The following is a 72,089-nucleotide window of genomic DNA, read 5'->3' as shown; positions in this document are numbered from 1 at the left end:
AAGAGTCCTTCGACCATATCAGCAAATAACACAGATAGAAGCTTCCCATGACGTTGTTTGAAGTCCAAGGGATCTAATACAAAAGATGATAGATTCCTTAGCTCTTTCAAATCAGGATATCTAAAATTGTACTTCTTAGTGTTCCTTCGTCCATAATCCATGGTCTGAAAATATTTGCAAATAAAACCTCAATTCCTTGAAGTTATTTTTGGTGTGATGAATGTTATGATGTGCATGAATGCATGAATCCAACAATCACAAGTAGGGGATCACACACAAGGCAAGCAAACAAAGGTCAAGGGATGAATCAAGTCATTGTCAAGATCAATCATCCATTTTGGTGGATTATGGTTTTCACATTATCAACACCCAAGTTCCATTGATATTAACAAGACTTGATTGGATCAACCAAGAATCAAAGGTTTGTTGTGAGTCACGAGCATGGAGTCAGGTTAAGAACCATCCCAAAGGAGTGTACTAAGGATAAAAACCTGTAGATCATGTTTTAAAAAGTTCCCAGAGTCTTAATTTCATCTATCGGATATTACAGGTTAGGATGACTGACTCATCAACCCATAATATTCTCAAGAGAAACTTGTCTGAGTGTAGTATCGTGTAACAATTGTTATCAAGTCTACACTTGAACAGTCTCCGCACTACGTCCTAAATAGGCCAAGATGGGTTAAATGTTCTACAGTTCTCATCTTCTCGAACCCCAAATCAAAGAAAGTAATGCCTAACCACAAATAACTTATGTGACATCAATAGCTCAAAAAGGGTCTCCACTGAGTAGATGGGTCTCAAGCCAACTTGTTAAGGACTACTCCAACAAGTCGAACATGACTATACCATCCTCCTATCTTAATTGCACTCAATTTTGGGTTAGAACTTATCTCACCACTCAGAGATCACCAAGCATAACAAGCAGATTATATCACACATACAAATATACATACATCAAATATACAATTATTATATACACCCAAAAAAGTAGGCTAAACCCACTGAGGACTACTCCCCAGCAGAGTCGCCACTTAATTTTTGTAGCGGTAAATTCATGACCATTAAGCTATGGATAAACTTAACGTTAATAAAACCAGAGTCGCCACTGCGTTTTTATTGTTTCCAAGGGAAAAGTACGAACATAACCTAAAGATAAGAAGTTTTCAAAAAAAACTAATAAAATGCCAGAGATTACAGGTAAGGGGGTTGGTTACACAGAGGGAAGGTGTTAGCATCCAAAGTATCATAGGTACTCCTAGGGAGCCCTTTTTTTTGTGTGTACATGTGTTTTGGTATAAAATGATGTTTGCAATAAATAGAGTGTGGGGATGAGAAAAGAATTCATTAATTATATTTTTGTGTTTGACAAGACCTTCGGACTTGTGCCTACGTACCAACATAAAATGAGGGATCAAAACCTCGTAGTTCGTGGTAACAATTTCAAAGTGAGTGGATTGCTTTTTAACAAAAATTTAAGTTTCAAAGAGGCACAAAAGGCCTAAAAAAGTTTGAATGAGTGTTAGTTATTTTCGTCTTTTGAAATTTTAAGTCAAGTATGGTTAAGTTCATTTACAAATTTGATTAACAAAAAGAGTTTGAAAATGCAATGGCATAAGGCCAAAGTTTCTAATTTGCAATAAAGTCAAAGTTTAGAAATCACAAGCAAAAAAGTTTTTGAAAAGGGGGAGAGATTTGAAATTTAAGAAGTGGGAGGAGATGAAGAGACTAAGCCTAAGCAAAAATTTAAAAGGTAAGAGTTGAAAAGATCTGACCAATGGGATGCAATCCAATAGACAAGAATGTCATATAGAAACCCAATTTTCCCTTGAACTTTTAGAATTAAGCAATATCACTACACAAACAGCAAGAAGAGCAAGGCATAAAATAAAGATAGCCACATCCAAGCTTAGCAACTTTATGATCTTCTTCATAATCTTCCCCGTGTATCAGATGAAATAATCCTTTGAATGGCTCAGAATAAGTCATTAGTCACAGGTTCAGAATAACAATTGCACCAAGACTATGTTGCAGATGAACTCAAAAGGGATCTCAATACTTGCTTCAGATGAAATTTCAATTAACAATGATTGGCTTCAGAAAAGTTGGCATTGGCCAAGTCCTTTTTGCATAGGGAATGTTGCATAATTCTAAGTCCAATGTCTCAGATCAAATCCAATATTCCACACAAATCCTTTTTTAGGGTTTTTGTTGTCATTATGTACATTAAGGTCAAAAGACCACAAACACAAACAAGTATATACAATCACAATATATGGCTTAAGTGGGCAAAGTGAAAATGGCATTAAAATAAACAACTTAAATGGTATGAATAATGGCAAATGATAAAGACTTGAATTTAAAGTGCATAAAGTAAATGACTTGAAATTAAAAGTTAGTCAAATGTTAGTTGATTAAAAGTTAGTATTGCTTTTGCTTTTCAATTATTTAAGTCATTCTTTGGAGAACACTCAACCCTCTATTCACAAGCATGGATCCTTGAACCAAGACATCTTCCAAAGGAAGGAAAAAAGGCCAAGTTCCCACACAATACCATGAAAGGGGGAAGACTTACAATCTCACTTACTAGATTGTTATGCTTTTGGGTCAAAATTTAGCGCTATGTTAAGCAATCATAATTGGACTTATGTAGAAGTCACAACTATTTGAGGTTGGGTAATAGAAATTTTAGTGTTAATGCATGTTAGAGATATGGTATTATGAACCATACTCCTAAAACATACCACACTTAAAATAAAATGGCAAAAGGGTGGACCTAATCTCATCCATACTTATATTGGTTTATGAACCAATTAGCATTAGGATATATAGATATCATAGGTTAATGGAAAGGATGGGATAGAAAGGGATTGAAGATGAAGAAGGAGGGGAAATGAAATAAACTCAAATTGGTCATGGGAGGACTTTTATCAAATTAAAATCATTCATTCATTTTGGGAGATGAAATGTACATTTCATCAATCCCCTATATCCAATGATTTTAATCCAACAAAGTCAAGTCAACCTTGACCAAGGTCCAACAACAATAGTCAAACTCAACAAGTCAACAAAAATAGCTCAACACAATTTATTTATAATTAAATAATTAAAAATCAATTAAAAATATATATTAAATTAAAATATAGTTGATCAAAAACCTAAAACCTCTTCAAAACACAAAATAAATGGCCAAGAGATTTATCATAGGTCAAACAAGTTCAAAGGACCTTGGAGAAAAAAATTCATAATTTTTGGAAACATAAAAGTATTTTTAAACAATTAAAAATATGGACAAAAACAATTAAATCATGAAAAATATTAATATTGATCCAAAAAATAATTTTAATTCAGAAAATGAAAGAGAAAAATATTTGAGAATTTTTTGGTGAAAGTCCCATGTTGTTTGGATCAATATTAAAATTAACATGAATTAATAAAAATAAGTCAATTAAAATGAAAATCATAAATTACAAAAAAAACGTGGACCACTTGATCTCCCTCATTAATTGAGGTGGCAGATCAAGTGGCTCCAAGCGCGCGTTCTAGAAGGTCATTAGTCAACAGCGCAGTAGGGATGGTAATCAAAATCAACGCGTGAGATTAAAACAAATTAAACAGATCATGTGGTTAGAAGCATGCCAACGCACCGCCGGAGTCAGAGCTCAGGTCTTCTTCTCCGGTGTACCTCACCGGACTGGTCCACCTTCAACCATCACCAAAATAAAAAAGGAGGACATGCATTTAAAGTAAAAATGCTCAGGAGCTCGAATCTGACCTCAATTTCACCTAACTCCAAATATAGAGAAAGATATAGGGAGTTGAATTTTGAGGATCATGAACTGAGTTGCTTCGATTTAACCTCAAAGCAACTTAATCTTGTTCGCTACATTGGTAGGACTTCAGACAACCAAAAATCAACAAGAATAATGGAGAATTGAGTGAGAATCGAAGAGACGAAAAATTCAGAAATTCACCTTCACTACAGCTTTAGATTGGCACGATCTTGCTCTCAATTGTGCTTGGCCTTGCTTCAGATGCTTGATGGATTGGAAATGGATCAAGGAAAGTGATGGACTCTTGGAGTTTCAATCTCAAAATAGTTGAGAGATTCAAACTCGATTTTTAATGAAAATTACCAAGCTTATCCTTTGAATGTAAGGGTTTAGGGTTGCTGATTCAAAGCTTGCGCGCCAAGGTCCATAATTCTGAGCATGAAGGGTCTCATTTATAGGCAATACAATTGGTTTCACACCCTCCTTTCAAAATTCCAAAAATAGCAATTTACCTTTGCATGGATGCATGGGCGTGTGATAGGCCCATGTAATGATGCATTTAGGTCCAAAAATGAGTGTAAGAAATGCTGAAGTCATGTGGAAAGGCCACACACTCGTGTATGGAAAGTGGAACTTCAAATCTTCCAAATGGTCCTTCAACTTTAAGCTATGTGCAAGTGATTCATTCTTTGTCCAAATGGGATGAATTTGGACTTTTTGGAAAGGTTAGATTAAGAGGAATAACTTTCATATTGAATACTTTTTCATTTGAAGATTGGATCAAGAAGAATTTTGAGGTGGAAGTTTGGAAAGTCAAACATATCAAAAAAATTCTAAGTACCAAGCCATATGTTCACTTCTTCCACCTTGGATAACTTCTTCTATGAGCTTCAAATGATAAAAGTTCCTTCATAAAAGTTATAGCTCTTCCAATTACCTTTAATTTGGGAATAAGTTTGACCTCATTTGGATTTATCATGAAGGATTTATGCATTTTAGAAGTTGAGGAAAATCACTTTGTCAATGTTATTGGCCCAAAATGACCTATAATGTTTCCCTTTATCACATGCATTTAAAAGTTGAATTTTCACTTCCTACAAACATAAACATTGAAGTAGACATCGTGAATTTGATCATGCAACTTGAATGGATTTCATCTCATAAAAAATGAGCAAGTTATGGTCTTGGGAAGTTGACCTCCAAATTAGGGTTTAGACAAAATGACCTATAATCTTTCATCATAAAAAATGACTTTCCAAGCAAAACTAGCTCTAGAACTAAACATGAAATTTGTTTGAAATGTCATTTAGAGTAACTTTTCTCTTGGAATCATTTTCATATGACAAAAATTGTAGGAGATAAGGTCTAGGGAACCCCTGTTTTGATCAATTGACTTTCTCTGGTCAACCACCATGAACCAACTTGCTAGCTTGACATTATCTTGACTTTTGGGACTCATGGAGGATCATATATGCATAAGATGATGAAATGTGAAGTATCCCTTGAAATATTTGATCAATTGGTGAAGAAACTTATTGAAGAAGTCACATAAGATACCCAAATGAATTAGGGTTTCCAAGGCAAACCAACTCCAAACTCTTGATGATTTCTTGATCAAAATAACATGTGAAGATAATGGGGATTCATATATGATACTTAGAGTCATAGTAAACCAATTCTTGATTGAGCTCCTTGCAATGAGGGTCTTAAACCCTAGATGTGAGCTTGATAGAGCATAGATGAGCATGTGCACTACCTACAAAAGAGTTAAACTATACAATGACATATTTTTGGTATTTTGGTTAGTAAAAATAAAGAAAAATGAAATATGATACAATCAAATGGTGCTTGGTGATCTCTCCCAATGTAAACCCAATGAATGAGGTGTAAGGAGGATGCCAAGGTGTGATCCCAATGCTAGTGCATATGATGAGAATAGCATGAGGGATCTTAGGGTCAAATTTGGGGCCTCACAGGCGGTGCTTTGATTCTTACAACTATGGATGCTAAAGAGTTCACTCGTCTTGTAAATGCCGATGCAGTCAAGAAATACTTTGCCTAAAAAGAAAAGAACAACTTGCTAAGTTGAAAATCTGAAAGGGCGACTTAGGCAAAAAATGAGTGTCTCGGTGGATCGAAAACCCACAATGGCGATCCAGGAAAAAGTTAGAGACATAAAAAATAGAAAATTTATCCCGATAGATTGAGTACCCTCACCTTAGGGTAATCTAGGCAAACGTTAGAGGTTATGGCAAGTAACTGCATTTGGTTGGTCCTAGTCATTGGAGCATATTTGAGCAAGTCATTTGGTTCTGATTCATCATTCTCAACCAAAGCCAAGATCACAACGAATATTGAAGTTGGTAGGAAGAGTAGTGATCATTGTATTCAATGTAGCCCTTTTCCATGTAAATTACCATTTTCAACTTTTGTAAAGATCTATGGGGTCTTGTCATTTACAAACTACCATCCTATTAAATAAAGTTGAGCTTTTATCCAATTATTTCTACTATTATTTATTTCAGCTAAATAAAATTGAATTTTTATGATGATAATTTTGAAATAAATTAATAAATAAAAATCATTTTTCTTAAATAATAAAAGCAATTACTTTAAAAACAATTGATTTCAGTAAGGAATATCAACAGCAGTCTGAGAACAGGTAAATCTTGACAATGTGAAGCCTCGGTGGTTTTCCCCAAGTAGTTGGTTTGTTGATAATTCCTAACGAATCATCATTTGTCCCCAGTAGAGTTGAACAGGTGGTCAGTCCCTTTTGCACACCATTTTTCCCAACTGAGTTGTAGGCTCGCATCCTCAGCAATTCGCCTGGATGCTCCGTGCAGAGTTTTGTCTCTTGTTCTCCCTGACGGAGTTCATCCTCAAATACAATAGTGTTGATTTTGAGCAGTATTTGATTTGGCCCCCTGCGAGGTTGTCTTCCATTTAATATGATGTTGACCTAAATTCCCCACAGAGTTGACAATTTAGATCCTCAGCAGATATTTTCTCCTTCCTCATCCAGGATTGAGTTATTCAAAGCCAGATGATTGGTATTCATCCCCAACATCTTTTCTTTAGTTAGTGTTTCCATCTTGTTGAGATTAGCTGAGTGTTGCAGTGGTGATTCAAATATGTGATATTTGTATCCTCTGTGATAGTTTTGTCAGCATAATCATCAAACATATGCATATTCATGCATAAGACACAACATCAGATATTTCATTATGCATCTTTATTGCATTTGATTCCTTATTTTTGATCCCCTGCTACGGTGATATTATTTCCCTATACGGGTTTGGTGCGTCTGTCCTCTCTCAATAGTAGAGTGTCATCCCATTAAGTAGAAAGAATTTAACCTTTCTCATTTCCCCACTGAGTTATTTCCTCATGGATGATTATTATTTCAGTTTCCTCCCCAGTTAATTATCTGGATGGAACCACTCCCCTTGAGTTATATCCTTATTGGATTGAGTCTTTGTTTGACCGTTTTCTTTCTAGTTACTACCTAGATCAATATGTTTTTGGTCCCTTGAGAGTCTATTACCCAGTAACTGGCAATATTTCTTCTCAAATTTTGAGTACTTTAATCTTGCCCAATACCCGGTAAATGTAATTTACTTCCTTTGTTATCCCCAGCGAATTCGTTTTGACTATTCCCCAGAGAGTCTATCCTTGATATGTTCATCATAAACGATGACGAATATTCTCCCTTTTTGGTTTTCTACCCAGTAAAAATGTAGTTGTAATCCCTATTTCATTCCCTAGAGAGTTAATCCTTGATATGTTCATCCTAACCGATGACTGATTTTTCTCCCTTTTGGTATTCTGTCTAGTAACCGATAAATATAAATCCTATTTCTCCCCTCAGAGTTAATCCTTGATATGTTCATCTTAATCGATGACAAATTTTTCTCCCCTTTGCGGTCTTCAGCCCAGTAACCGGCAGTTGTAAATCTTGCTTCCCCCCGCTGAGTCTATCCTTGATATGTTCATCCTAACTGGTGACAAATATTCTCTTTTTAGTATTCTATCCAGTAATTGATAGATATAATTCCTATTTTTCCCCGACAGTCTATCCTTGATATGTTCATCTTAACCGATGAAGGATATTGTTCCTCTGAGTCTATCCTTTATATGTTCACTTTAACCGGTGACGGATATTCTCTCTTTGGTCTTCTGCCGAGTAACCGGTAGTTGTAAATCCTATTTGATATTTTCCCCAACAGGTTGTTCTTACCCAGTGACTGGTAATGAATACCCCTCCTTCTTCTTATCAAGTCATCCTTGATATGTTTATCCTAACCGGTAACGGATGTCCTTCTATTATAGTACATTATCTTCCTACCCAGTAACCGGTAATAGATAATATATTTCTGGTACTCCTATGATGAAGATCATTCTTCCCTAGTTGAGTTTGATTCAAGTATTCCAGCTTTGTCCTGATTTACCTGTTTCCCCTGCAGTTTTCCCTTATCCCAACCGAGTATTTTTCCATGGAAATTCCCCTCGTGTCTCCAGTCGTTTTCAAGTTGTAGCCTGACCTATGCACAACTGTTCATCCCCAGAATCTCTGTCTCCCCAGTGAGTTTTCTTTATGGAATGCAATATGCTCATGTGGACTTTCAGCCTCTCCGGATTCTTTTCCTTTATGACAATATTTTCCCCACAGATATTAGTTTTAACATTCATATCATATGCATCATGAGGTCTCTTAGGGACCAAAATTTGTTTCTATATATTATTATTTAAGTCCATTCTACTGAGTTGATATGAAGATTTAAACCTTCACATCATCAGTTAGAATGTCCTTAAATAGGGGCAGTTTTAAGACCCCAATTTGACCCTAAGATCCCTCATGCTATCTCATCATATGCATTGGCATTGGGATCACACCTTGTCATCCTCCTTACCCCTCATTCATTGGGTTTGGATTGGGAGAGGTCACCAAGCACATTTGATTGTATCATACTTTGTTTTTCATTATTTACTAACCAAAATACCAAAAATTTGTCCATGTATAGTTTGTTGCTTTTGTAGGTAGTGTGTGAGTTCACCCATGCTCCATCAAGCTCATATATAGGGTTTAAGACCACCAATGCAAGGATATTAATAAAGATATGGCTCACGTTGGTTCTAGACATCATATATGGACCCCCACGGTCTTCACATGTCATTTTGATCAAGAAATCATCAAGAGTTTGAAGCTTGTTTGTCTTGGAAACCCTAATTCATATGGGTATCTTGTATGACTTCCTCAACAAGTTTATTCAACATTTGACCAAGTACTTCAAGGGATACTTCATATTACATCATCTTACACATATATTATTCTCCATGAATCCCAAAAAAATAAGAGAATGTTAAGCTAGCAAGTTGGTTCATGGTGGTTGACCAGAGAAAGTTAATTGGTCAAAATTGGGGTTCCCTAGACCCTATATCCTACAATTTTTGTCATATTAAAATTATTACAAGAGTAAAGTTACTTATAATTACATTCCAAACAACTTTCATGTTGAAGTCAAGAGCTAGTTTTGCTTGAAAAGTCATTTTTTATGGTGAAAGATTATAGGTCATTTTGTCTGAACCCTAGTTAGGAGGTCAACTTCCAAAGACCATAAATTGCTCAATTTTTATGATATGAAAGCCTTTTAAGTTTCATGATCAAATTCAAGATGTCCTTTTCAACTTTGATGTTTGGAATAAGTTCAATTTCAACTTACAAATGCATGTTCCAAGAGGAAACATTATAGGTCATTTTAGGCCACTACCATTGAACAAGTGATCTTCCTCAACTTCTAAAATGCATAACTCCTTCATGAAAAATCCAAATGAGTTCAAATTTGTGACCAAATTGAATAGGTTTTAAATTTATACAACTTTTATGAAGGAACTTTTTCCATTGGAAGCCCATAGCAAAAGTTATTCAAGGTGGAAGAAGTGAACATTTGGCTTGGTACTTAGAAAATTTTCAAACATGTTTGATTTTCCAAACTTCCACCTCGAAATTCATCATGATCCAAGCTTCAAATGGAAAAGTGTTCAACATGAAAGTTCAAGATCACCTTATTTGGCAAAAGAATGAAGGACTTGTGCATGGGTTCTTTTCAAGGGACCAATTGGATGATTTTCACCTTCACATTTCAAACTCAAATGCATGGCCACATGACATGATTTCAGTATGATTCGCAAGCAATTTTGGATATGAATACATCACTTGATGGGCCTATCACACACCCATGCAAGCATGCAATGAAAATTGCTAATTTTGGCAAAATTTGAAAGTGTGTGGAAATGAATTGGAATGCCTATAAATACAACCCCTCATGCCCAAGCTTTGAACCTATAATCCAAACCCTCACTATTAAAGGATAATCTTGAAGGTTTTCATTTGAAAATCGAGCTTTAAATCTCATTCTGTTTTGAGATTGAAACTCCAAGAGTCCAAGTCATTTTCCGATCTTAATCACTTCCTACAAGCTTCTGAAACAAAGGCAAGCACAATTAGGATCAAGATCAAGCAGGGTTGAAGCTCCCTCGAAGGTAATTTTTCAGAATTTTCATCTCTTCAATTCTCCCTCAATTCTTCACTATTATTTGTGATTTTTGGTTGGCTGAAGTCCTACCAATGTAGGCAAGAAGATTGAGTTGCTTTGAGGTCAAATCGAAGCAAATCAGTTCATGATCCTCAAAATTCAAATCCCTGTATCTTTTTATATACTTGGAATTGGATAAATTGAGGCCAAATTCGAGCTCCTAAGCATTCTCTCTTCAAAATAGTGTCATTGTTTTTCATTTTTCATGAAGTTGAGGTCAAACCAGTCCGGTGGTCATCACCGGAGAAGATGACCGGAGCTAGGGCTCCGGTGGTGAGTTGGCTCCATCTCATCTATCTGATCTTGGACCAAGGATCTAATCTCAACCTTTGGTTTGAATTACCACACGTGTGCACCCTTTGACTGGAGTGTTGGTGGAATGCGCGCTTCTGGCCATCAGATATGCCACCTCAATTAATGAGGGAGATCTGATGGCCCTCATTTTTTTTAATTTCTGAATTTATGTTTAATTGTTTTATTTTGTTTGATTCACAATAATTTCATTTTTAATTTCCTCTTTCATTTTCTGAATTAAAATTATTTTTTGGATTAATTTTGATATTTTTCATGAATTAAATGTTTTTGTGCATATTTTTAATTGTTTAAAAATACTTCTGACTTTTCTAAAATGATGAATTTTTTTGTCTAAGGTCCTTTGACCTTGTTTGACCTAGGATAAATCTCTTGGCCATTTATTTGGTATTTTTTTGAAGAGGTTTTAGGTTTTGACCAAACTAATTTGTATTTTAATGTATTTTTTAATTAATTAATTGTGTAAAAATTATGTTGAGTCCTTTTTGTGGTCTTGTGATGTTTGACTATTTGTTTGGGCCTTGGTCAAGGTTGATTTGACTTTTGTTGGATTAAAATTATTGGATTTAGGGGGTTGATGAAATGTATATTTCATCTCCCAAAATGAATGAATGGTTTTAATTTGATAAAATTCCTCCCATGACCAATTTTTGTTTCTCTCACTCCCCTCCCCCTTCATCTTCATCCATATTCTTTCCCTTTCCTTTCATTGACCAATGAAATCTCAAATATCCTAAGGCTAATTGGTTCATCAATGACCTTGTGTCAGATGAACCAATACAAGTATGGATGAGATAGGTCCATCCCTTTTGATATTTTCTTTTAGTGTGTGGTATGTTTTAGGAGTTTGGTTCATCATACCAAATCTCTAACATGCATTAACACCAAAAAATTTATTGCCCAACCTCAGATAGTTGTGACTTCTACATAAGTCCAATTACGATTGCTTAACATAGAGCTAAATTTGACCCTAAAGGCATAGCATTCTAGTAAGTGAGATTGTAAGTCTCCCATCTTTCATGGTATTGTGTGGAAACTTGGCCTTTTTTCCTTCCTATGGAAGATGTATTGGTTCAAGGATTCATGCTTGTGAATAGATGGTTGAGTGTTCTCCAAAGAATGACTTAATCAATTAAAAAACAAAACACCACTAACATTCAATTAACCTTGACTAACATTTGACTAATTATTATTAATATTGCTTTACTTTCAAGTCATTTACTTTATGCAATTTAATTTCTAGTCATTTATCATTCATTGCCATTTACATTTCATTAAACTTGTTTATGTTTATGCCATTTTCACTTTGCTCATTTGAGCCATATATTGTGATTGTATATATTTTATTTGTGTATTTTTTTATTGTATTTGTGGTCTAAGGACCTTAAAAATACTTAATAAACAACAAAAACCCTAAAAAAATGTTTGGTGGACTGTTGATCTTGATCTGAACTTTTGGACTTAGAACTAGGCAACATTCCCTGTGCAAAAGGACTTGGCCAATGCCAACATTCTAAAGTCAAGTTATTGTGAACTGGGCCTTCATCTAATGCAAGTATTGGGATTTATTTGTACTCATCTGCTACATTGTCTTGATGCCAACTGTTATTTGATCTTAAGTCTAATGTCTTATTCTGAGTTGACCAAGGAGCATTTCATATGATACATGAGAAGACAAAGAAGACTGCCAGCTATGGGATTTGCTTGCTTGGATGTGTTCATCTTTATTTGATGCCTTGATCTTCATGATGTTTGATATTGCTAATTGCTTGATTGATTATTGCTTGATTCAAAGTCCAAAAGGAAATTGGGTTTTCTATATGAAATTCTTGTCTGTTTGATTGCATCCCATTGGTCATATCTTTTCAACTCTCAACTTTTAATTTTATGCTTAGGATTAGTCTCTTCATCTTCTCCCACTTCTTAAATTTCAAAATCTTTTCCCCTTTTCAAAAAACTTTCTTTGCTTGTGATTTCAAACTTAGACCTATTTTCAAATTAGAAACTTTGGCTTTATGCCAATGAATTTTCAAACCTTTTTCTTGAATCAAATTTGAAAATGAACTTAATTATATTGACTTAAAATTTCAAAAGACAAAAAGAACTAACACTTTTTATACCCCAAAATCCGCCCTCCATTTTTGCTTTTTTACCTAACCTCATTCATGTCTCATTCATACACATCATTCATTCATGATTAACACTTGCTAACGAGTATTATAGATTCAAAGTTCATGGTTGATAAAATCATGGATTTTGCTTGAAGATTGTGGTTTTCCTCATCACGCGAAGGTGAAACCCGTGTTGTTTGGTTCAGGTCATTTGAGGACCTCTTGGTTGGTGACCTTGGATTGGATAAGTTGTACCTTGTTCTCGTGGTTGGCCTGAAACCCTAATTGGGGAGGTTCCACACTGTGGTGTGCTTTGATTTGGAAACCCTAACTGCTTGACACTTTCACTTGCATGGTATCCATTTGATTTTGTGCCTCATTTCACTCATGGGTTTATGCTCGTCCAAAGTCAACCATTTGATCCCCGACTACATGTTTCATGATTCATCAGTACAATTACACCTCCATTCATGGGATCCCAGACCATTCTCATTCAAGGTTATGCATTCATTATTATATATGTAGTGATAATACATATCATTGCAGTTCATGTCATTTGTTGTCCTAGGACTTGCATTTCATTTGAACATGATGTATTCCACAAGCATGAAGAGTTTTCTTCCAATCTAAGTCATTTGATTTGCTTGACTTAAAAGCCTTGTGATCGTTCGTTAGTCCACTGCACGTTGATATTGGATTCATCATTGTGTCATATTGACTTTAGTTTCAAATTGAATCGAGTGTCAAGATGGTTTTAATTTCAAAATTGATTCTAGTCCGAATTGATTTTAATGGATTTTGGAGATCCAGATTGGGTTAGAAGTTTAAACAAATGGTATAGATCATTGATCTCTTAATTTTGAATTGGTTTTGATCTCGAATTGATTGTGAAATTTGAAGTAATTGTAGAGATCATTAACCTTTTAATCTTGATTTAATTTTAGAAGTCCATTTTAAATTTCTAGGATTTTCCTTCTTTTTTTTATTTTTAATTTTCACTAATGGGCCATGTTTGTAATGAAGGATTAACCCATTTTATTCATTTTTTATATATCAAACTCAGCACACACAAAAAGAGGGTTCGGCCAGGCCTAATACTCCTCACCCAACGTGCCTTCAAAAAGTTGTAATAGAGTTTATGGATTTATATAGCTACTTGATTCCTATGTACGAAATAGAACCTCTTGAGAAGCTTACCGATGCACATCTTGATCAATGTCTGTGGCAACAATAGTTATCTCTTTCCCAACTGGATCAAGCCCGCAGATCCAAAACCACCATCCGTTTTGGTTTATGAGTGGTGTCAAGGTATAAACAATTTGTGAAGTATGCTGCAGACCAAGTCTGAAATTTTTTCGAGAAGATTGATTTAACAATATTAAATGGGCTTCTCCATTTGGTGCTAAATCACAACACTGCTGGGTATTATAATCCATGCAATCGTGATGGCTATGCTGCAATTGTTGCAATGTTAAAGAGAAATGGAGTTAGCTTGAACATTGCTTGTGGTGACCTGCGCACATTGAATCAACACGAGAGCTTTCCAGAGCCATATGCTGATCCTGAGCGATTAGTTTGGTAACTGTTGAATGTCGGGTGGGATGTCGGACTACCCGTCCTCGGTGAGAATGCACTTCCTTGCCCAGACAGAGTTGGTTATAACAATGTTTTGGATAATACCAGCCCTGCAAAGAGGAGGAAAAAGCATAATTAGAGGCAATCCATGACAGCAAATCCACATAACTAATCCATTTCTTTTCCTAACTTCACCCAAATAACTTTAATAAAAAATAACCGCAGTGTTTTTCTTCAATTAAATTTTTTCCTGATAGATGCTAAATTAACTGCACGTAAATTCGGTCCAGCTATCCATCCATTCGCAATGCAAGTAATTCGTCCAACCATACACATTGCAGTGCAATTGACGCACAGTAAAACCAGTCTTAGCTGAACCTGATAAAACAAAAATCGAAAGAGAATTAACGTCGCAACAACATTTTCAATTAAACACCACCTAACAAAACACCAACCTACTAACATTATATGCCCATGGATATACCCTTTTCTTCATGGAAATGCGACTATACGGGACGATTCGATTTCATAGCAAATAACCGGTTTCCTAACATTCCAACAGTTGTGCATCCGTTTCACTAAAACGGAACTAATCCGTATAACTTAATTAACCAACAACAACGACAGAAATTGTTATAGCAGTTACCTCAATCGCAGCTACTGCAACAACAAAATGAGCGCACACCGGCTGCAAGTCGAAATGCATAGCCAAGACGCGAATAGCAGCAACACGGCTCAAAACCACACCGTGACCAATTCGCAGAACCAAAAACAAACAATCTCACAACTCCATTCCAAGCCATCCCAAAGCCAATGTAATCCCGACCTGGAAAATCAATACGACGTTCATTCAGCTAAAAATCATCCAAGCATTCATATCTAATAGCCATTAACTAACAGTGCATAGTAGAGTGAATGGAAACTCATAGCAGAATCTCCCCCAAATTATCGTGAAACCAGAAATCCACCTGCAGCTTCCACGGCGATCGAAACCTGCATCACAAACAGCAAAACCATTAACTGTTGGATCTTAAAGCTACAATAATCCAACAGACCTGCAATTATCAATTCAATAACGTGCGAGATATCCGCAACGCCGAATATACCACACAAACTCTGCAGCCAAGGCATAATGCATCAGACATGGTGAAAATCAATTTCAAACCAACCATCTGACGAAGGTATACTGACTGAAATAGGGTTCCGCATAGCATAGCATTTCCTGCAACATTTCACCATCTTGTTTACTAGTTGGGTTTGACATTTCCAACTGAACTCATAACATCAACTCATTCGATCCTAACATCAGTTGAAGCTCATAGCCATTCTCTAATTAATTTTGACATTACTAATATAACATCAATTTTCCTAACTAACTCAGTAGGGATACAAATTTAACCAATACTAACAAAATTCAATTTAACTGAATAGAATCTAACAGAGTTAATAAACTCTAACAAACTTCTACTTTGAGGATTAATTGAGCTAACAGTGCCCTAACGGTTGCCCAAACTGCTCTATTCTGTTACACTCTTCCCTCTCTATAAGTTCATACCCTCACAATTCATTCGGGGGAATTTTTTCATTTTTCTTCTGGAACTGTTCTCACTTTCAATCCTCTCAAACTTCACTATACGCTCTGAACCACCTATCACTGTTAGAGCTTCAACATCAGAAGCTCTAATCAGTGGAGCTTCAACCTCAATACTCTCACTCTTCCTCACAGGGCGACGCGACGATAACGCGAGAAGGTCGCAGAAGCGAAGAAGAAGAAGAAAAGCGTCGCACAAGAAGAAGGAGAAAAAAATCCAAGAGGTACCTGAGGATCTTCGTGCAGATTGTTCACCTTCGTCCATAACTTCGAATTCAACATTCACCGAGGAACTTCTCCTCCTCGCAGGTAGGATCTCGCTTCCGTTAGGCTTATTTTCATTTTCGCCATGTAGTCTGAGATTCGTGGAAGGAGGTTTTCACATCTTGAGTTTTGATTTCACGATTGCTCTGGTTTAGTCGTTCGATTCGGAATTTAGGACTCATATGTAGCTCGCGTCGGTGAGAACATTGGATGACGTATCGATAAAACCTGATGATGGATTAGATACTAGGGGATTGAGGTGAGGATTTTGTTGGGATGGCATTATGATCCGAGTCGTCGCCGGCGCCGGTGAAGAATCCCGGTGCGGCGAAGTTAAGGGAAGTCTGAAAGTGTTCGTCCTCTTTTGGACGTTTCTTTAAAAAGCAATTTTAGTTTCAAAAGCTATTATGAACAGGTTTAGTGTCAATTGCCTGAAGCGTCCGTCCATTTGCAAGTCCTGGAAGTTTGGGCCTAAGGCCCAAACGAGTTTTCTTCTTGCACATTGTTTCCGCTACAGTACCCCCTTTGAAGTCAAGTTGGGCTTCGGTTGGGCCTGGGCTCTTCCTATTTGCACCCTGAGTCCATCTTCTGCACCCCTATCCAACTCTTGTTTTATGTATTTATTTATTTCCATTCTTGTTTTGGTTGAGATTAGAATCATAATTTAGGACTTAGAGTTAGGTTAATTAGGTTTTAAGCATGATTAGAATAATTAGAATTAGATTCGAGTTTTAGAATATTAAAACGTGATTAGTTAGAATCGAATTTAGAATATGTCTTGATTAGAATTTAATATAATTTTTAGGAATATTAACTTTGGTTAGAAATTGGATTAATTTTAGAATTTAGTTGGATTTAGAAAAATAGAATAGTTTAGAATCTAATTGAAGTTTAATTAGAATTTCCTTTTTTAGAATCTAATTCAATATTCATAAATTTGTCAAATGACTGTTTTACTCTTATGAGTAGAAATTATTCATTTTAGCATGTTCCCTTAGTTTTAGAACTTAGAAATTAATTCCAATAAACAATTAACCCTTTAGGTAGTTGTACACTCAATTCAACTAATTTTTTCCCATTGATTAAGTTTATCAAAGTACGCTTTGATCGACTAAATCTTTTGACTATGCTCAATTCCCCAAGCTTAGTCAAGTGATCAAAAGACTCTTGATCACTTGATAAAGCAAGTCCTTGTGATCAAGATGCTGGATGCTGGATCTCCAACTTCAATCAAGATTCAAAGATCAAGATCAAGACTTCAAGTCATGCAAATCAGTACAAGACAAGACTACTATTCAAGCACTACAAAGGTCAAATTCAACACTTCTTGATCATGAGCCAAGTTGTGTGCCATGAGTCTTAAGTAATGGAGAAGGAATGAGACTGAAGAATTCTTACCCCCATTTTGAGTATCTTTGGGTGCGAGACGAATGACTCGTTTGCTCATCGCCTTCACCTCTATTCATAGGCTTTAGCACAACTCGATTCAAGTTGATTGACAAACCTCTTTATTCTTCAAAGACAACCCTTCATCATGAGAAGCTGCAAGGAGATTCAAATTCAACACTCATCGATTATGATGTGAATTGCACATCATGAGCCTTAAGTAATAGAGAAGGGATGTGACTGGAGAATTCCTACCCCCATTTTGAATATCTTTGGGTATGGGACGAATGACCCAATGCTCACTGTATTCGCCTCTATTCATAAATTTAGTGCAATTTAAATCAAATAATTGATAAGTCTCTCTACACAGATTAAAGCACAGATTGAAGATCAGACTTCCACCGTTCAGGGTTTCATCTCTATCCTTTTGTCCTCCCAGTAAAACTAAAACCATTTTGTGAATAAACTCAAAAACAATTAACCCTACGATTAGGATTGTACGACACGAGCCTTAAGCAAGGGAGAAGGAATGAGACTGGAGAATTCCTACCCCCATTCTGGATATCTTTAGGTGCGGGACCAATGACCCAATTGCTCATTGTATTCATCTCTATTCATAAACTTTAGTACGATTCAAATCATGTCTCTCATTTCATAATAAAATCAAACTCACCTCATCAAACTCAGTTTTGTCTTTGGGCTTATTTTTCAGTTTAAAACCTTTCCATAAAGGGCGTGTTACTTTCGTTCTACCGTGAACGACGCTTAAGTCTCCATGTGTGAGGAAGAAATGTTTAACTGCTAGAGTGCGATCCGAGTTCATCCATTCTACTGCAAACAAACAGACGCTTAAAGCTCTCATGCTCGAGCGTACAAGTTAGTCGACAGTAGAACGCGAACGTTAATACTGTCCACTAAAAACAACTAACGCATCCGTCCTAGTTCCACGAACTACAGAGCTCTGATTTCCTCATTGCACGAATGAGGATACGTAGGCACGAGGGCCCAAATCCTTGGCGAGCACAATTATCTATTTTTCACCTTTCTCACAATTATTTATAACCTTCATTTTCCACAATTATCTATTTCTCACCTTTTTTCACAATTATCTATTAACCCCCCGTTTCCCTTTTCGCGAGTAATCTTCAGATAATAACACATATTCTTGCAAAGAACATTCAAAACGGTTCCCATGGAGTACCATGGATGTTTGGGGTGCTAATACCTTTCCCTTGCATAACCTACTTCCTTACCCATTTCTCTTTCCCCCGGGTTTTATCGATATTTTCCTTTTCCTTTGGGAATAAATAAAGTTCGATGGCGACTCTGTTGTATCTTTGAGCGTGCGATGCGCTCGGGTATTTTTCGCATAACTTTAACACTCATTCAAACTTTTGGACCCTTTGGGTTACTTTTCATTCAACTTTTGATTAAACCCAATCCATTCATTTTGAAATTGATACCACAAACTACGAGGTTTTGATCCCTCATTTTTATGTTGGTACATAGGCACAAGTCCGAAGGTCTAGTCAAACACAAAAATATAATCAATGAATTCTTTTCCCATCCCCACACTCTAGTTTTCTTAAATATCTTTTATACCAAAAACACATACGCACATAAAAAAGGGCTCCCTAGGAGTACCTACGACACTTTGGGTGCTAACAACTTCCCTTTGTGTAACCAACCCCCTTACCTGTAATCTCTGGCATTTTATTAGTTTTGATTTGAAAACTTCTTATCTTTGGGTTTTTGTTCGTACTTTTCCCTTTTCTTTTGGAAACAATAAAAGCGCGGTGACGAATCTGGTTTATTTTGACGTCAAGTTTATTCATAGCTTGATGGTCTCGAATTTACCGCTACATCCATATTAATACATTGTTAGCACTCATCTATGGGAATTGGCATTGATACTAAATGTGTAATTTACATGTTATTCATACAAAGAGGGTCTTAATCCTACACTATCTTTTATGCTACATAACATGCTCCTAATACTAAATTTCATGCATTTTGCATAAGATACTTCATGATCACTTGGACCATCACTTTGGCAAGGTAACTAAAGTCCCAAACAACATCATTCCATCATCCAAGCTGTGATCCACCATGAGCAAGGCCATCACACCATGTTTTAGTCCAAGAGCATAGTTGTAGCAAGCAATTTCAAGTGCTCAAAATCAGAACCTGAAGCTAAAGAACGCACACAATGACAAGGTGTTAATACCACATCTGAACCGATTGCAATTAGGCACAACAAATTTTGCATCCAAAAACAAAGGGAATTAGCATTTAACTAATGCACAAGAAGGATTCCAATTAACAACCATTAACTCACTAACATAACTCACTCCTAAACTAACTCTAACATCCTGCAAAAACTCAATTAACTGCTAACAGAATTTGGTAGAAAATCCAAAACCATATCAAGCTGCATAATTCTTCTAACAGGGAAAAAATAGAACCACTGCAATTCATTTACAAAGCCAACCATTTTGAATCCAAAACAACATAACTTGAAACTGACATTTCTATTCTCACTATAAGTAGGAAGTGCAAATGACATTAAATTCAAGATAAATTCACTCTGAGTTCACACCAAATTTAATCCTAACTGAATCTGAATTTCTAACTAACTAATGAATTTGAGATAGATTTCACTGCGAATTTCAATTAAATTCCTAATAACTTTGAACTTTATAAAATAGAACTCCACAATGCATTTTCAGAGTCAGCTGATTCTACACAAATCTCAGAACGAACCACACACGAACCTTCTTCACTCTCATTCTCTATCACCATTGCCTCACTCTTCCTCAACCTCTCTGAAGCTCTCTCAATCCTTCACTCTCACATGATACACGTGCGGTGAAGAAGAAGAAGAAGAGGAAGGCATTGAATCAAAGAAGACTATAAGAGATTGAATACCTGTTTATACTTGAAGCTTCAAATCTGGTAAGTTTTCTTGATTCTAATTCCGTTCTGTTTAATTCTACGTGTGAATAATAAGGAACCGAATTGGATGTTGATTCTGATTTCGGAGACTGAATGGACCTCGGGGCTTGGTTCTTCGTCCTTTCTTCATTCCGATTTCAAAGTGGAATACGCAAGGTTGAACGCAATTGAAGTACAATTGAAGTCTCAGATGCATCAAGGCGGATTTCGATTTGGAACTCGGATGATGTTGGCTCTAGGTTTGAGAATGAAAACGTGGAATCGAACATGGTGATTAATTATGAAGGAATCGACGAGGGGTTTGTTTCATGTTATTAAGCAATTTTGTGTTTAATGTTAACCTGGAGTGAGCTCGGTTTTGTCCAGGAGAAGTTTGGGCTTGAAGCCCATGCAACTCCCTATCTGCACTCCATTCATGATTCATGCCCCCCCCTCTGGTTCATCAATCCAATGCTGGGTCTTGAACCAGGCCCAAGCGTTTTTGGCCAAAAAACCTATTCTTAGGCCTAGATCATTTGTGAGCCCATTTTGTTGTTTTTAAGTTAATTAATTAATTAACATTATGATTAATTAGGATTAGTCATGTTTAATTAGGTTAATTAGAATGTTCTTTTTAGGATAAATAGAAGTTTAAGTCTTAATTATATTTTTTAGAATTTAATTAATTTTAAATCTTAATTAGGCTATTTTAGAATAATTAGAATACTTAGTTTTTTTTGTATAATTAGATAATTAGGCTTAATTGGTTTTGATCAGATATTGATTTTCAAAAACTATTTTCCTAATTAATTCATTTTTGACATATTGACCATTTTGCCACTAGGTAGAAATTCTGATTTTTAATGCATGATCCCTTAACTTAGGGTTTCATTGATTAATTCATTTTAGGGTTGTAAATAGCCAAGCTAATTTCTCTGAATCCCATTGATTAGTGTTGACCAAAGGTCACTTTGGTCAACCAAATCCTTTATTTTATGTTGTAATTCGCAAGCCTATTCAAGTGATCAAAAGACCCTTGATCACTTTATATGACAAGTCCATTATGCTTAAGTTGTATTGGATATGCTGAATCTCAAGAGCTCAAGCCCTCAAGGTTCAAATGCAAGATCAAGACTTCAAAGTCAACACCAATCAAGCATAGATAACAAAGTGGATTACTTTTCAAACACATCAAAGGTATCAATGTAACACCCTTCTAAAATACCCCAAATATTTAATTTAAAACAACAAATATATATCAGAGTAGATATGCAATTAAGGGTGTCACACAAACACTTCACACCATTCACCAAAATAACTGTCATGCTCTTTATTTAATTCAAAACATAAAGCATTGCACAATACGCAGCGGATAGAGATCAAATCAATCATACAAAACATGTAACACATTACATGTAAACTGGTTCAACAACCAACAATAAAACAATTAAAAACATCCCGTCCCGATGTTACATCTACCAGAGCATGACCCACTAAGGAACTACACTAGACTCCAAGTACTAGCTCCTACTCAATCACTGCTCGTTACCTGAAAAATAGTTGTAAGGGTGAGTTCCTCAATCGATATAATAAGCATTATAAAATATCATGTAATGTTAAGTAAATAACACATTTCATCACCCTAATCATATCACAACTTCAGCAACGACAACATCAACTCATAATCATACACATACTCAACACAACCACAAAACACACGTATAATATTGGAATACATCCATTCATATTATACGCCATACATACATTATGCAATGAGACTCCATGCATGCGGTACCGACTATTCGTGAACATATAGTTCAACTTCACCGACCAAATCCAGATACGGCTACCAAGCTCACTAGTCCCACTCATTTGAGACCTAGTGACTCACATCACTAATTCCTCACCATGGGAATTAGCTACCACCCCAAGGGCCATGCTATGCACGCTAAATCACCTAGCATGCAAACATCAACAACAGTCCAAAATGACTAACATCACTAATTCCTCACCATGGGAATTAGCTACCACCATAAAGGCCACAGTATGCTATGCCAAATCACCTAGCATGCAACATCAACAACAATCCACAATGGACATATGCTCACACTCTAAGCCATAAAACAGTCCATCCACAATTACATACATAATATATACATTCACAACATTATGCATATTTTCACACATCATCAGCATATTTATCACATAATCATATCATGTCATGCCAAATAATTCAATCACAGTATTAGCACACTCTACTAATAACTATCCTACTCAAAACAACGGGAAATAATCCCTACTATATCACACACCGATATAGGCCAATCACCAATTATGTTCACAACATTAAAATATCCATTTTTCCAATTTCCAACAGTGTTAACCGGTTAACGCCCTGGGTTAACCGGTTAACGCAACACAGAACACGCTTTCTGGCCATTTACAACAGTGTTAACCGGTTAACGCCCTGGGTTAACCGGTTAACGCAAACAGAACAACAAATTTTCATAAATCACAACAGTGTTAACCGGTTAACACCCTGGGTTAACCGGTTAACGCAAGACAGAAAGCTGTCCCTGCGCTAACACGAAGCAGAATGCAGAATTCTCCGCATTTTCCGCCGTTGGAGGACTTCCGGACCTCCGATTCCAATTCCGTAAAAAGCTACACGTCCAGAAAATCACAACTCACCCAAATATAGATTCAATTACAGCTTTAACATAACTTATTCATCACAATTTTTCAGCACTTATCATCCCAATTAGGGTCAAGTCAATGGCTTATCACTACCAATTACATGTTAACCCATAATACCCATTAAACGACGATAAACCCCCCTTACCTGAGTTAATCCGGCAAATCCTTTAGCTTCGAGCTTTTCCTTTCTTCAACCTTTGCTCTCTTGCTCTTCCTCTTGCCCTTTCTCCACTTTTCAGCCGCTTCTCTGTTTTCACGTGAAAACTATCTTTATCAAATGAAACTCTTTTTCTTATTTCCAACTTATATATATATTCCAACTTTATTATTCCAATTTATATTATTCCAATAATAATAATAATTCCAATAATAATCCAATTATTTAATTAAATTAATAAATATATTATTAACTTAATTTAAATAATTATCTTATTTTTATCGGGGTGTTACAACTCTCCCCCACTAAAAGAGTTTTCGTCCTCGAAAACATACCTCAAGCGAATAACTCTGGATAAGACTCCTTCATCTGACTCTCAAGTTCCCAAGTCACATTGCCACCTGCTGGTCCTCCCCAAGCTACCTTTACCAAAGCAATCTCTTTACCCCGCAACTGCTTCAACTCTCGATCCTCGATCCTCATAGGTGATGTTTCAACAGTCAGGTTATCTCTCACCTGTACATCATCTACTTGGACTACATGCGACGGATCAGGAATGTACCTCCTCAACTGAGACACATGAAAAACCTCATGCAAATTCGCAAGTGACAGCGGTAAAGCGATACGATAGGCTACCTCCCCTATCCTCTCCAAAATCTGATAAGGACCAATAAATCGAGGCGTCAACTTCTTCGACTTCAAAGCTCGACCAACCCCAGTTATCGGAGTAACACGAAGAAACACATGATCTCCCTCTTGAAACTCAAGTGACTTCCTCCTCTTGTCATGATAACTCTTCTGACGACTCTGAGCAATCCTCATCTTCTCCTGAATCATCTTAATCTTTTCCGTAGTTTGTTGAACAATCTCCGGTCCAACCACAGCACTCTCACCGGACTCATACCAACATAAAGGTGTCCGACATCTCCTACCATACAAAGCTTCAAACGGTGTCATACCAATGCTCGAATGAAAACTATTGTTGTAGGTAAACTCAATCAAAGGTAAATAACAATCCCAAGCACCTCCCTTTTCCAAAACACAAGCCCTCAAAAGATCCTCTAGTGACTGAATCGTCCTCTCAGTCTGACCATCAGTCTGCGGATGATATGCAGAACTCAATCTCAGCTTAGTTCCCAAAGCCCTCTGCAAACCTTCCCAGAACTTCGATGTAAATCTAGGATCTCTGTCCGAAACAATACTCGACGGAATACCATGCAAACTTACAATTTTCTCAATATACAACTCAGCTAATTTCTCTAACGGATAATCCATTCTGATCGGAATGAAATGAGCCGATTTTGTCAATCTGTCAACAATCACCCAAATAGCTTCAAAATTCTTAATTGTCCTCGGTAAACCAGAAACAAAATCCATACTGATACTATCCCACTTCCACTCTGGAATAACCAACGGTTGCATTAGCCCAGACGGCTTCTGATGCTCAATCTTTGACTTCTGACAAGTCAAACAAGAATAAACAAAACTCACAATTTCTCTTTTCATTCCCGGCCACCAAAATAACTTTTTCAAATCATGATACATCTTTGTAGCTCCAGGATGAATACTCAGGCCACTACGATGTCCTTCCTTAAGAATACTCTTCTTAAGTTCGATAACATCCGGAATACACACCCGATTACCAAATTTCAAAACACCATTCTCATCAACTCTGAATTCACCACCTTGACCTTGATTCACTAGAGTCAACTTATCAACCAAAAGCACATCGGATTTCTGACCCTCTCGAATCTCATCCAGAATGCCACTCGTTAACTTCAACATTCCCAATTTAACACTATTGTGAGTACTCTCACACACCAAACTCAAGTCTCTAAACTGCTCAATTAAATCCAATTCCCTAACCATTAACATAGACATATGCAATGATTTCCGACTCAATGCATCAGCCACTACGTTTGCTTTACCCGGATGGTAATTCAAACCAAAGTCATAATCCTTCAGAAATTCTAACCATCTCCTCTGTCTCATATTCAGCTCTTTCTGATCAAACAAATACTTTAAACTTTTATGGTCACTGAAAACCTCAAATCTTGACCCGTACAAGTAATGCCTCCATAACTTCAGAACAAACACCACAACTGCCAACTCTAAATCGTGTGTCGGATAGTTCCTCTCATGAACCTTCAGTTGTCTCGAAGCATAAGCTACAACCTGCTTACTCTGCATCAACACACCACCCAAACCCAATAATGAAGCATCACAGTAAACCTCAAATGGTTCCGACGGACTTGGTAATATCAGAATAGGAGCAGTAGTTAACCTTCTCTTCAACTCTTGGAAACCTTCTTCACATTTTGAGTCCCAAACAAACGCCTGCCCCTTTCTAGTCAACATCGTCAACGGTAACGCCAACTTAGAAAATCCCTCAATAAACTTCCTATAATAACCAGTCAAACCAAGGAAACTTCGAATCTCAGAAACTGACTTCGGAGCTTCCCACTTAGATACCGCTTCTATCTTAGAAGGATCAACAGCAACACCACCTCTTGAAATCACATGACCAAGAAAACTAACCTCTTCTAACCAAAATTCACACTTGGATAGTTTAGCAAACAACTTCTTTTCTCGTAGAACTCCTAAAACCACTCTCAAATGTTCAGCATGCTCTTCTTCAGATTTCGAATACACCAAAATATCGTCAATAAATACCACAACAAACTTGTCTAGGTACGGATGGAAAATCCTATTCATATACTCCATAAATACTCCAGGCGCATTAGTCACACCAAAAGGCATTACAGAATACCCATAATGTCCATACCTTGTTCTGAAAGCAGTCTTCTGAATATCCTCAGTTTTCACACGTATCTGATGATACCCCGATCTCAAATCTATTTTGCTGAACACACTCGCACCAACCAACTGATCCATCAAATCATCAATCCTTGGCAAAGGATACCGATTCTTGATCGTCACTTTGTTCAGTTGCCTGTAGTCCACACACAACCTCATAGTACCTTCTTTCTTCTTAACCAATAACACTGGTGCACCCCACGGTGACACACTCGGACGAATAAATTTCTTATCCAACAGATCTTCCAGCTGACTTTTCAATTCAGCTAACTCAACAGCAGACATACGGTACGGAGCCATCGATATCGGCCTAGTACCAGGTACCAAATCAATCGAGAACTCAACTTCACGCTCCGGCGGTAATTCATTCACTTCTTCAGGAAACACATCAGGAAAATCACACACCACGGCTAGATCACAAATCACTAGTTTATCTTTAGCCTCCAAAGTCGCTAACAGCATAAACAACTCCGCCCCATCTGCTACTGCCTCATTCACCTGCCTTGCTGATAGAACCAAACTCTCTCCTTCCTCAATCTCAGGAAAGATCACAGTCTTATCAAAACAGTTGATATAAACTCGGTTAAACACCAACCAGTTCATACCTAGGATAACATCAATCTGCACTAGTGGAAGACACACAAGGTCCATCCCAAAGTCTCTACCAAAAATGCTCAAGGGACAATTTAAACAAACTGAAGTAGTAGTCACTGAACCCTTCGTAGGAGTATCAATCACCATACTTCCATGCATCTCAGATATCTCTAATTTAAGTTTCACAGCACAATCCAAAGATATAAAGGAATGAGTCGCACCTGTGTCAATAATAGCTACAAGAGGAAAGCCATTAATATAACACGTACCTCGGATCAAACGATCATCTGCAGAAGTCTCAGAACCCGATAAAGCAAAGACCTTGCCTCCCAACTGGTTCTCTTTCTTCGGCTTAGGACACTGTGGACTGATATGACCCACCTCTCCACAGTTGAAACAAGTCACAGTCTTCAACCGGCACTCTGCAGCCAAGTGACCACCTTTTCCACACTTGAAACACTTCTTCTCATTACTGGTACACTCATGGAAACGATGTCCAGCCTGACCACATCTGAAACACTTAGCAGGGGCACTGGAGTCTCCCCCACTAGGTCTCCTCATCCCACTCTGTCTCTGGAAACCTTTGCCAGCTGCATACGGTTTCCCCCGATCATTCTGATTCTTGCCTTTCCTATCAACCCTTTGCTGATAGTTCTCTGCTCTAGCCTTGGTATCCTGTTCAAAAATCCTGCAACAGTCAACCAAGTCAGAAAACACTCTAATCCGCTGATACCCAATAGCCTGCTTGATCTCGGGACGTAACCCGTTCTCAAATTTCACACATTTTGAAAATTCTCCAGCAGCCTCATCATAGGGAGTGTAATACTTCGACAACTCTGTGAACTTAGCAGCATACTCAGTAACAGACCGGTTGCCCTGCTTCAATTCTAAGAACTCTATCTCTTTCTTTCCTCTGACATCCTCTGGAAAGTACTTCCTCAGAAATCTCTCTCTGAGCACTGCCCAAGTGATCTCAGCATTCCCAGCAACTTCCAACTCAGTGCGGGTAGCAACCCACCAATCATCCGCTTCCTCTGACAGCATATGCGTACCGAACCTGACCTTCTGGTTATCGGCACACTCCGTCACTCGGAAGATCCTCTCTATCTCCTTCAACCACTTCTGGGCACCATCTGGATCGTATGCTCCCTTGAACATTGGAGGATTGTTCTTCTGGAACTCACTCAGTTGACGAGCAGCTCCCATTCCCACAACATTCGGATTCCCTCCAAGTACTCCAGCTAGCATACCCAGAGCCTCAGCAATCGCAGCATCGTCTCTACCTCTTCCAGCCATCTCTCTTCTGAAAACCCAACAAGCTAAAACAATAAGTACTGATAGGGTTACACAACACCTATCCCGTACAGGGGAAACAGAATAATTACGACTCGACTCGACCGACTATGTTCTGATACCACTAATGTAAAACCCTTCTAAAATACCCCAAATATTTAATTTAAAACAACAAATATATATCAGAGTAGATATGCAATTAAGGGTGTCACACAAACACTTCACACCATTCACCAAAATAACTGTCATGCTCTTTATTTAATTCAAAACATAAAGCATTGCACAATACGCAGCGGATAGAGATCAAATCAATCATACAAAACATGTAACACATTACATGTAAACTGGTTCAACAACCAACAATAAAACAATTAAAAACATCCCGTCCCGATGTTACATCTACCAGAGCATGACCCACTAAGGAACTACACTAGACTCCAAGTACTAGCTCCTACTCAATCACTACTCGTTACCTAAAAAATAGTTGTAAGGGTGAGTTCCTCAATCGATATAATAAGCATTATAAAATATCATGTAATGTTAAGTAAATAACACATTTCATCACCCTAATCATATCACAACTTCAGCAACGACAACATCAACTCATAATCATACACATACTCAACACAACCACAAAACACACGTATAATATTGGAATACATCCATTCATATTATACGCCATACATACATTATGCAATGAGACTCCATGCATGCGGTACCGACTATTCGTGAACATATAGTTCAACTTCACCGACCAAATCCAGGTACGGCTACCAAGCTCACTAGTCCCACTCATTTGAGACCTAGTGACTCACATCACTAATTCCTCACCATGGGAATTAGCTACCACCCCAAGGGCCATGCTATGCACGCTAAATCACCTAGCATGCAAACATCAACAACAGTCCAAAATGACTAACATCACTAATTCCTCACCATGGGAATTAGCTACCACCATAAAGGCCACAGTATGCTATGCCAAATCACCTAGCATGCAACATCAACAACAATCCACAATGGACATATGCTCACACTCTAAGCCATAAAACAGTCCATCCACAATTACATACATAATATATACATTCACAACATTATGCATATTTTCACACATCATCAGCATATTTATCACATAATCATATCATGTCATGCCAAATAATTCAATCACAGTATTAGCACACTCTACTAATACCTATCCTACTCAAAACAACGGGAAATAATCCCTACTATATCACACACCGATATAGGCCAATCACCAATTATGTTCACAACATTAAAATATCCATTTTTCCAATTTCCAACAGTGTTAACCAGTTAACGCCCTGGGTTAACCGGTTAACGCAACACAGAACACGCTTTCTGGCCATTTACAACAGTGTTAACCGGTTAACGCCCTGGGTTAACCGGTTAACGCAAACAGAACAGCAAATTTTCATAAATCACAACAGTGTTAACCGGTTAACACCCTGGGTTAACCGGTTAACGCAAGACAGAAAGCTGTCCCTGCGCTAACACGAAGCAGAATGCAGAATTCTCCGCATTTTCCGCCGTTGGAGGACTTCCGGACCTCCGATTCCAATTCCGTAAAAAGCTACACGTCCAGAAAATCACAACTCACCCAAATATAGATTCAATTACAGCTTTAACATAACTTATTCATCACAATTTTTCAGCACTTATCATCCCAATTAGGGTCAATTCAATGGCTTATCACTACCCATTACATGTTAACCCATAATACCCATTAAACGACGATAAACCCCCCTTACCTGAGTTAATCCGGCAAATCCTTTAGCTTCGAGCTTTTCCTTTCTTAAACCTTTGCTCTCTTGCTCTTCCTCTTGCCCTTTCTCCACTTTTCAGCCGCTTCTCTGTTTTCACGTGAAAACTCTCTTTACCAAATGAAACTCTTTTTCTTATTTCCAACTTATATATATATTCCAACTTTATTATTCCAATTTATATTATTCCAATAATAATAATAATTCCAATAATAATCCAATTATTTAATTAAATTAATAAATATATTATTAACTTAATCTAAATAATTATCTTATTTTTATCGGGGTGTTACAATCAACACTTGTCAATCATAATTTAGATTATGTGGCACGGGCCATAAGAAATAGAGAATGAATGAGAGCGATGAATTCCATTAACTCATTCTGGATATCTTTGGGTACGAGACAAATGACCCAGTTGCTTATCGTGTTCACCTATATTTATAGACTTTAGCATAATTTGGATCAAATGATTGTCAAGTCTTCTTATACAACAACCAACATTGCATCATTATAATCAACAATCAGGATCTCCTATCATCAATATGTCAATTATGATTCAAGTTGTACGCCATGAGCCTTAAGTAAAAAAGAATGATGAGAGTGGAGAATTCCTATCCTTGTCTAGAATATCTTTGGGTACGGGATAAATGACCCAGTTGCTCAAGGTTTTAGTGCATTTTGAATCATACAATTGACAAGTGTTATTCAAGCAAGCATCAATCATTCAACACTTTAACAGTGAAACACCATTTCACATAAATCATTCTTTCCTCAATGGATCATTAATCACGGCCTCCATTCAATATCTACTCTCCACGTGACATATTGTTATCTTTGAAACAAATACAATTCTTCTTTGAGTTCCACATATAATTTTGGGCAAATATACAATGCCTTCCTCTGAACCAAGAGTCGTTTTGTTTGTCTTGTTAGTCCTCCCGTTGCTTAGACAAACACCTTCTTACTTACCTTGCAACTATATACAGGAAATACCCTTCTTTTCGGTTGTACCATATAGTGGCGAATGCTTCAGGCTACCCACATATTGGTTAATTCCAATTTTACTCTTGGGTTCAGATTTCATCCCTTGTTGGAGTCAAACCATATTATCCTTTGGTTCAAACCATATTTATTATCACAACTTCTTTTCACCTTCCACCATTAGTTCTATGAACTACAGAGCTCTGAATTCTTTATTGCACTATAAGGATACGTAGGCATGAGAGCCCCAATCCTCTTCGAGCACCCTATCTATTTTTTCCCCTTATTCTTTCGCGAGTAATCTTTAGATGCAACACCCATCCGAGCAAGAACAATAAAAACAGTTCCCATTGAGTACAACAGATGTTAAGGGTGCTAATACATTTCCCTTGCATAACCGACTTCCTTAACCAAATATCTCTTTCCCTCAGGTTTTATCGATGTTTTCCCTTTGTTTGGGAATAAATAAAGTTCGATGGCGACTCTATTGTATGTTCGAGTGTGCGATGTGTTAGAGTATTTCCGCTAGCTTCAATGATGGAGGAAAAATAGAAAGGAAAAGTACTTCTGGAAGTTGTCAATTTCTGGGAGACAAACTGATCTCGTGGTTCAGCAAGAGACAATCAACAATTGCATTTTCAATAGCCGAAGTTGAGTATATCGCAACTTCTGGATGCAACACTCAGATACTCTGGATGAAGAGTCAGTTAGAAGATTATTAGATATTTGAGAGTAACATTCCTATTCTCCATGATAATACTTCTGCTATTTATTTTTCTAAGAATCCTATCTTGCATTCTAGGGCTAAGCATATTGAAATTAAACATCACTTTTTACGTGACTATGTTCAGAAGGGTGTTCTTCACTTAAAATTTATTCATACAAACCATCAATGGGTTGATATCTTTACAAAACCTCTTGCTAAAGATATATTCGTTTTCATTCTGAAAAACTTATTTATGGACTTTTGTCCAGAATGAAAAGATGAATTTTAGAATGTTAAACTTCAAGAACTCTTAATTAGATTCTGAGAATTTATTTGTTGATTCTAAAACATGAGCTTTCTGAAGCGAGGAAGTTCCATGAATCAGAAAGGTTCTGATCAGAAGCAACCTTATTGGTTTGTCTTCTTGATTCTGAACAGCTATTGCATTAAATGATTATCATTTCATTTGATAGCATATGGTTGTTAGGGACCAATTAGTACTACTTTTTACATCATTTTATTGGTCCCTTTTACCAAGTTTTGATGTAATTACACACTTTTATTCTCACTATTTTGTATAAATGCAATTAGGTTCAATTTATTTTGTTTTGAATAGTTATTTCACATATTTGTTAGTTTTGTAGAATTTTTGGGCAAGAGAGCTTTGGAATGCACAATCATAAATTTAAAGAAGTGTTGAATGCAATTGGGAAGCCTAACTTGGAAGGATACCACTTGGAAGATTCTTGGGATGAAGCTTGCAAAGTAAGGAAGCTGAGATAGCTTCAATTCGCGCCGCGAACCACCTTCGCGCCGCGAAGGCTGCGAATCCAACAAGCTGATTTTGGGCCAATGGTGTTGTTTTTCATGACTAGCTATTTTTGCCATTTTGGTGTCTGCCTTGGGATAGCTTTTCTGCTTTGGATGGAAATGATCAAATGAGGAAATGTCAACCCTTTTAGAAATTCAGAATGGAAATTGATATGTATTCTAACATTGTAACATTGATTATTATTCAGATAGAGATATATTTTGTAAGAGAGAAAAACAAAGTTTTTTTTCTTCCATTGCATTTTGCTTTGTAAAATGATGATGAGGAGCTAAACCCCATTTTGTCAAGATTGGAGGTAGTAGCTATTCTCATTTGTTTATGTATTCCATTTGATTCATATATATGATAAAAGATTGTTGATGTATTGAATGCTATTTTTGCCCTAAGTTGAAAATCAGATTTGAGTAGTTGTTGAAAGAGATTATTTGAGTCTTGACATAAAATAGATTTTCAAGTAGTGAATAAGTTGTAGAGATAGATTTGTTCATTACTCTTCATTGGTATCAACCATTAAAGATTGCTATATTGATAGTTAGGTGGAGAGATCGTCTAAGGATCAATATAGTGATTATCACAATATCATTTAGACATAAATGACATTGAGAGGATACTTGAACATCATCAATAATCTTAAATCTATATAGTTATCATAAGGAATCATAAGCATTTGGAATAGTGAACTCCAATCTTGCCAAGCTTTTACATTTAATTAAAACCATTTTACTGTTTTTAGTGACATTTACTCACAAGATAACTTTCCAAACAAAACAACTTTGTTACTTTCTAACTTATTACAATTTGGATTATAGAACGACGGTAATAACAACCAATCTCTATGGATACGATATAAAAATATTTGCCGAAGATATACTTTTCAACAAATTGGCGCCGTTGTCGGGGATTGGTGTTCGATATTACAAGCATTGCAATAATTCATTGTTTTAAGTTTTGTTACTTTTATTATTATCCCTCTTGTGTTTCACTTGGTTTGTTAGTTTTGTAGATTCTAGTGCATGCGAGAAAAAGCTACCGAGGAGCATTTTCAATTCGATCCCGAAATTGAAAGAACACTTCGGAAGCTCAATAGCAAAACACGAAGAAGAAGGAAACTAACCGAAGAGAGGAACCGGAGAGAAGAAGCATCTACTTTCGCACTTGTTCAAATCGAAGAAGTGGTTGTAGAAGCTTGTGACGGAAACATGGCGGATGATAATCGTACCGAAATTTCCGCTAATAGTCCAAGAAGAAATGCTCAATTTGCCCGTGGAGGAAGAAATACGGAGATGAAGACCAGAATCCTCCAACTTCTCTATGCAAATCCATTCACCGGAATGGACCATGAAGATCCGTATACCCATCTCATCAAATTCTATGAGATTGCGGGTTCTACGGGAATTGATGAAACGGGTGAAGAGGCGTTATTCAAAAGGATGTTCCCACACTCCTTAGTGGGAAAGGCAAAGGAGTGGTACCTTGATCAAGCACCTAGAGTGATGACGGATTGTAATTTGTTAGAAGAAAAGTTCTTAGAAAGATATTTCCCTCAATCCCGATTCATGGAAGCTAAAACGGCTATTGCGGTATTCACTCAAGGAAGCAACGAGTCTCTAAATGAGGCTTGGGAAAGATTCAAGTCAATGTTAAGAAAATGCAAGGGTCATGGTTTTGATGAGCTCACTCAAATCCATATTTTTCTAAATGGGCTCCAATCAACTCACAAGACACTTTTGGATGCTACCGCGGGTGGCTCTCTTATGTCAAAGAATGCTGTAGAAGCTAAAGTCATTATTGATCGGATGACACTCAATGATCGTCAAAGTCAACATGACTGTAGCCCTTCACAACGTAAACCGGGAGTTCTTGAGTTGAATACCAATGATGCCATTCTTTCTCAAAACAAGCTACTCTCTCAACAAGTGGAGTTGCTCACTCAACAAATGGCCAAGCTTCCACAGCAAATGAAAGAAATTCAAGGGTCTCAAGTTCGACATCAAGTAGCATGTTGTGAATTATGTCAAGGGGATCACCCTACTGGTTTTTGTCCTCCACTAGAAGAAGTGAGTTATGTGAACAATCAAAATCAGGGCTATCAAAGGCAACCTCATAACAATCAAGGTTATCAACCAAGAAACAATCAAGGCTATCAACCATCAAGGTTCAACAATCAAAATTTTTAGCAACAAAGTCCCTATCAACACCCAAACTCTCAAGGAGGAAATTCCAAGCTAGAGGACACTCTTCAACAATTCATGCAAGCTTCCATGGCAAATCAGAAGAGTAACGAAGCAGCAATTAAGAATCTAGAAAATCAAGTAGGCCAACTTGTGAAGCAACTGTCGGAACAAAACGCAGGATCGTCCTTTTCCGCTAACACTCAAACCAATCCAAAGGAGCATTGTAAAGCAATTGTCACGAGGAGCGGTAAAGAGTTGACAAGTGTAAAAAGTGAGGAAATTACAGTAGAGAATGATACGGATGGGGTGCTGGAAAAAGAGGACATGGTTGGTGGAAGGGAGAAAGTGGCTGGAACTCTACAGTTCGCGCCGCGATCCCCCTTCGCGCCGCGAAAAGAGCAGGTTTTGCCAGCAAAAGAACAACCTGAATTGGAGGTGAAAAAGGATGCTGAACCAAGAAAGAAGAAGAAAGGAGAGAAAGGTGTGAGCGTCATTCCAACCTAACATCTACCTTATCCACATGCTCCATCAAAGAAGGACAATGCTAGGCATTATGCACGGTTCATGGACATATTCAAACAACTTCAAATCAATATTCCATTTGCCGACGCATTAGAACAAATGCCACGGTACGCAAAGTTCATGAAGGGCATTCTTACAAAGAAAAGGAGACACGTGGAAGACGAAACCATCTTACTTGATGCACGTTGTAGTGCCATCATTCAAAAGACTCTCCCAAGGAAGGAATCCGATCCAGGCCGAGTCGTTTTACCGGTGACCATTGGAAGCACATACATTGGTAATGGTTTGATTGAATTGGGGTCTAGCATTAATTTAATCCCCCTCTCCATTGTTAAAAGATTGGGAAATGTTGAGATCAAATCGACAATGATGACTTTACAACTAGCCGACAAGTCTACCACTTCACCATATGGAATTGCTCAAGACATGTTAGTGAAAGTGGACAAATTCTTGTTTCCGGTAGATTTCGTGATAGTAGAGATGGATGAGGATCGTGATGTTCCTCTAATTCTTGGAAGACCATTCATGAAAACAGCCCGGATGATGATTGACATAGATGATGGACTAATGAAGGTGAGAGTGCAAGACGAAGAGGTGACCTTTAATCTTTTTGAAGTTATGAAGCATCCAAATGACAAGCATGATTCTTTTCGAATTGATGCAATCGAAGAGGAAGTAGTGGAGGTCGCAAACCAAGTCCATATTTCTAATCCTCTAGAAATATCTCTTATCGGAGCCTACAATGTGTTGACCGAAAATGAGGAAAAAAAGATTGAAGCAATGTTGCATGAGTTAGAATCTTGTGGTGAGCTTACTTATCAAGAAGAAACAAAGGAGGACTTGGATGCGACGAAGAAAACGGAAGAACCAAAATTAGAGTTGAAAATGCTTCCTTCACACTTGAAGTATGTGTTCCTTGGTGACGAATGTACTAAACCGGTGATTATAAGCAACACCTTGTCCATAAAAGAGGAATACAAATTGATTCAAGTGCTGAAAACGAATGAAGGTGCAATAGGGTGGGTGTTATCCGACTTGAAGGGTATTAGTCCGACCTATTGTATGCATAAGATCATGATGGAAGAGAATTTCAAACCCGTGGCACAACCTCAAAGGCATCTAAATCCATCAATGAAAAAAGTAGTTCGGAAAGAAGTTGTCAAACTCTTGGAAGCCGGAATGATTTATCCTATCTCCGATAGTGCATGGGTGAGTCCGGTGCAAGTAGTTCCCAAGAAAGGTGGCATGACAGTTATCAAGAATGATAAAAATGAGTTGATTCCGACAAGAACGGTAACCGGGTGGAGGATGTGTATTGACTATCGAAGGTTGAACCAAGCTACCAGGAAAGATCACTTCCCACTACCTTTCATGGACCAAATGTTGGAGAGGTTAGCCGGCAAAAATTTCTACTGTTTCTTGGACGGGTATTCGGGGTACAACCAAATTTCGGTCAATCCGGCGGATCATGAGAAGACAACTTTTACATGTCCTTTTGGCATCTTTGCTTACCGAAGAATGCCTTTTGGGTTATGTAATGCACCGACCACATTTCAACGGTGTATGCAAGCTATATTCTCAAACTTAATAGAAGAGTGCATCGAGGTGTTCATGGATGATTTCTCTGTGTATGGATCATCTTTTGATTTATGCTTAAAACATCTTGATATGGTTTTGGGAAGATGCGTAGAGACCAACTTAGTGCTCAATTGGGAAAAATGCAACTTCATGGTCACCGAAGGTGTTGTACTCGGTCACAAGATCTCCTCCGAAGGATTAGAGGTTGACAAAGCTAAGGTGGAAGTTATCGAGAAACTACCACCTCCAACAAATATAAAAGGAATAAGGAGCTTTCTCGGACATGCCGGTTTCTACCGGAGATTCATTAAAGATTTTTCAAAGATAGCAAAGCCATTGAGTAACTTGCTCAATAAAGGTACACATTTTCTTTTCGATGAGTCATGTCTCAAAGCTTTCCTTGATTTAAAAGAAAATTTAGTCACCGCACCCATAATCGTGGCACCAAATTGGAAACTTGATTTTGAACTTATGTGTGACGCTAGCGATTATGCGGTTGGTGCGGTGTTGGGTCAAAGAAGAGATAAAGTTTTTCATGCTATTCACTATGCTAGTAAAGTGTTAAATGAAGCACAAGTCAATTATGCAACAACTGAAAAAGAATTACTAGCCATAGTGTACGCATTGGAAAAGTTTAGAGCTTACTTGATTGGGTCAAAAGTTGTAGTCTACACTGACCACTCGGCGATCAAATATTTGCTAACCAAGCCGGATTCCAAACAAATACTAATTCGTTGGATTTTCTTATTGCAAGAGTTTGATTTGGAAATCCGGGATAAAAAAGGTTCCGAAAACTTGGTGGCGGATCATTTGTCTCAGTTGGTCAATGTGGACATTACAAACAAAGAAGAGGAAGTGAGAGAAGAATTTCCGGATGAAAAACTGTATGCGATTCAAGTGAGACCTTGGTTTGCTGATTTTGCTAATTACAAAGCAACCGGTTTAACACTGGAAGACCTCACTTGCAATCAAAGAAGGAAATTCTTGGCGGATGCAAAATATTATGTTTGGGATGATCCGTATCTGTTTAAAGTGGGTGTAGACAATATTTTGAGAAGGTGTGTAACAAGTGAGGAGTCAAGAGACATCCTTTGGCATTGTCACAACTCTCCGTATGGAGGTCACTATAGCGGTTTGAGAACAGCCACTAAAGTGCTCCAATCGGGCTTTTATTGGCCATCTTTATTTAAAGATGTACATGAACATGCGAAGAGTTGTGATACATGCCAACGGAGTGGAGGAATAGGAAAACGGGACGAAATGCCTCTAACCAACATGCTAGAAGTAGAAGTTTTTGATTGTCGGGGTATTGATTTCGTTGGCCCATTCCCCTCTTCTTTCTCAAATGAGTACATACTAGTGGTCGTTGACTATGTCTCGAAGTGGGTAGAAGTAATTGCTTCACCTAAGGCCGATGCCAAAACAGTGATCAAATTTTTAAAGAAAAACATATTTTCATGTTTTGGTGTGCCGAGGGTGTTGATAAGTGATGGAGGCTCACACTTTTGCAATACACCTCTAGAAAAAGTTTTGCAACATTATGGTGTAAAGCACAAGGTGACCACTCCCTACCACCCACAAGCGAATGGTCAAACGGAGGTTTCAAACCGAGAAGTCAAGCGGATTCTTGAGAAAACAGTCTCGAATTCAAGAAAAGATTGGTCCTTGAAACTGGATGAAGCTTTGTGGGCGTATCGTACCGCCTACAAAGCACCTATTGGGCTAACTCCGTTTCAAATGGTGTATGGGAATACTTGTCATCTTCCAGTGGAAATGGAGCATAGGGCATTATGGGCTCTCAAATTCTTGAACTTCGACTCCACTTTAGCTGGGGAAAGAAGAAAAGGGCAACTCCATGAATTGGAGGAATCAAGGAACAACGCTTACCATTCGAATAAAATTTACAAGGAAAAGGTAAAGGCATACCATGATGGAAAGGTCCGTCATAAGGAGTTTCATGTTGGACAAATGGTATTGCTTTTAAACTCAAGGTTGAAGTTATTCCTGGGTAAGCTGAAGTCAAAGTGGTCAGGACCGTTCGTTGTCAAAGAGGTGCGCAACTATGGGGCCATTGTGATCGAGGATCCAAAGTCACAAGAGAGCTAGACTGTAAATGGACAAAGACTCAAAGTCTACCATAGTGGCGACGTAAATCGGGATGTGTGTGTCATTTCTTTATCTAGACCGGGCTAATCATTGGACCGTCGAGCTCTAACGACGTTAAATGAAGCGCTTGTTGGGAGGCAACCCAACGTTGTAACTCTGCATTTTACATTTTTTTCAATTCTGCTGTGTTAAATTTTGTGAAATTGGGTTCTGTTTTCTTCCATTCGCCCCGCGACCATCATTCGCCCCGCGACCATCATTCGCCCCGCGACCATCATTCGCCCCGCGAACTGAATGCAAAGCTTCAGTTCGCGCTGCGAACAAGGTTCGCCCCGCGAACAGTGCGTGGCAGAACCACTTAAGTTCTGTTTAGGTTATTTTTTCTTGTTCATTCCAATTCATTTTCAAAACAACAAGTTTCCCTCGTTTTCACTCTCACTCCCAAAACTTCCAAAAGCTAAAAATCTTCCTTCCCCAACTCCCAAATCTTCATTTGCTAACAAGAATCAAGTGCTTCAATAAGGTATGTTATGTTTTTCATATCCTCTTATCCATTTCCTTTTGGGTTCACATTTAGGTATGGTTAGGGATTGGAATAAATTTGAAAATTGACACTTGAAATCACTTTGCATGTCTGATTTAGATTAGGAATAGGATAGAGTTGGAGACCATGACCGTTGGAAGTAGCAAACTTCACATCTTTGGAACCCTAGGAGGCTCCTGGAGATTTCCTGGTTCACAGGGTTCGCGCCGCGAACGGGCCTTCGCGCCGCGAACTGGGAAATTCCAGGGCCATGTTTTTATGCTGATTGATTGCTAACTCTCTTCATGTTTTGTTGTGTGGTTGTTCTGATGATTATTGCAGATGTCTAAGAGAACCAAAACCACGGCTTCCGTTCAACCCCGTTCATTAAGAAGGTTCACAAGTGACGAACACGAGGAACGATTCGAAAACCTTATCAAGAGAACCATCCAGCCGGAAAGGTTCATCCATTTATTACCGGGTGGGACTTATCGGAACGTGGTTTCAAATTTTGAGAGACAAAGGTGGACGAAACTTTGTGAACCAGAAGCGACAATCAACTATGATATTGTTCGGGAGTTTTATGCAAACGCCATGCATCAAGAAGAGGGTAGCTTTCAACTACCAAACAAGGGTAAGAGGCATGATCATTTCTTTTGGGAGAGATACCATTAACTCATATCTTGGTAATCCTCTAACCCTGGGAGAGAACGAGCGGTGCGAGTATCGTACCCAGGAATTGGCTAATGTGTGGGATCTTCAAGCGGTGAATGCTACCCTGTGCCTTAGAGGAAAATCATTTGACCTAAATGATCAAGGACTTCCGAAGTCTTGGAAAAGGGAAAATCTAAATCTGGAAGCAAGGGCATTTCTGGTGCTGCTGTTGAGCAATATTCGGCCAAGGAGCCACACCACCACGATCCCTCTGGATATAGGGTGTTTACTATACTACATTATGATTGAAAAATCTGTGGATGTAACATCAATCATAGCGGGAGAAATGAGGAAGATGGTGAAGGAGAATTGCGGTCCAAAACGCAACGGAAATTAAATTTTTTCTCCTTTAGAGATCCTTACGAATGGTCATGATCAGTGATAGAATATTTACCTCTTGTGACGACTGAAACCTTTGGTGCAGATCTCTTGTGACAATCAAAACCTTTGATGCAGATCCACGGAGCGATCACGAACATTGAACGATGACAACGTCTCTACTCAGTCCACACGAACGGGTTCCTTCAATCTCAGTGCTAGCTGGTACGAATGAAGGCTTTGAGTGAGAGAGAGAGAGAGAGAGTGAAAACGAAAAGAATGCAACCGCCATCAATGCTTCTGCACAAGGGTTCTATTTATAGAACCACTTGTGTGGGCTTCAAGCTAAAAGCCCACTTAAGTGTATTTTGGCCCATATCTTATAATATGCCCAAAATCACTTAAGCCCATGGTACCTTACCATATTTTGTATTCTACTCAAGTACACCGTACCTTACGATGTTCTATAATTCACTTAAGGGCACCGTACCTTACGGTATTCCTTAGTTACTCTATCTCTCATCAATCCGTCCTTTGTGTGTGACCCTGTAGGTTTTCGTGACGTTGGCAATTATATTAAATCACGCATTTAATATAATAAACAGTGAGCGGTATCTAGCAACACATCACTACTACCCAAGACACGAAAATGTCATGTGATCTGACAATTCCTTCTGTGATAATACTTATGTGTATAATTACCCTTTTGCCCTTATGTCTATATTGAACACAAGGCATAAACCGTGTCATCCTTGTCCAGTTCAATATTGGGCCCATAGACATTTATCCTGTTATGCAGGATGGGCAAATTACATCTAGGTCACTCATGTCCCTCAGCATGCTTCGTGGAGTACCCATCAACTGTCTTTATGGTTATCCAGTTACGGACAACGTTTGATCAGTAATAAAGCACTCGACTCTACATCTAGGATCCATAGTGGTTTCAGGTCGAAGAGTGGAATACACTATTATCACCATGAGAATAACTTATGACACTTTGCATAACTTTCTATATAGTATTCTCATAGCGGGTCAATCCGGTATAAATATTACTCTTAATATTCATACCTATGTTTAAGACTTGATAACTCTTTATCCATGATCCATGAGATGTGATCATCAGTCTACAAACATAATAGTCTTAATGCTTTAATGTTATCCCACTTCACACTAAAGCTCGACTACGGATACTTTAAGAATAGTGTCCTTATGTTTAATGTGATCTCATGATTAAGTCATACTTGATACATTAAACAGACTAGCTATTCTAGGGACTTTATTAAACAAACGTAATAAAGAAAAAGCCTTTTATTATTAATAAATAATTCGATACAAGTACCAAAAGTATTGGCCTCTAGGGCTTACACCAACAATCTCCCACTAGCACTAGAGCCAATCAGGCATCCCCTTAATACCCATAGATCTAGTATGGCCATCATGCTTCTGCTGCGCAAGAGGCTTTGTCAGTGGGTCAGCAATATTGTCAAGTGTAGGTACTCTGCATATTTTCACATCTCCTCTATCTATTATCTCTCGAATGAGATGATAACGCCTAAGTATGTGTTTAGATCGTTGGTGAGATCTAGGCTCCTTGGATTGTGCGATAGCACCATTGTTATCACAGTAGAGACCAATGGGATCCACAATGCTAGGAACTATGCCAAGTTCACTAACGAACTTTTTGATCCAAACAGCTTCCTTTGCTGCACTTGAGGCAGCAATATACTCGGCCTCGGTTGTAGAATCAGCAACTGTATCTTGCTTTGAACTTTTCCAGCTCACAGCGCCACCGTTTAAGCAAAACACATAACCAGATTGCGATCTAAAGTCATCCTTATCTGTCTGGAAGCTAGCATCGGTGTATCCAATTACAGCCAACTCTTCCTGACCTCCATATATCAAGAATGAGTCCTTAGTCCTTCTTAAATACTTAAGGATATTCTTGACAGCCACCCAGTGAGCATCACCAGGATCAGATTGGTACCTACTCGTTGCACTTAAAACATACGAGACATATGGTCGAGTACATAACATGGCATACATAATAGATCCTATTGCAGATGCATATGGAATCTTATTCATGCGATCCCTTTCTTCCTTAGTTAAAGGGGATTGTGTTTTTGATAGACACAGGCCATGTTGCATAGGTATGAATCCTTTCTTGGAATCATGCATATTAAAGCGTCTTAACACTTTGTCTATGTATGTACTCTGACTTAGGCCAAGCAGTTTTTGTGATCTATCTCTATAGATTCTGATTCCTAATATATAGGCTGCTTCACCTAGGTCCTTCATAGAAAAGCATTTCCCCAACCACGACTTTACTTGTTGTAGGGTAGGGATATCGTTTCCAATGAGTAATATGTCATCTACATATAATACCAGGAAAACGATCATGCTCCCACTAACCTTCTTGTAGACACATGGCTCATCTTCGTTCTTGATGAATCCATATTGTTTTACTGTTTCATCAAAACGAAGATTCCAACTTCTGGAAGCTTGCTTCAATCCATAGATTGATCTTTGTAACTTACATATCTTTTGGGCTTCCTCTGGTATGTCAAATCCTTCAGGCTGTGTCATGTACACATCCTCAAGGAGATTTCCATTAAGGAAAGCAGTTTTGACATCCATCTGCCATATTTCATAATCATGATATGCAGCGATAGCAAGTAAAATCCGAACAGATTTAAGCATTGCAACTAGTGAAAAGGTTTCATCATAGTCAATCCCATGAATTTGTTTATATCCTTTTGCAACCAGTCTTGCCTTATAGGTATGTACCCTACCATCCATGTCAGTCTTCTTTTTGAAGACCCACTTGCATCCTATAGGGTTAACTCCTACAGGAGGCTCTACCAAGGTCCAAACTTGGTTTGTGTACATGGAATCCATTTCAGATTTCATGGCTTCTAGCCACTTCTCAGACTCGGGACCAGTTATGGCCTCTTGGTAGGTCACAGGCTCATCTTGATCCATGAGTAATACATCACCTTGATCAGTTATGAGATATCCATATCTCTCAGGTAGTTGACGTATCCTGCTTGACCTACGCTGGTCTTGTTCTACTTGAGCAGGTTGTGCTTCCACAACTTCTTGTGTTTCCTGCTCTAATTCCTCCATAGGTGTATCTATGCTTTGTGATTCTTGAATTTCTTCAAGCTCTACTTTTCTCCCACTGGTTCCTTTGGAAATAAAATCCCTTTCTAGGAAAACTCCAGTTCGAGCGACAAACACTTTGCCCTCAGAAGGATTGTAGAAGTAATACCCTCTTGTTTCTTTAGGATACCCCACAAATAAGCATTTGTCAGATTTGGGCTCAAGCTTAGTTGAAATTTGTCGTTTCACATAAACCTCGCAACCCCAAATCTTTATGTAAGACATATGTGGTTTCTTACCACTCCATATCTCATATGGTGTCTTTTCAACCTTTTTGGATGGAACACGGTTAAGTGTGTAAGCTGCTGTCAATAGTGCATGTCCCCAAAAGGAGTTTGGAAGATCGGCGTGACTCATCATGGATCGGACCATGTCTAACAGGGTTCGATTTCTTCTCTCAGATACACCATTCCATTGGGGTGTTCCAGGAGGAGTGAGTTGGGATAGGATCCCACACTCTTTCAGATGGTCATCAAACTCTAGGCTTAAATACTCACCACCTCGATCTGATCGAAGAGTTTTAATGTTCTTACCTAGTTGGTTTTGTACTTCATTCTTGAATTCCTTGAACTTTTCAAAGGACTCTGATTTGTGTTTCATTAAATACACATAACTATATCTACTGAAATCATCAGTAAATGTGATGAAGTACTGAAAACCTCCTCTGGCTGGTATGTTCAGTGGTCCACATACATCAGTATGTATTAGGCCCAAAAGATCATTCGCTCTTTCACCTTTTTCTGTGAATGGAGACTTTGTCATCTTTCCAATTAAACAAGATCTGCATGTCTCATATGATTCATAATCAAAAGAGTCCAAGAGTCCATCTTTATGGAGTTTGGAAATGTGTTTCTCATTTATGTGGCCTAATCGACAATGCCAAAGGTAAGTTGGATTTAACTCGTTAGGTTTCATCCTTTTAGTATTAATGTTATATATAGGCATTTCGAGATCAAGGACATATAGTCCATTGCTCATTTGTGCAGTAGCATAGAATATATCATTCAAATAAATTGAGCAACAACTGTTCTTTATTATAAATGAAAAACCAAACTTGTCCAAACAAGAAATGGAAATAATATTCCTGCTAATTGCAGGTACATAATAACAGTTCTCTAACTGAATTATTAAACCACTAGGTAAAGTTAATACATAAGTTCCTACGGCTAAAGCAGCAACCTTTGCTCCATTGCTAACTCGTAGGTCAACTTCACCTTTTGCCAAATCTCTACTTCTTTTTAGCCCCTGCACATTTGTACAAATGTGAGAACCGCATCCAGTATCTAATACCCATGATGCAGAAGTAGATAAATTTATTTTAATAACAAAAATACCTGAAATTGAAGTCTCTACTCCATTCTTCGTATCTTCCAGGTACTTTGGGCAGTTTCTCTTCCAGTGTCCGGTCTTACCGCAATGGAAGCAGGTGCCTGCCTTTGCTATGCCTCCACTAGGCTTCAAAGCAGCAACAATGGGTCTGGGTTTGGCAACTTCCTTGCCTTTCCCTTTATCACCCTGCTTGGTGGGCCTTTTGTTCTGTCTCTTTCCATTTCCGATCATCAGAATGGACTTCCCTTTTGTCTTCAGATTCTGCTCAGCTGTTCTCAACATGCCTAGCAGTTCAGGAAGAGATTTATCCATATCATTCATATTGAAATTTAGGACAAATTGATTGAATCTATCTGGCAATGATTGCAAGATCAAATCAGTCGCAAGTTCCTTTCCGAGGGGAAAACCCAACCTTTCAAGGTTTTCCACATACCCAATCATCTTGAGCACATGGGGACTTATAGGGGCTCCCTCAGCTAACTTGCTTTGAAAAAGGGCTTTTGAAACTTCAAACCTCTCATGCCTTGCTTGCTCTTGATAGAGCAACTTCAGGTGTTTGATCATATCGAACGCTGACATGTTCTCATATTGCTTTTGCAATTCTGAGTTCATGGTAGCTAGCATGAGACAAGCAGTTTCATTGGCATCATCGACATGCTTCTTATAAGCATCTCTTTCTGCCTTAGGTGCAGAACTAGGAGGTTCCTCTTCAGGAACAGGAGTCTCCAAGACATACAGCTTTTTATCATGTTTGAGGACAATCCTCAGGTTTCGGTGCCAATCTAGGAAATTTGTCCCAGACAGTTTTTCCTTGTCAAGGATTGATCGCAAGATGTTGTTTGAGGTGTTTGTTGTCATGGTAATCTACATAAGAATTAATGAAAATATAAGTATCATTGACATATTTAATTAGGCCTTTAATTAAATATGCTCCCACTATTTTACTCAAAACAAATGACCCTCATCATTTGATTCGGAAAATCCCGTTGGAAGATTTTCTAGTGGGTCGAGATCCATATTTCACTTCGTTCTAAGTCCGCGTAGGCGGATTACACAAAACTAGGTTATTTAGGTAGGAACTCCTTCCAGTTATATCTCATACAACTCTCGAAAATTTCAGTTGGGTGAATAACTCCTTATTCCAATCCATCATATGGATTATTCCCAACTCTTGCTTCTAAACATATATAATAAAATTATAATTAAGTTTGACTCATTGTTTTAGCAGTTGTATATTACAATTATCCCATCGCACCTTAACTAATACAAAACATGCACCTCGCGTAGGCGAAACCTACATATTCGATACCAGTCTTGATGAGTGCTAAAACTTGGAAAGCAAACATATAATATTATTATAATTTGTTTAGTTAAGTTTTACCCATTGTCTTAGCAGTTGGATATTACAATTATCCCATCGCACCTTACTGATATAGAACATGCACCTCGCGTAGGCGAAACCTACATTATCCGATACTAGTCTTGATGAGTGCTAAGACTTGGAAAGCATAAACTTAATATTTTAGTTTGAGGGAATTGCAATTGTTCTGATCTCACCGGCTTATTTATCATATAACTCGTCTCTCACATGCATCAACATATATTCACATGCATCAACATACATACACATGCATCAACATACATAATAAAACAGTTATGGCCCCTAGCGCAATTGTTCTCCCAAGCCAATGAGAGAACCTAAGTTAACCTAATAACGATCTAAGCTTCTCCAAGCAAGATCTTCAAGGTTGTCCTCCTTTGATATTGAATTCTTCTCTAAGCTTCTCCAAGCAAGATCTTCAAGGTTGTCCTCCTTTGATATTGAATTCCTCTCTTTCTTCATAACATTGTCTTCTTTTCTTTCTTCATTACATTACAGAAGAAACTCGTTTTACATACGAGGGATTGAGATGAGAAAAGAAGTTACATTGAGAGATTAAAAGGAGAGGCACGACACGCAGGTCGTATTTAAAAACCCAAAACAAAATAAAGGACAACTAGGGCCATAACTGATCACCACAAGGCAATAATAACAAACACATTATTATTATTATTATTATTAATTTTTAATTCCTTTAATTAATTAAAACCAAATTAAATTTCGGCGACCGATCACACTACGCAGAGTTAGCCGGGGGTTCCGCTGCCCGGTCAGCGCCCCTGTCCAAAATTTTAATGAACAATTCATTTGAAATGGACATTGTTTTGCATCAACACAACCCTTGCGTAGTCACAAAACAAAAACCCCACTCTGTGAGTGTGACGACCGTCACAAGCATGTTACGACCGTCACAGGCTTGTTACGACCGTCACAGGTCTGTTACGACCGTCACGCGCCCAAAACAGAAACGCCTACTTTTCTGGACATGTGATTGTGACGACCGTCACAAAGAACGTGACGACCGTCACGCCCAGCTTGTTACGCTCGTCACAAGCTCGTGACGAACGGCACGCGGCCAAATTAACAGAACTTTGAAACAGTCAACGGACGTGTTCCAAAAGCCCTAAATTCACAACTCTTTGACGGCACAACCCTTGCGCCGTCACTAACCCTAATGCGCCAATTTCAGACCGTCAAACACACCTCGATTGTTGATTCAGTATGATTGATCAATAGGTCATTGCTTCACCATACTAATGTCGGATTCCGAAGCAAATGACCATTGATCGCTCAAAGGAAAACAATCATTTAGTGTTTGAATGAACGAAACATAAACAGTATATCACATATACCGTACTTTGCATTAGGATTACTTATATCATATATAAGTTGATCGGTCTCAATTGTGTAACATATGGACGATCGATGTATCGCTGCTTCACCATACTAATGTCGGATTCCGAAGCATAGTCAACATCAATCATCCAACTCGTACACTTATGATGCCAAATTTAATTACCCGTTTAATTAATTGATTCATTCTGTCTTTTAATCAGATTAATACAGAAATCAAACAGCTATCCGGTTCATGGTTTCGTAAGTGGCTATGATACCACTGAAGGAGAATTGCGGTCCAAAACGCAGCGAAAATTAAAAATTATCTCCTTTATAGATCCTTACGAATGGTCATGATCAGTGATAGAATATTTACCTCTTATGACGACTGAAACCTTTGGTGCAGATCTCTTGTGACAATCAAAACCTTTGATGCAGATCCACGGAGCGATCACGAACGTTGAACGATGACAACGTCTCTACTCAGTCCACACGAACGGGTTCCTTCAATCTCAGTGCTAGCTGGTACGAATGAAGGCTTTGAGTGAGAGAGAGAGAGAGTGAAAACGAAAAGAATGCAACCGCCATCAATGCTTCTGCACAAGGGTTCTATTTATAGAACCACTTGTGTGGGCTTCAAGCTAAAAGCCCACTTAAGTGTATTTTGGCCCATATCTTATAATATGCCCAAAATCACTTAAGCCCATGGTACCTTACCATATTTCGTATTCTACTCAAGTACACCGTACCTTACGATGTTCTATAATTCACTTAAGGGCACCGTACCTTACGGTATTCCTTAGTTACTCTATCTCTCATCAATCCGTCCTTTGTGTGTGACCCTGTAGGTTTTCGTGACGTTGGCAATTATATTAAATCACGCATTTAACATAATAAACAGTGAGTGGTATCTAGCAACACATCACTACTACCCAAGACACGAAAATGTCATGTGATCTGACAATTCCTTCTGTGATAATACTTATGTGTATAATTACCCTTTTGCCCTTATGTCTATATTGAACACAAGGCATAAACCGTGTCATCCTTGTCCAGTTCAATATTGGGCCCATAGACATTTATCCTGTTATGTAGGATGGGCAAATTCCATCTAGGTCACTCATGTTCTTCAGCATGCTTCGTGGAGTACCCATCAACTGTCTTTATGGTTATCCAGTTACGGACAACGTTTGATCAGCAATAAAGCACTCGACTCTACATCTAGGATCCATAGTGGTTTCAGGTCGAAGAGTGGAATACACTATTATCACCATGAGAATAACTTATGACACTTTGCATAACTTTCTATATAGTATTCTCATAGCGGGTCAATCCGGTATAAATATTACTCTTAATATTCATACCTATGTTTAAGACTTGATAACTCTTTATCCATGATCCATGAGATGTGATCATCAGTCTACAAACATAATAGTCTTAATGCTTTAATGTTATTCCACTTCACACTAAAGCTCGACTACGGATACTTTAAGAATAGTGTCCTTATGTTTAATGTGATCTCATGATTAAGTCATACTCGATACATTAAACAGACTAGCTATTCTAGGGACTTTATTAAACAAACGTAATAAAGAAAAAGCCTTTTATTATTAATAAATAATTCGATACAAGTACCAAAAGTATTGGCCTCTAGGGCTTACACCAACAGATGGCTATAAGTGGAACCAAATTTGGTGGTAAAGCAGGTGTGCTTGCATACCCGGGGCTGATCATGGGACTTTGCCGTCGGGCGAATGTTGCCATTCCGGATGAAGTACACTTCTCTATCACTAGTGTGATTAACGATGCCTATCTGAATAGATTCTGCCAAAGCCAAATGGATAAAACCGAAGGAGCTGGGACTTCGTCATCCAGACCCCGACCCCGACCCCGCACTACTCCAGTCTTTGACCAGATGGCGTTTGCCAATTATTGCTGTGAGAGCTTTGAGGCTTCTAGGAGGTCTCAGTCATTTATCTTTGATGCTATGCAACAACAATTCCAGAACACGTTCCTTGCACCCGAAGCTCGCACATTTCCTTCTCAGGCAGAATATGTGGCTTATGCTAATTGGCCTGAGGGCAGGCCAGATTTTATGGGGGGTGCAGGAGGTGGTGCAAACCCTAATGATGAGATGGAGGACGTCCTTGGAGCTGTTGGTGGTGGCCAAGAGGAGGAGGATTGAGGAGTTGGTGAATTTGAGGAGTTTGTTGTCATTTTGAGTTCTCTTTGTATTATTTTTGTTTTGGAAAATTTTTGATGTACTTTTGGGTGGCTCTAGTTCACCAAAACTTTGTTTTTTGTTAGTTGTTTTGATAATTGCATGAATACTATTTGAGATTTAAGTGTGTTACAATCAAATTGGTTTACCAACATTTTTTATTTAATTGTTCTTACTCTTAAGTCAAGCTTAAAGCAACCGAGAAATGTTCGCAAAGAAAGAAGCATCGGACACTTCGAGTGGTGATGATAAGAATTAGTGTCGGCATTTCAAGGTACACTTTATCGCTTTCTAGACTTAACATGAGTAGTTTGATGGTATGTGCAAATTCCATATCATAAATTCATTGAAGTATATGTCATTTTTGAATCAAAATAGGACTTAACCAATTGTGAGGAAGCTTTCCATTGTACACTAAAAAGCGTCAAGCATTATTTCAACTCATTCTTATCATGCTAAATCATGCATCAATCCATTTTGTGTGAAAATTTTGAAAATGATAGAGGCATTGTTTGTGAGAAAAACCACTTGACCAAAAAGTTTGAATCAACTAACCTTGTGAGGAGTAATCCTTAGTTAAACCCCTTTGAGCTTATTTTAGGATTCATTTGATTGATCATCGTAAAAATCAATTGAAAATTTTGGAATAAATGAATCCTAATTTCTTTCGTATCAATTGAAACCTCAAACCGAGTTGTTTGCAAATTTTGCCTTTTGCTTATGTCTAAGTAGGGAGCATTATTGAATAAATTTGGTTTTGGAATCTAAAGGTGGGGAGAGTAAAGTGAAAAGTTGATTAGAAACTTGGAAAAGTGAGTTTTTATGAAAGGGTAAAAATATAAAAAGAAACAAGAAAAAGAAATCACCCTTGAAACCATATAGCAAAGAAAAAAGAAAAGAAAGAAAAAAGCAAAGAAAATGCTCATGGTTGTGTGGATGTAAAAAGAAAAAGAAAAAAAATAGGGATCAAAGAAAGGGAAATTGTGTAGTGTTGAATGTTTGGGAATGCTCCCTTAGAATAGGAAACTTTGTTGAATTCTCTTAATCATATCCTTTCTTGTAACCTAAGCCACATTACAACCTTTGAAAGACCTTTTGATTCTTAATTTTTACATGATTTGGTATTTGTTGTGATAACCGCATGATTTGAGTTGTTGTTGATTTAATTGCTTGGATGAGTGAAAGTAACCCTTCATGTTATTCATCATTATTATGATGTGTGTGTAAGTTTGATTCAATTTTGACATATATGGCTTTGAATTCCTTGGAATGATTTTTGCACTCAACCATTTCTCTTATTCATGATTTGTCTAGAATTGAGATAGGTGGATTAAGAAATTGCCAAACACTTTTGAACCATTTGAATGTCCTTGGTAAATCTTTGTTCAATATTTTGTGTCATTGCTTTGGTTGTGAGGGTGGAAACTTTTGTTTAGGGACAAACAAAATGTTAAGTTGTGGAGAGTTGTTAGGGACCAATTAGTACTACTTTTTACATCATTTTATTGGTCCCTTTTACCAAGTTTTGATGTAATTACGCACTTTTATTCTCACTATTTTATATAAATGCAATTAGGTTCAATTTATTTTGTTTTGAATAGTTATTTCACATATTTGTTAGTTTTGTAGAATTTTTGGGCAAGAGAGCTTTGGAATGCACAATCATAAATTTAAAGAAGTGTTGAATGCAATTGGGAAGCCTAACTTGGAAGAATACCACTTGGAAGATTCTTGGGATGAAGCTTGCGAAGCAAGGAAGTTGAGATAGCTTCAGTTCGCGCCGCAAACCACCTTCGCACCGCGAAGGCTGCGAATCCAGCAAGCTGATTTTGGGCCAAGGGTGCTGTTTTTCATGACCAACTGTTTTTGCCATTTTGGTGTCTGCCTTGGGATAGCTTTTCTACTTTGGATGGAAATGATCAAATGAGGAAACGTCAACCCTTTTAGAAATTCAGAATGGAAATTGATATGTATTCTAACATTGTAACATTGATTATTATTCAGATAGAGATATATTTTGTAAGAGAGAAAAACAGAGTTTTTTTTCTTCCATTGCATTTTGCTTTGTAAAATGATGATGAGGAGCTAAACCCCATTTTGTCAAGATTGGAGGTAGTAGCTATTCTCATTTGTTTATGTATTCCATTTGATTCATATATATGATAAAAGATTGTTGATGTATTGAATGCTATTTTTGCCCTAAGTTGAAAATCAGATTTGAGTAGTTGTTGAAAGAGATTATTTGAGTCTTGACATAAAATAGATTTTCAAGTAGTGAATAAGTTGTAGAGATAGATTTGTTCATTACTCTTCATTGGTATCAACCATTAAAGATTGTTATATTGATAGTTAGGTGGAGAGATCGTCTAAGGATCAATATAGTGATTATCACAATATCATTTAGACATAAATGACATTGAGAGGATACTTGAACATCATCAATAATCTTAAATCTATATAGTTATCATAAGGAATCATAAGCATTTGGAATAGTGAACTCCAATCTTGCCAAGCTTTTACATTTGATTAAAACCATTTTACTGTTTTTAATGACATTTACTCACAAGATAACTTTCCAAACAAAACAACTTTGTTAATTTCTAAAATTATAACAATTTGGATTATAGAACGTCGGTAATAACAACCAATCTCTGTGGATACGATATAAAAATATTTGCCGAAGATATACTTTTCAACAATGGTTCTTAGTGGTGACATATGTCCCACTTTTTGAGCATGTGTGATAATGGCGTGACACATTGGGTTTTTCATTTCTTGGAATTAGGTTCAAATATTTTATGCCTCCCCCCATGTATGCTTAGTTGTTAATTTGTCATCATTGCAAATATTTTATATAAACCCACTTCACTCACATTTTCACACTACACTTTACTCCCATACTTTCTTATTTTAAACCTTCAAACACCTTTCTCTACAACTGTTCATCTTCAACCTCATACAATGGTTGCTCTTCAACAATAACAATCTCCTATTCGCTCCATTGCTGATGAGAATCATCCCGTTGTGGAAGGGATTCTTGAGTTAACCCTCAATACTCCTATTGATGAGTTAATGGTCCTCTTTGAAACGATCGTGAACTTCGAAAATATCAAAGAGAATGGGTTTGATTTCTTTGAGACTTTGGCTTTTCAAGGATGGGACTCTTTCTTCAAAATATTAAAGGGTCCAATTTACCCAGTTCTTGTAAAGAAGTTTTTGGTGCATGCTACTACGGAAAAGGAAACTGTAACTTCATATATTATAAACAGGAAGACCGTAATCACTAAGAAATCCATTGTTTATTTAATCTTGCACAATAGAAGAGGAAAAGAATCCACAATGTCAAAACCAATGCTAAGAGAGAAGAAAAAATAGCATTTGTCATCTTCAAGGCTTGAACTAGTCTTGGTGATGATAAAGGTCCCAGTGCCAAGGATTTGACAAACAACCTAAGAGTTTGGTTCAAGATCATTCTGGATTTCATCCACCATAGACCAAGAACTAATATTTCTGACTATGTCAACACTCGTCAAAAGTTTATGCTATTATTTCTGGAGAAGGGTCTGAAGCTGGCACTCCCTTCTATTTTGTTCAAATTTCTGAGGGATTCTATAAGAGAATCCATATCTAGTAGTTCTTCAAAGAAAGGAAAAGGAAAATTAATTCCCAATGGACGGTTGATTTCATACATTCTGGTCGAGAACGGTTTAGTGGATGACCTGCTTGTGTGTGGACTTACTGATGAATTGATCAAAGAATTTGGTAAACTCTTATGGGGAAAGAACTTGAAAGTATAGGTCTGATCTCCAATATTTCTAAGCCAGAACATTTCCCCTCCAATGATGAAATATGTGGCATTAGAATCCCCTAGGAAAACTATCCCATTTTCACCAAGATTGATCCTCCGGAAGTCTTGGCGTTCTACTTAGAAAGTTGCCTCAAGGATAACATCGATCCTTTGGTAGATCCTTTTGTTCTATTTGAAGAATATCCAAATGTTCATGGCCAACTCTATAAGAGAAGCAGAAAAAGAAAAAATGTCGAGGAAGGGACTTCTGCACCAAAGAAGAAGAAGAAGGTTGTAGAGTCTCAATACGAAGATGAAGTGCCTCTAAGTGAGTGCCAAAGGAAGATGCTTCTAAGGGACACTTATGGAGTTGTCCAACAATCAACAAAAGATTCAAGTGAAACTACTTCTGGTAAGTCTCTTGAAGCTGCAAATCTTGTTGTTTCTGATTCTATAATTTACGAATGTGTCTTACCAACACACCCTTCTCCATATCCTTCTCGAAACATTCGCATTACACAACCACCTCCCACACAAACAACTGTTATAGAACCTATTACAAAAACTCTTCAAGTTTCTGAAGCTCAGTTACATCAACCACAACAACATATACCACAAACATTTCCTCCTTCACAATTAACTTCATCACCCATTCCACCTTGATCTCAAACTATTTATGCTCCCTATCATACCCCAAAATTCACCCTACCGTTCATAATGATCATCTAGGTCACTAACCCTAATCATATGCATGTCCTCATGGTCACTCATTCCATTTGCATAAACATTGTTCCATACAAGATAACATTTTTGATTCAAAGCTTTGTGCCTGTACCTAGTGGAAACTAGGGTTTCCGAGCAGCTAGAGGTGACTCAAGAATCAAACCTTAATTAGAGGTATCTCTTAAGGCTTGTGTATGTACTTGTCATTGGTGGTTCAACTTTGGCTTCTTGTTGAAGTAGAACACTAATTTGGGGGTTCCCACTTGATCATGGCCTCATAAATCCTAATCATGTCCAACACTCCTTATGTGGGCCACCAACCCTAATTTCATCTGATCAATCATCATTGTGTGTGTGCCTCCCTTGCTTGGTCAAGTTTCATTTAATGGTCTCTTGTTCATGGCTCATTCATGTTGATTCCTTGGTTTTGATTCCATTCATCTTGTGCTTGTGTCCATTGGTTTGAGTTCAAGTCCACATCCCCACAACTTTCATTTGCATTCATCCATAGCATTTCATCTGATAATATCCTCATGCCTAGTCCAAGTTCATGTCTTTCTTAGGCCTATTTCATCTTGTCATCTCAAGTGCCTAGTCCATGTTTTGTTTGGTTTCATCTGGTCAACTTCATTCAAGGCCATTTCATGACATTTTTTTGGTGTTTGGTCCATGAATCTTGGGCTAGGCCCTAATCATTGTGCACTTTGGTCCTTGGATCTTGATTCATTCACAATTAATGTCCATTGATTCATGTTAGTATGTTAATTCATTTCAATATCTTTCATATCCATACAATCCATTTCAAGTCAAGTTAAATTCAAGTCACATTCATAGTCATGATTCATCAATGGATTCAAAGACCAAAGTCCATCTATTCAAGTAATATAAGATTCATTCAAATAAAATGTCAATTTCATTCAAAAACCTCAAATTCCATTACACATTATTACAAATGTCCAAACACATGGAAAATTACAAAAAAAGGGACATGTTGACCAAATGTTGACTTTGGTCAATAGTTGACATTTTGGTCAACTTTGACCAAAGTCAACTCAACCTTTGCACCACTTGGCATCCTAAATCCCAGTCCTATTTCTAATCCTAAGTCCAATCTTGATGCCATTTATGCATGATGCTCACTTGATGCTAGCCCCCTTATTTGCAAGCTTTTGTCTAACCATCCTCCTTGTGTATATAACCATGCCAATGTATGCCATAAACCTAGCAAACCAAAACACACAAACTCAAGGTCTGAATGAGTGCATAAGCCAAATGAAGTATGTTGAGAACTATGTCAAGAGAAGCAATTTTTAACAATAAACCACATCAAAGCGTGTTATGAAATTCTGCAAAAATTGTACAAAAAAGCCTAATGCAGAACCATGTGACTGCTATCAAACCTTGTAGAACCATTGCCAACACATGTTGCAAACCAAGGTTGAATCATAAGCCAATTGATGCATATGCAGGACTATATCCAAAACTTGTAGCAACATTGTGTCAAGTGTAGGCCTGCAGTCAGCATCAAGACAATGAGCCTACATATCTGCTAAACCATGTCAAATATCCTACTGCAAAACCAAGTCAAAATTGCAAAGAAACATAAACAAAACCTATTGCAACCATGCCATTGGTGCAAGTCAGAATATCATACCTGCAGCAAACCTACTACAGTACACCATGGTCCATTTTCAGAACCAACATCAAGGCAACTTTACCCATGAAACCTCACCAAAGCCATACCACCAGTTAGCAATTCCATGAAACTAAGGCCACAAAACATGCAAATGCCAACCTGCTGCATCCAACCATGAACCTGCAGTAAGGCATAAAAGAACTCAACTCACAAACAACCATGGCACGAATGATCAATAAGCAACATGAAGCAAGTGAAAACATATGCCAAGTCAAGCTGCAGTAAGGCACATAAACCCAGCTGCAACATCATGATGAAAACCCAAGCCAGAGGAATAAACCCTGTAGAAACCATGTCAAGAATGTGTCACAAACCATCAATTCTGCAGCAAGTTATCACCTGCAGCAAACATTCCTTGTCAGTCCATTACCACCAAATCTGGTAACAACAATCTATTAGCTTCCATAACATTCCATTTAACATAATGGAAAGAGTAGCAATTCATAACAGGATAACATTAGATCCTAATAGTCTACTAATCACATTAACAAAGTTCAAATGGAATTAATAACAAACTCATTGAACTGGAATTGAATTAACAAAAACCATTAACACTTCAAATTCTTTTCACTTACAACTCAAAACAATTATAAATGTAAACTAACCAAAGAGTCAGTTCAATCCACTAGCTAAAAACGCAACACAACTTAATTAATTTCCTAACTGAATCTTAACAGTTAAATTAGATTAGGGTAATTCTTAACATCCATCTAACAGTTAACTCAATCAAAGCTAACAATCAAAACAATTTTTACAGCAATGGATTGATTGGACTGAATAACACTAAACAAAACTAGTTCATAATTTAGCTAAACTCCAGGCCCAAATGTAGAAAAGGCTCACATCTTATTTGAGAATATTCATTTAATTTTCCAGCTAAGCAAAACCTAACAAACTCGGATCCAATTTCCTAATCTACCCTCTCCTCAATCATTCTATAAAACCATCATCATTCAATCATTTGAGGCCCCCTAAAATCATTCCCTCTGACACCCTTCAGGATTCTCTCTCTCTCCCTCTCTCTCTCTCTCTCTCTCTCTCTCTCTCTCTCTCTCTCTCTCTCTCTCTCTCTCTCTCTTGAAAATTTATGAGTCACCACCCTCACCATACGCTATACACCATAGTTGTTATAGCTTCAATATGTGAAGCTCTAAACAGTTGAGCATAGTCCTCTCAACCCTCACTCACTCCCATAACTCTCACTCTCCATGAAACACCAGAACAACAATTCAGAGCAGAGGAGAAGAGAGGAAGAAGAAAGTGAAGCAGAAGAAGCATTCTAAGAGGAAGAAGAAGAAGAAAAAGGATTGAATCATACCTGTGGATTCTGTTGCCGTCGCCTCCGTATGCGTCATCTACTCCGGTAGGAAGGTGCTATATTGTGCTCCACTTTCTTCGAGATCGACACCAAGATGTAACGCCTTGTTCTAGGAACCAAAGCCCTCTCATGAGAGGCTTTGATTCCTCATAACCGCCATTTAATTTGTAAATCTTTAGTTTAGGGTTCTTAGCTTCTCCGTTTCGATTCGGTCGCAAAATTTAGAATTTAAATGTTTGGTTAGTGGATTTGGAATGTATAGGCTGAGACGAAGAAGATGGTGGGTTTTGTTTTATGGTTGGCCCTCCTCCGCCGCCGGAGCCGATTCCGGCATAGCGGAGGAAGTCTCTTTTAGGCCAAGGTGCTTTGCACATTTGAAATTTTGAATGTGTGAAGGAACACGTGAGTTTCTTCTTCATAAGTTTTGGTTTAGGCTCACTTATCCTCAGGCTCACTCATTTTGGTTGTTCTGGAAACATTCTCACACCCCTGCCAATACTGAACAGAGGCTATGGACCTCACTTGCGCCCTAAGCCCATTGAAGTGTTGTTTGCATTCCAAATCCGATTATGCACCTCCTTGCTCCTTTGTTTTCATATTTGTTTTATTTTATTGTTTTTTTCTTTGTTCTTTATTTTATTTTTATGCTATTATTTTATTATTTTGTTTTTTTTTTCTATTTTGTCAATACTTTAATTTGATTTAATCTCTAATAAAAATTAACATTTAAATACTAACATTTTATTTACTTTATTTTAATTTGTTTTGATGGCTTGATTGATTAATCTTCCACACTTCAAATCATTGATATATGATCATTTTGGTTATTTTAATCATCTTTGATTCAAACCTATTGACAAATGATCATTGGATCATTTTTGACACTTTGAATCATTGATAGGTTATCCCTTAATGCGTCATATTTTGAGTCCTTTAATTTGTGGATAGATAATCTCAAGTAATCGTTCTTTTTTTGCAAATTGACTTCTAACATATAACTTCTAACATTTACATTATGCACTCTAACTTTTACTTTACATTCTTATCATTTACCTTATGCACTCTAAATTTCACTTGTTGTTTACATTCTTGTCATTTATCTTATGCTCCTAACTATCATCTATCATCATTATCATCTATATCATCATTATGCATTATATCTTATATTTATGCATCTTTGTTATGATTTTAACCTGTTGTCTAATGAAAAAGAACAAAAAACATGATAAAATGAAAAGACCAAAAATAGTTCATTGTGAGACTTAATGATGGACTTAGAGGACTCTTTTAGGACCCTTTCTTGGACCTTGGACCAATGTGATTTACCTATACAACTTAGGAGCATTATGGATTTGTAATCTTTCATTACAAGAGAGCATTCATGGAACTGCCTTAGGGAGACATGCTTTGTAATTCCATTATTCACTTGTTAGCTTAGGACACAATGCACACACAATGCTTTCTCTTGGGCTACCTTACAATGAGACCCTTTATTTCTCGCATCAATCCCTTGTATTTTTCATGTATCCCTCTCCCTACTTTGTTGTAGTTTTCTTCTCGCTTTCCTTTGTCTGTTGTTTCTTGTTAGCCAATCTTAGAAGTTAGGATCGTCACCATTTCATAAATAATAAACAAACCCTTGATCCAATGTCAAGTGGAATTTCTTAAATCAAATTTAAAACACAATAAAATATGATTAGGATTGTATGCCACGAGCCTTAAGTGGTAGATAAGGGATGAGAATGGAGCTTTCCTACCCTCATTTTGAGTATTTTGGACACAAGACACTTGACTTGGTAGTTGGAAATATTCACCTTTACCCATAGTCTTTAGTGCAATCCAAAGTCAAACAAATCTCTTTTCAAAACCTAAAAACAACATCAAACTCATCAAACCTTTTGTTTTGTGCCTTAGGGCATCATTCTGAAACCCTCTTTTAAGGTATAAAAAAAACCCACCTGTCGCATCCGCGAAAAACAACCGGCGGGCAAAACAAAACAAACAGAGCCGCCACCGTGCGTTATTTATCCCAAAAGAGGGAAAGGAAATGCTCGAAGTAAACCTGGAAAAGACATGGTCTCGCGACCAAAGAGAGATGGGATCGGGAGTCGGTTATGCGAAGGGAAGGTATTAGCACCCCTACGCATCCGTCGTACTCGACGGGATCCACGCTCAAAAGAATAGAAGAAAGGTTGCTAAACACTGCTCAAGAGAATGCACGCACACTGGAAGGAACACATATGGAATAAGAGGGGAATGGGCTCGCTAGGATATCACATCCTATGCCTACGTATCTCATCTGGAATGAGAATCAGAGCTACCGTAGTTCGGCTCACGCACGCCGAAACAAAACCGACACAGGAAACCGACTGCCAATCGCTGGACTTACGTCAGACTCCACCCAAACAAGCAAACATGGAAACCGAATGCCAATCACTGGACTTACATTAGACTCCGAACCAACAAACACACACAGGAAACCAACTGCCAATCGCTGGACTTACGTCAGACTCCAAACGCACACACCAATAGGATACGGAATGCCAATCGCTGGTCTTACATCCATCTCCTAACACACACAAGAAGGTTAACAACCAAACAAGTTAATAGGGAGTCTGGCACTCGAGCCTAATAACTGTCAAGCAAACACACTCAAAAAGAAAAAGGGTGCCCAGAGAGATCTTGCACGATCTCCTGCCTACGTACCTCATCTGGTATGAGGATCAGGGCAACGTAGTTCCCCTTAACAGGGAAATAACTTCTAACCTAACCAGAGACTGGGAAATGACAAACTAGAAGGGAGCCTGACTCGAGCCTAATAGTTATCATGTAATCCACAGTGGTCATAGGTTGAGGTTTCTATCTAACTTGCACAGGGAGCAAGCTATCCTAAACAGCACAGTCAAACAACACAAGCACAATAAACAACCACACACACTATATGCACACAATTGGGCTCATACAAGGTTAGGCTGTGAAACACAAGCCGACTGGAATCGGGTGTAGTTAGCTCTTAACCCTAACATTGAGAGTTAGGGTGAAGCAGATGGAATGGGAAATGAGGATAAGACCTCACAGCTCTTATCCCTGGCCTGGGAGAGCTTGACTCAAAATAGAAGGTGTGGGAGTTCAGAAAGTAGGAACTCTTCTCCACATATGACTGACACAACAAAGATCTTGGGTTAATATCCACAATGCATCAACACATGGTGTGTGAGCAAAGTGGATGACACACTGAATAACAGGAGATGGATTACACACCTCTTTTATCTGCCAATTGCCTCTTAAGAGGTCTTTACCTGCTTGGCACAAAAGTAAACATTCACAAGCATTGCCTCTTAAGGGGGGCTTCAGACAGGTGCCTCCCCACATAATAGGACAGGTCTTCCAGACTACATGAAGTCAGAGAGTTATACCTCAGTGGTTAAGCAACCAAGCAATGCAAAGTTCACAATGAACTTAAAGCAACTTAAGTACCTGTGGAAACATCAGACAAATCAGTACAATGTTCAGACAAACAATACAACAGTCAATGAGCAACACACAATCCCAATGTACAAAAGGCATAAGCCAAAAGTCAAACTCAAATGAGTCAACATCAACCTACAAAACACACAAAGGTTAATAATCAAAGGCAAACATCAGTGCTCAAATGATAGAGCATCATTAATAAATGGAAACTTGAATGCTCAACCTGAAACCAAAAGTCAAATGTGAGAGGCAAACCACTAGGTCAAAGCCTAGGGTCAAAGCTGGAGAAAAAAATCCAAAACAGAAGCTGAAAATTAACATGAATCAACTTCAAACACATCTTGAAACAATCCAAAAGGTCTCACATCAATATCATTAACCAAAAGCATTTCAAGATCAAATGAAGTTCAAGGCAATTTTAAAGCTCAAATGTGACCAACCAGAATGAAAAATCTCAATTAAATCAGAAATGATCCAAATAAATCCAACAAAATTCATGCTCATTCACAACATTAATAACATGCATCACACAAAAAATCAGGACAATTGAATATCATTTGGCATGTTAAACACATCATTCAAGGTGAACAAGCAAAGGTGTGACACAAATTGTCACACCAACTTAGCACAAGCATAAAACAGAGTCTAGTTTCATCATGCAAATTTTCAAAATCATTGGATCAAAGACCAACATTTCACAAATGAATAAGCAAGGCAATGTCAAAATAGCATACATGTTCAAATATCCTAGGGCAAAAAATTATCCAGCCAAGCACAACTTGCAAAATCATGGTGATAAAAAAGTAGAGAGATCAAGGATCACAATGCAAAAAATCTGGTAATTTTTGGATCAATATTCAATTTGTTTTGATTTTTTTAAAGATTGAAAATGAAATGAAATAAACATGTGACAATTAAATGAAATAAAATGGAATTATTTATTTAATTTGAATTTAAAGGCGCGCTGAATGTGAAACACAGTCGTTTCACTTAATGCGCTGACAGTCAAACATAAGTCAAAGCGGAAATAGCCAATAGGAAGCGTGCATGGGGAATGTTTTAACCAATCAAATTTGAACCCTAATAGAAACACATGAGCAACGGATTTACGTGGTAAAATGAATCAAAACCGTTCTCTAAAGGTCTGCATCATCTTCTTCAACGCGCGGCTTATGAACAGTGGATGTTCATCAATGATCAAGAACATTTTTTCCAGATTTCACAAATGAGCACATCAACATGTAGTATATTCATCATAGATCACGAATCTAACACAAACTAAGCATGGATCATCATGTACACATGGAATCGAGCAAATCAAGTTTCACACATGAAAATTCAACTTAACCTAACTCAGCCAATAGTGCATGGAATTTCATGATTTAAAGCTCAGCATGATCAGCACATCAAGATCTACAATAATATCACAATAATTTTGAGAAAAGAGAGATTCGATTTGGTGACCTCTTGAAGTGCAGATTTGGAATTCGTGTGATTCAGGCCTTGCAATGCTCCAAACTTCTTCTATAATGCTTGTACAGTTGATTGGATGAAAGCTTGAAGTTCAATTGCACTTAATTCAACCAGAATTTTGATTCACCATGGATGAGTTCAAGCTTCAATATGCTTCAAACAGGCACGATTTGCTATGGATCTATGTTCAACCTTGCTCAATGATGTTTCAGAATGATGAATTGATCAAGATAAATGCAATTTGTTTGAAGAAATTGAAAGAAAATTTTGAGAGAAAAGTTTTGTGAATTTGATCTAGATCTGAAATTCTGAATTCTCCCCCTGAAAAACAGTTAGGGTTTGGCTTTTATACCTCCCCCTAATCATGCTTAATTATGCTTAAACCAATTTGCAAATGGAATTAGTGAGTTATGGAGTGTTTTGGCAAATTTGGTTTTTCACCCTATGCATGAAATGCATGGTGAATAATGCACGAAAATCTGATTCATTTCCACTTAAAATTTGATTTTAGAGCCAATGGTAATGGTAAAATGATCAAGCCATGCACCAATTTTGAATTTCAATTTTTCCCTCCAAAAATCCAAGAAATTATCAAATGATCATGTGAATATAATTCATGTAATGCAATGTAGGATTTGGAAACTAGAGGTTAAGAGAAGAAAAATGCAAAAAGAGCCATCCAATTTGGAGCTTTGGTTGAGAAGTTATGCTCATTTGAATCTTCAAGTACACTTGGTCAAGTTTTGATCATATCTCCTTAACCACACATGAGAAATTGATGATCTTGGCCTTTTTGGAAATGAGAGAGAAAGATCTACAACTTTCATGTTCAACAAAACTTCATTTGAAGCTTTCTTGATGATGTACTTTGAAGTTGAAAACCTTTCCATTTTTGGCAAGTTCAAATTATAGGTCACTTTCTATTTTTGGAAAGTTTTGACCTGACTTTAAATTCTTCAATGTTGATGTTTTAAATGTCAAATGAGACTTGTTTGAACATGAATGAAGTATTTCTAGCCACTTCCCACCTCCAAATCCACAGTTGACTTTGCAGTTGACTTTTTATGGTTGACAGATGACTTGAACATACACTGATGATTCTGAGCCTCAACCACTTGATGAAATGACTCCAAAAATGAAACCCTAGCTTATACAAGCTCAATAAAATCACATGATGATCTCCATCTCATTAAAGACCTCATCTCCTTGCAGAACCCTGACTAGAAGAATGCAACTGATTAGGGTTGACCAGAGATCAAAACCCTAATCCCAAGGAATCTGATCAGGAATAATGAACCATGATGATGATGGTGTACCATTTCAACTAATAGAATAACCAACCTCCTTGAGGAACCAAGAAAACCCTAATTGAAGCACAAACCTCAGATGATTAGTGATCAATTCATGAGACCCTCAGGCTTGAATCTTTTAACCCCTCTATCTTCTGATAAAGACCTAGGAGGATGACTTGCTTATTCTCACATGATATGCAATATGCAAATGCCTAATGTCCTAAAAAATGAAATGCAATATGCTAAGCTAGTCCCAAGAAGAGGAGGGCAAATTTTGAGGTGTTACAGCTGCCCCTATTCAATCCACTGTGAACCTGTCGATATGAATAGCCTCGGCTTTCAGATGATCAGGGTGAAGAGTGATTGAATACCAAGAACAGACGAACAATTTTCACTCTGATGGGAAATAATTAACAATGCCTGTTAGAATCGGCAAAGAAGCAATATCAAAAGAAGAATCCGTCTGGCACGGAGAACGTCGGCCTGAATACCGAAAAGGAACGTTGACCTGGATACCAAAATAAATGGTAACACAGGAATAACCATGGCCTGAACACCGTATCCGCTGGGGATTATTATTATTATTTCTTTTACTCTTTCTTGAACCCCGAAACTTTCTGATTGATAATCTTTTTTTGCTTTTCTTGCACCCCGAACAAATATCTTCGCGCGTATGATCCCCGATCACCGCATTTGATCCCCGACATATTCATAGTAGTCTTGTTTGCCAAACAATGAACCCCGCTCTCCAGTTGAACCCCAGTCGCCTGACGATAACTCGCGATCGCCATTGTGAACCCCGTTCTCCGGAAAACACCCTGTGTCTCCCTTTCTCCATTTGGACCCCGCTCTCCAGAAAATGCCCAGCATCTCCTTCTCTCCATTTGAACCCCCTTCTCCGCTTTCTTGTGATAATTCCGCTGGCAACGTCAGAAATAACACCAAAACACCACTCCGATGGCGACATATCAGAGGGTACACCTTCACAACAGGAAGGTAACATGTGCATTTCTGCCTCAGAAGACACCCATAACGACCTCTGTCGGCCTCAACCAAAGTCTAAGGTGACACATGATCAGAAGACAATCCTAAGGACCTCATCCCGGATATAATCTTCAACTCCAATCTCTATTTGAACCCCGTTCTCCAGAAAATGCCGCAACATTTCCCTTTCTCCAATTGAAATGTATTTTCGCGCTGATTGCGTAACGTTCTTTGGTTTTATTTCCATCTCCGTCCGATAGAAATATTTCCTCCAATATCGCACTACTGGGGAACATTGTTACTCCAACGTCATGATGCTAAACTCCTCAGAGTAACATCTTCCAACTTCTGTCTCGCACGACAGAAATCTCCCTCCAGTATCGCACTACTGGGGAGTACCGTTGACCCAACGTCACGATGCTAAACTCCTCAGAGTAACATCTTCACCATCCGGCAAAACCAAATCTCAAGCAGTAACCACGGCTCGAGTAACTGATGCTTGCAATGCTGATACTGATTTTCCAACTAGCGAAACCACTTCTCAAACGGTAACCACGGCTTGAGTAGCATCTTCACCCACTGGCGAAACCAAATCTCAAACGGTAACCACGACTTGAGACTAGCTGATGCTTGCAATGATGATGCATGGTTTTTTTTAGCGCAATGCTCCATAATTATGGAAATGCTACGCAATTTATTATGCAATATGCTATGATCTCTTAAATGATGCATGCATAAAAAGTATCCCCCTCGAGGGACTCTTCCGGGGAGCTCGAAGCACTCTGCTGAGGAACTCAACAACAACAACCTTCACCCTGCTGGGGAATGGCACTGCTGCTGGGAAGAGGACCACCCTTATCGGGGATGACTTCCTCTGCACCCAACCCGCTAGGGGACTTCGTTGGGGAAGAAACCACCACCGCACTCTGCGGGGAAAACAACAGTCTCTAACTTGCTGGGGGAAAAAGCCAGCAACGGACATCTCCGCTAGGGAAATAGCAACCTTCAGGCCTGACTGCTAAGGAAACATCGATCTGAAACCTGATGGGGAGATAACCATCCCGACCCTGCTAGGGAAGACACAGACCTTGGATCCGCCGGGGAGGTAACAATCCCAACTCTGCTTGGGGAAACAAGGAAATTCTGGCGCAGAACACCCGTCGACTCGTCGAACCCTGGTATTCTATCTCTAAATCCAGTATCAACTTTCCACTTTTGAGAACTCCCAGACTCGTCTGGACTTTTCTGATTCATCACCTTGTATTCTCGACTTCTCCGTACTCTACGGAGATCGAACTCCTTGGATTCGTAAAAACTTTCCAGTCCTCAGACTTTGAAGAGTCTTCTTGATTAATTCTCAAGGATCGTCGTACATTTCTCGTCGTCTTTTCACCATTCTTCAATCTCTTGTCCCTGATTGGACTCCACGGGGATCCTTTGTCAAAAAGGCTTCACATCACAACCTGCAAGTGAGTGAAAATATCTAACAGCACCTGTAAAAGAGATCGTTAGATAAAAACGTGCCCCAGGCGTGCCAAAGTTTCAACACCTGGGTCACTCTACCTTCCGAATAAGATTTCAAGCTTTCAATCTTATAAGCATGCATTGGAAGGGATCTCCATGTATCAAAATGCAAAGATTCTTTATCAAAATAAACGGATGTTTTTGCAATCAAAGCGGTAATGAAAACAAAAACAAAATTATTTGACTGAATATGCATTTTATTGATTGAAAAGGTGTGGCTCAAACTGAGCAATACAAAGGAAGCAATTCCTGAAAAGAGGTAATTGCGCACAAAAGGAAAAATCTATCCTAATGGCAATGTGAAACCGCGATCTCATCGAGTTCCAACTCGGTTACACCCCACATGTCCTCAAGACTCTCCGCACTTTCCGCCTTCTGAACAAGACGTTTCCGACTGCTCCCTACCGGGGATTATCCATGTCATATCCAAAGTACAAACGATCATGCTAGACGCAGTTGTTCGTTTCAGTCCCTCTTTTGCCTGGACCGCCCTTTCGGGTTTTTAGTCCACCGGGATACCCTTTTTTGCCCAAGCCGCCCTTGTGGGGTTTTCGACTTGCCGGGTGTACAGTTTTTCCTTTTTATCCCTAATTTTTGCCCGAACCTTTTTCATTTTTTTCTTGGTTCGCCGGGATGCCCTTTTTTGCCTGGACTCTTTTATTCTTTTCGTCCAGCGGGTCAATTTTTACGAAGTATTTTTTAACTGCGTCCGCATTCCCAGGGGATGGAAAATCCTCGCCATCCATGGTCGTTAACAACAAGGCTCTGCCAGAGAAAACCTTCTTGACCACGAATGGACCTTCATAGTTGGGTGTCCATTTGCCCCTACGATCGTTTTGAGGAGGAAGGATCCTTTTCAGCACCAGATCCCCTACGTGATACACACGAGGTCGCTCTTTTTGGTCAAAAGCCCGCTTTGTTTGCTGCTGGCACAACTGCCCCATGACGAACGGTTGCCAGCCTTTTTTTTCTCAATCAGGCTCAACTCCTCATACCGGGTCTTTACCCATTCAGCCTCTTGCAATTTCACGTCCATCAGGACTCTCAAAGAGGGAAACTGAACCTCAACCGGTAACTCGACTTCCATTCCATATACAAACGAGAAAGGCGTTGCCCCATTAGATGTACGCACCGAAGTTCAATACCCAGGATACCGGCTTCGTACTTAGCCACATTGTTGGTGCATTCGAATGCCAGTCGGGCAGCAAAAGGAAAGTGGGATCCTTTCGGCGCAATCAAAACGGTACCAACTCTGTTACCATTCACATAAACAACCCCATCAGACATCAGAATCCGTTCGGATTCAGGGTCAGGCCCCTCCTCCGGGATTGGTTCCTCACAATCTTTCGATTTGAAAACCTCGATGTCCTCATCAGGGGACTCAAACTTCCTTGGTTGATAATCCTCAATAGGTTGCTGGGCGAGATAATCAGACAATACACTCCCCTTTATCGCCTTCTGGGAGGTATACTGAATATCGTATTCAATCAAAATCATTTGCCACCTCGCAACCCGTCCGGTCAATGCTGGCTTTTCAAAAATATACTTGATTAGATCTGTAACACCCTTCTAAAATACCCCAAATTTAAATTAAAACATCAAAACATAAATCAGAGTAGATATGCAATTAAAGGGTGTCACACTTGACACTTCACACCGTTTTCCAAAATATCCTGTCATGCTCATTTATTTAATCAAAATAAAACATTTGCATAATTCGCAGCGGATAAAGTCTAACAACAATGCAAAACATGTAACACATTACATGTAAACTTGTTCAACAATCATCAATGAAAAACAAGTAAAACATCCCGTCCCGATGTTACATCTACCAGAGCATGACCCACTAAGGAACTACACTAGACTCCAAGGACTAGCTTCTACTCAATCACTGCTCGTTACCTGAAACATAGTTGTAAGGGTGAGTTCCTCAATCGATATAATAAGCATTATAAATTATCATGTAATGTTAAGTAAGTTAACACATTCAATCACCCTAATCAGATCACACAATCAGTAACGGCAATATCAACTCCAAAATCATGCTCAACACAATCACCAAAACAACACGTATAATATTGGAATACATCCATTCATATTATACGCCATACATACATACATTATGCAATGAGACTCCATGCATGCGGTACCGACTATTCGTGAACATATAGTTCAACCTCACCGATCAAATCCAGATACGGCTACCAAGCTCACTAGTCCCACTCATTTGAGACCTAGTGACTCACTCACTAATTCCTCACCATGGGAATTAGCTACCACCCCAAGGGCTATGATATGCACGCTAATCACCTAGCATGCAAACATCAACAACAATCTACAATACTCACTCACTAATTCCTCACCATAGGAATTAGCTACCACCATAAAGGCCACAACATGCAAGCTAAATCACTTAGTCATGCAAACATCAACAATCCACAATGGACATATGCTCACACTCTAAGCCATAAACAGTCCATTCACAATTGCATACATAATAGATACATTCACAACATTATGCATACCATCCTACATCATCAACATATTTATCACATAATCATATCATGTCATGCCACATAATCAATCACAGTATTAGCACACTCTACTAATACCTATACTGCTCAAAACAACGGGAAATGATCCCTACTCTATCTTACATCAGCTAATTTACATTACTCAGCTGAACAACCAAGAACTGCACAACAACAACTCAGAAAAATCACAATTCTGCCCATACGCGTATGCCTAGTCCCATACGCGTATGGCCCATTTCTCAGCCAATCCCATACGCGTATCACCTGCCTCATACGCGTATGCTACGCGTACCACTTCCCCATACGCGTACCAACAGAGACCAAACCACGTTCAAAACACCATCTTCCTCATCCATACGCGTATTGCCTAGTGCCATACGCGTACCAGACCATCTCATACGCGTATTGCCTAGTGCCATACGCGTATGACCAGAAACCAGAATTTCCAGATCTGCTATGGGTTTTCTCTGCTACGAATTTTCTCAGATCTAACCTTCTACAGTCCAATTTTTCACAGTATTCGTTCATATTATCTAACACAAATCATACCCTATTCAATTTCACAAATTCTAACATTATTACATCTAATTCCTACGAATCTCCTTCAATTATAATCCAAATTTAGTTCATCCAAAAGTCCACAATTTCATCATGCATCATTCTAATCAGAGTCAAATCAATGGTTTATCACTACCCATTACATGTTATCCCATAATACCCATTAAACGACGATAAACCCCCCTTACCTGAGTTAATCCGGCAATCCTTTAGCTTCGAGCTCTTCCTCTCTTCCACCCTTGTTCTCTGGCTCTTTGCCCTTTTTCCTTTTCCACTTTTTGAGTCGTTTCTCTGTTTTCACGTGAAAACCTCTTTTTACCAAATGGGACCTTTTTTAATTCCAACTTTTATTCCAATAATAATAATAATAATAATCCAATAATAATAATCCCAATAATAATCCAATTATTTAATTAAATTAATAAATATACTATTAACTTAATTTAAATAATTATCTTATTTTTATCGGGGTGTTACAACTCTCCCCCACTAAAAGAGTTTTCGTCCTCGAAAACATACCTCAAGTGAATAACCCAGGATAAGACTCCTTCATCTGACTCTCAAGTTCCCAAGTCACATTTCCACCTGCTGGTCCTCCCCAAGCTACCTTTACTAAAACAATCTCTTTACCCCGCAACTGCTTCAACTCTCGATCCTCGATCCTCATAGGTGATGTTTCAACAGTCAGGTTATTTCTCACCTGCACATCATCTACTTAGACCACATGCGACGGATCAGGAATGTACCTCCTCAACTGAGACACATGAAAAACCTCATGCAAATTCGCAAGTGACGGCGGTAAAGCGATACGATAGGCTACCTCCCCTATCCTCTCCAAAATCTGATAAGGACCAATAAATCGAGGTGCCAACTTCTTCGACATCAAAGCTCGACCAACCCCAGTTATCGGAGTAACACGAAGAAACACATGATCTCCCTCTTGAAACTCAAGTGACTTCCTCCTCTTGTCGTGATAACTCTTCTGACGACTCTGAGCAATCCTCATCTTCTCCTGAATCATCTTAATCTTTTCCGTAGTTTGTTGAACAATCTCCGGTCCAACCACAACACTCTCACCGGACTCATACCAACATAAAGGTGTCCGACATCTCCTACCATACAAAGCTTCAAACGGTGCCATACCAATGCTCGAATGAAAACTATTGTTGTAGGTAAACTCAATCAAAGGTAAATAACAATCCCAAGCACCTCCTTTTTCCAAAACACAAGCCCTCAAAAGATCCTCCAGTGACTGAATCGTCCTCTCAGTCTGACCATCAGTCTGCGGATGATATGCAGAACTCAATCTCAGCTTAGTTCCCAAAGCCCTCTGCAAACCTTCCCAGAACTTCAATGTAAATCTAGGATCTCTGTCCGAAACAATACTCGACGGAATACCATGCAAACTTACAATCTTCTCAATATACAACTCAGCTAATCTCTCTAACGGATAATCCATTCTGATCGGAATGAAATGAGCCGATTTTGTCAATCTGTCAACAATCACCCAAATAGCTTCAAAATTCTTACTTGTCCTCGGTAAACCAGAAACAAAATCCATACTGATACTATCCCACTTCCACTCTGGAATAGCCAACGGTTGCATTAGCCCAGACGGCTTCTGATGCTCAATCTTTGACTTCTGACAAGTCAAACAAGAATAAACAAAACTCGCAATTTCTCCTTTCATTCCCGGCCACCAAAATAACTTTTTCAAATCATGATACATCTTCGTAGCCCCAGGATGAATACTCAGGCCACTACGAAGTCCTTCCTCAAGGATACTCTTCTTAAGTTCGATAACATCTGGAATACACACCCGATTACCAAATTTCAAAACACCATTCTCATCAACTCTGAATTCACCACCTTGACCTTGATTCACTAGAGTCAACTTATCAACCAAAAGCACATCGGATTTCTGACCCTCTCTAATCTCATCCAGGATGCCACTCGTTAACTTCAACATTCCCAATTTAACACTATTGTGAGTACTCTCACACACCAAACTCAAGTCTCTAAATTGCTCAATTAAATCCAACTCCTTAACCATTAACATAGACATATGCAATGATTTCCGACTCAATGCATCAGCCACTACGTTTGCTTTACCCGGATGGTAATTCAAACCAAAGTCATAATCCTTCAGAAACTCTAACCATCTCCTCTGTCTCATATTCAGCTCTTTCTGATCAAACAAATACTTTAAACTTTTATGGTCACTGAAAACCTCAAATCTTGACCCGTACAAGTAATGCCTCCATAACTTCAGAACAAATACCACAGCTGCCAACTCTAAATCATGTGTCGGATAGTTCCTCTCATGAACCTGCAGTTGTCTCGAAGCATAAGCTACAACCTGTTTATTCTGCATTAACACACCACCCAAACCCAACAATGAAGCATCACAGTAAACCTCAAATAGTTCTGACGGACTCGGTAATATCAGAATAGGAGCAGTAGTTAACCTTCTCTTTAACTCTTGGAAACCTTCTTCACATTTTGAGTCCCAAACAAACGCTTGCCCCTTTCTAGTCAACATCGTCAACGGTAACGCCAACTTAGAAAATCCCTCAATGAATTTCCTATAATAAACTGCAAGTCCAAGAAAACTCCTTATCTCAGAAACTGACTTCGGAGCTTCCCACTTAGATACCGCTTCTATCTTAGAAGGATCAACAGCAACACCACCTCTTGAAATCACATGACCAAGAAAACTAACCTCTTCTAACCAAAATTCACATTTGGACAATTTAGCAAACAACTTCTTTTCTCGTAGAACTCCTAAAACCACTCTCAAATGTTCAGCATGCTCTTCTTCAGATTTCGAATACACCAAAATATCGTCAATAAACACCACAACAAACTTGTCTAGGTACGGATGGAAAATCCTATTCATATACTCCATAAATACTCCAGGCGCATTAGTCACACCAAAAGGCATTACAGAATACTCATAATGTCCATAC

At 38.2% G+C, this 72,089-nt stretch overlaps 1 protein-coding gene and 1 long non-coding RNA gene across 10 annotated transcripts; both read right to left on the bottom strand.

Annotated features, from left to right (window-relative positions):
* Positions 1 to 13,803: 13,803 nt before the first annotated feature.
* Positions 13,804 to 16,646, bottom strand: LOC127119153 (uncharacterized). Of its 9 annotated transcripts, none has more exons than XR_007802673.1 (5): positions 16,187 to 16,646; positions 15,474 to 15,589; positions 15,014 to 15,360; positions 14,638 to 14,745; positions 13,804 to 14,477 (listed from the first exon to the last, which is right to left on the bottom strand). XR_007802673.1 is itself a non-coding variant. In XM_051049339.1 (5 exons), the coding sequence occupies exons 1-4, from the start codon at positions 16,221 to 16,223 to the stop codon at positions 15,015 to 15,017; spliced, it is 357 nt and encodes a 118-aa protein (XP_050905296.1). In that variant the 5' UTR covers positions 16,224 to 16,646; the 3' UTR covers positions 13,804 to 14,745; position 15,014. The 9 variants fall into 9 exon arrangements, 2 of the variants coding, with proteins under 2 accessions (XP_050905296.1, XP_050905297.1); XR_007802671.1 differs by having other exon boundaries at positions 13,804 to 14,745; positions 15,014 to 15,193; positions 15,266 to 15,360; XR_007802675.1 differs by having other exon boundaries at positions 13,804 to 14,745; positions 15,014 to 15,193; positions 15,266 to 15,360; positions 15,537 to 15,589.
* Positions 16,647 to 19,417: 2,771 nt separating this feature from the next.
* On the bottom strand, positions 19,418 to 20,958 carry LOC127119152 (uncharacterized). The gene is made up of 2 exons (XR_007802668.1): positions 20,537 to 20,958; positions 19,418 to 19,801 (listed from the first exon to the last, which is right to left on the bottom strand). It is a non-coding gene; the product is annotated as an uncharacterized LOC127119152 (long non-coding RNA).
* Between the last annotated feature and the right edge of the window lie 51,131 nt (positions 20,959 to 72,089).

The sequence above is a fragment of the Lathyrus oleraceus genome, chromosome 2 (assembly GCF_024323335.1).
Source record: "Lathyrus oleraceus cultivar Zhongwan6 chromosome 2, CAAS_Psat_ZW6_1.0, whole genome shotgun sequence".
NCBI classification, from domain to species: Eukaryota; Viridiplantae; Streptophyta; class Magnoliopsida; order Fabales; family Fabaceae; genus Lathyrus; species Lathyrus oleraceus.
Note: the sequence above shows the minus strand (reverse complement) of the source record. Positions and strands in the feature narration are given on the sequence as shown.

Coding starts and splice junctions, on each gene's coding strand:
- LOC127119153 (XM_051049339.1), bottom strand. CDS start 16,223: ATGGACGAAGGTGAACAATCTGCACGAAGATCCTCAG. Junction 15,361..15,473: donor TTGGCTGCAGAGTTTGTGTG/GTATATTCGGCG, acceptor TTTGTGATGCAG/GTTTCGATCGCCGTGGAAGC. Junction 15,194..15,335: donor GATCGCCGTGGAAGCTGCAG/GTGGATTTCTGG, acceptor TTGATTTTCCAG/GTCGGGATTACATTGGCTTT.